The 71,754-nt window shown below is 44.1% G+C and overlaps 2 protein-coding genes and 1 non-coding gene across 5 annotated transcripts; 1 reads left to right on the plus strand and 2 right to left on the minus strand.

The window, feature by feature from the left end:
* Window positions 1–815: 815 nt before the first annotated feature.
* LOC114685043 lies at window positions 816–922 on the minus strand. The gene has a single exon (XR_003733438.1). It is a non-coding gene; the product is annotated as a U6 spliceosomal RNA (small nuclear RNA).
* A 3,692-nt stretch (window positions 923–4,614) lies between these two features.
* Zkscan1 (zinc finger with KRAB and SCAN domains 1) lies at window positions 4,615–29,759 on the minus strand. 3 transcript variants are annotated; one of them, XM_037198365.1, is made up of 6 exons: window positions 29,700–29,759; window positions 18,079–18,591; window positions 17,507–17,657; window positions 14,504–14,595; window positions 14,118–14,244; window positions 4,615–11,428 (listed from the first exon to the last, which is right to left on the minus strand). In XM_037198365.1, the coding sequence occupies exons 2-6, from the start codon at window positions 18,502–18,504 to the stop codon at window positions 10,536–10,538; spliced, it is 1,689 nt and encodes a 562-aa protein (XP_037054260.1). In that variant the 5' UTR covers window positions 18,505–18,591; window positions 29,700–29,759; the 3' UTR covers window positions 4,615–10,535. The 3 variants fall into 3 exon arrangements, with proteins under 3 accessions (XP_037054260.1, XP_028715478.1, XP_028715480.1); XM_028859645.2 differs by lacking the exon at window positions 29,700–29,759 and adding an exon at window positions 29,540–29,682; XM_028859647.2 differs by lacking the exons at window positions 14,118–14,244; window positions 14,504–14,595; window positions 29,700–29,759 and adding an exon at window positions 29,540–29,682.
* LOC114685042 (basigin-like) lies at window positions 23,402–24,801 on the plus strand. The gene has a single exon (XM_037198366.1). The coding sequence runs from the start codon at window positions 23,545–23,547 to the stop codon at window positions 24,334–24,336; it is 792 nt and encodes a 263-aa protein (XP_037054261.1). The 5' UTR covers window positions 23,402–23,544; the 3' UTR covers window positions 24,337–24,801.
* Window positions 29,760–71,754: the final 41,995 nt, after the last annotated feature.

Below are 71,754 nucleotides of genomic sequence, written 5' to 3' on the forward strand. Positions count from 1 at the left end.
AAGTTTTCTGGCCGGGTAGCCTGATATATGTGGTGGGAAATTAAAAAAGAGGTCCTGTGTCTACGGAAGGCAAGGACCAATATCTGCCCCTGAACCTCAACACTGAAGCATGGCTTATGTGTTGTCATTTGTACATGCAAGTGTGTACAGGCTTGTGATCAAATCATTACAGATGCAGGCAGTGATAAGGAAGAAGAGCCAAATATGTGGCTGACTGAACATGTTGTCATGGGTATCCACCGGCCAACCTCTCACGACATGCCCTTATTCTTGCCACAGCCACCTTTTGCTTCTGTTCCCTTGGCCAAGGGCTGAATGTTTGAATTAGCTGTTGACAAAAACAACTCAAGAAAGGTAGGAAGGGTTTTAATGGCTCACAATTCGAGGGTTTAGTCTACCATGGTGAAGGCATGAAGGCAGACTGAGGCAGTGGTCACACTGAATTCACAATTGAGAAACAGAAGGTGCTCAGTTCACTTTCTCCTCTTTATCCTGCATGTGACTCCAGCCTATAGAAGGAACTGCCCACATTTAAGAGTGGGTATAAGAATTCTGTATACATCCAGCTCAGGGGTCTCGATGGGCGCCTTATTATGTCATCAGCGGGCAACTTCGTCCCAGCCTAAAAACCAGACATGCACCCCCCACGCTTACTCTCTCTGTCTCTGTCTTTCTCTGCATCTCCCTCTCTCTGTCCTGTCCCCTCTTCTCTCTAATAAAGCCCATTCTAACTCTGGTAACCATGGCTGGTGACTCTTCCGCCGCTGACCAAACCAGCACCATATACCCTTTTGTTTTTCTTTTCTTTCTTTTTTTAAAATATGGAACGCTTCACGAATTTGTGTGTCATCCTTGCGCAGGGGCCATGCTAATCTTCTCTGTATCATTCCAATTTTAGTATATGTGCTGCCAAAGCGAGGACCATATACTCTTTCAGTGGGCAGTCCCATTTCAATGAATCTAATCTAGATAATCCCTCACCAACATGCCCAGAGATTTGTTTCCATAGTAATTTCAAACCCGTAGAAACTGACAATCATGATATACTATTACACTAATCTGGAAGAAAGTTCCTTAGTTGCAAGTCCTTCAGATCAGGCAAAACTATGCTTTCCTTTTATGTCACAAAATGTATAGTTTTTGTTGTTTTAAGATGGAGTCTCAACATGTAGTTAGCCTTTTGCCTTAGTTTTAGGAATCCTGGGATTAGAGGCTTGCACATCACTCCCGACTAGTCAGCCTTTTTGGTAGGGCTTTAAAATGCCTGAGAAGGGGCTGTGATTGTGGTTTAGTGGGTAAAATCATTTGTCACAGAAGTGTGAGGACCAGAGTGTGAATCCCCAGCACCCATATTAAAGCCATCAATGGCTACATACTAGCCTGTAACCAGGTTCAGTGAAAGACTATCTCAAGGGAATAAGGTGGAGAGCAACAGAGCAGGACACCTGATGTCCTTGTCTGGTCTCTGAGTGCATGCACCGCATATCATTTGCACACACCACATTCACATTCATGTTTGCAAAATTAGAATTGCCCTAAAAATACCCTACTGCATTCCATGATCATGTCATGAAACTGCTTCTCAACCTTGGAGTATAAAATGTAAAATGTGGGCTGGAGAGATGGTTTAGCAGGCAAAGGCACTTACCACCAAGCCTGAGGGTTTGAGTTCAATCCCTTGGACCCACATACTGGAAGGAGAGAACCAACATCTGGCATGTATACACACATATACATAAAAATAAGTGAATAAATAAATAAATGAATAAACAAATAAACAAACAAATAAATAAATAAATGTAATAATAAAAATGTGGATGGCTTGGAGACTTGTACTCTTCACTGTCCTTTCTCTACACCATTCCATTTTGTTTTCTCCAGAGATTGATTCAACAAAGATGGATTCCCATTTGTGTGTCACAGAAATCCAGCTGGGGAAACCTCAGCAGTTTTCATTGCAGTTCTTGACTCCTTCCTTTTCTTTCAAGGTTGGTTCTCCCCTCTTCCCTCCCTCCCCCGGTCCCTCTCTCCCCTCTTCCCTCCTTCCCTTCCTCCCTCTGTCCCTCCCTCCCAAGCTATTCTTTTCTTCCCCACTCCCCTCCTGCCTTCCACTCCCACACCCACCAGGCTCTCGGAAAGTAGTGCCTTCAACTCACAATCCTGCTAAGCCTCTGAGTGCTGGGATTACAGGTATGCTCCATCACACCCAGCATTCGTGGTGATCCCTAAGGTCCTTGTTTTTTCCAAGACAGTTTCTCTGTGTAACAGCCCTGGCTGTCCTGGAACTCGCTTTGTACACCAAGCTGGCCTTGAACTCAGAGATCCGCTTGCCTCTGCCTGTTCCACCATGCCCAGCAGATGGTTATGTTTTTCAGTTTTAACTTATTCACTTATTTTTGCAGCCATAGGAATGCTTGGCCAGTAGGGAATGATCAAGACTCAATTTCTCTTAGAAGACAGCAGGCGGCCCACTTATGGCCACTCTGGTCATGTCCTGGAGTTTTCAGGTCAGTGGTGGATACAGGTGCTGGAAGACTTGCTCAGAGGCATGGCAGCCCGCCTTCTTTTTTTTTTTTTTTTTATTAAAGATTTATTTATTATGTGTACAGTGTTCTATCTGCACATATCCCTGCAGGCCAGAAGAGGGCACCAATCTCATTACAGGTGGTTGTGAGCCACCATGTGGTTGCTGGGAATTGAACTCAGGACCTCTGGAAGAGCAGCCAGTGCTCTTAACCTCTGAGCCATCTCTCCAGTCCAGCAGCCCACCTTCTACCTTGCTCCACACATGTCTTCACCTGGCTTGTTCACTTCCATCCTATGGTGCTAGTTAGTTTTTATGTCAACTTGACCCAAGCTAGAGTCAACTGGGAGGAGGGAACCCCAACTGAGAAAATGCTTCCGTAAGATCTAGCTGTAGGCAACCCTGTAGGGCATTTTCTTAATTCATGATTGATGGGGGAAAGAGCCCAGCCCTATTGTGGGTGGGTCCAACCCTGGGCTTGAGGTCCTGGGTTCCATAAGAAAACAGGCTGAACAAGCCTGTAAACAATAATACCCTTCAGGGCCTCTCCTGCCTCCTGGTTCCTGCCTTGGCTTCCCTCAAATGGACTGTGTGATTCAGGATATGTATGCCAAACAAATCCTTTCCTTCCTAAGTTGCTTGTGGTCATGGTGCCTCTTCACAGCAATAGAAAAGTAATTAAGATATTTATCGTTTTATTTTTTAAAATGCTTTATTTTTATGTGTGTTTTGCCTAAACGTGTTAGAGGCCAGAAAAGGGTGTTGGAATCCTTGAGACTAGAGTTGTAGATGGTTGTGAGCCACCATGTGGGTGCTGGGAATTGGACCTGGGTCCTCTGGAAGAGCAGCCATTGCATTGAGCCAACTCTCTGGCCACTATCTATCCTTTCTAATAAAGAGGTAGAGGCTGTGAACATCACTGATTCACAGCTAGCCAGAAGTCCAGGTGGTAACTGTAGACTCCTGCCTGGATTTTGAGGTGAGGACAGTTTTGTGGGATGAAGTCCCTTAACCTGTGGAGTCTGCACTTACTTCAGTTAGGGTGGGAATTGACTTGCAGGACATTCAGCCATAGGTATCCAGAGAACCATGAAACCAAACCAACTGACCACCATCCTGACTGACATTTGGTGTCAGAAGTGGTCTAAGTAGGAGGTTCCTCTTTTGAGTTTGAGATGGTCTCACTGTCTGACCTGGAACCTATTCTGAAGACCAGGCTGCACTTCCATTTGCAATGATCCTCCCGTTTCTGCCTCCGGGGGTGCTGGGATTCAGTGCACCACCATACATTTGGATATGTGTACATACACATTTGTGCTTGCTGATGCCAAGGGACCACCATGGGCATCATTCCTCAGACACTGTCCACCTTTTTTATTTTTGACAATGGGTCTCTATCTTGGTGGAACTAACCAAGTAAGCTAGGCTGGCTAGCCAAAAAACCCTACAGTCTTCCTGTTCCTACCTCCCCAGTCTAGCCCTTCTTTGCTTGAGTTCTGGTATTCACTCAGGTCTGGACTGATTGAGCTATCTCCCCAGCCCTGAACCCATAACTTTAATATAACCAAAGGATGACAAAACAAAAACACTTATACACAAAAACAATCACCAGTACTGCCTGCTGGGAACTTATTTCACTAAGACCCAGGAGACTACAGAACACTTGCTACATATCTCATCGCCCCCCAACTTTACTACTTTAACATCTCAACAGACCTCACTTGTCTCCTAAAGTGGACCACTGACTGTTATCAAGTGCACTCTCTCTCTTTCCTCTTCTTCCAGGATCTCACATAGCCCAGGCTGGCCTCACACTTACCATATAGCCAAAGATGACCTTGAATTCCTGATGCTCTTGCCTCTGTTGTCCCAGTGTTCAGATCACAGGTGTGTGCCACCTTACCTGGTTTAGGTGGTACAGGGGTTGCATGTTGGAGTTAAGGCAAGCACTCTACCAATCTCACTATATGCCCAGCTTTCCGTTCTTTAGGGAAACATAGAAATAAATCCAAAAGACCCGTTGTTCTCCTAAATCCCATTATTTAGCAAAAGGAGCCTTTATAGAAATATGAATGAGGATTTAAACCAAATTCCATTTTAAAGTATTTATTGAACATCTACTAAGCATCTGGACTCTTCAGAGGCTGGTCAAATAAAAAATCCAGTTTTTAACAGCAATGATTTAATCCTGCTGACATACAAAGTTTGTTCTTTGGGTCTAATTGATGCTAATATAAGCTGGGAATGAACAAAACAGGATCGTTTATCTAGCCTCTAAACAAAAAGACAGTGCCTGAGTTAACTATAGATTTATGCTTAGCATGTTGACCTGGTTATAACAATCTTTAACTAAAAGTTTATAAAAATACACTCAAAATAATTGTTTTTGCTTGCATAACCACCCTAACCTTTAACACTCATATTCTCAGGACAAGATTTTTCTGTTTAATCACAATCTTCCTCCCACCCACACCCCACGAGCTGTAGTAAACTGGTAATCCTCACTACCAGCAGGAGCATTTCTTTTGGGCAGGCACAATGCTGGAGATTGCATCCAGGGCCTTGCATATGGTAGCCCATTATTGGATATTCAAGCAAGTGCTCTGCTTAGCCATGCCCCACCTCTCACTAGGGAATTCCATGCAAGTGCTGCACCACATCTTGGGGCCACTCACCCTCAGGGGACCCTCTTAAGTAAATGCTCTTTACTGAGCCACACCCCTCACCAAGGAAGTCTACCTAAGTCTCACACTCTATTCCAGCTAGGGCAGACTAGAAACTTCAAGCTGTTACCAGTTACGACGAGGAGGTGGTGAGCAAGCACCCCATCCCCCACCAGAGATGTCTTTCTGCCCTCCGTATTTTCTTAGCAGATCATGAGGCTATTGGAATGTTCTTGGCCATTCTTTTGTAACACATCTAATTTTGTCCAGAGACTACAGGATAAGTGCGACTGGTCCCCCTTTTGTGGACCAAAAGGATTTAACCCCAATCTCAAACTGGAATGAAATACAAGTTTTGGTCCAGCCTCTTCCAACCTTTCACAAATCTCATTCTATCTTCGAACACTGGACCACATTTACTTAGCGAGTGCTTGTGAACTGAAACCATTTTAAAGACCAGTTAATTTGGCTAAGAGCCGTGTAATTTGAAGTTGAGTCAGTTTTTTTGGGAGGGGGCGTGTCGAAACCTCCAATAACAACCAACCAACAAAACCCAAAAAAAAACCAGACCTCAAAATCACAGCAGACCATGATTCCCTGTTTTTTTTCCATTTGGGACCACGGTTCAGAGCTGGCTAACCTTCATTCTCTCCATTCTGCTGTTCAAAATGTTAGAGAAAAGCATGGGATCAGTGGGATCAACTAGGAAAGAGAACCAGACAACAGGAAACGAAGTTCTCATATGAAGACGTTAGTTATCATGGGATGGCAAAAGGACTTCCCAAGCTTATGTTTGACCTGCAGTGTTAGAGATGGCTTACCTTACCTATAACTTCAAGTTTGTTTTACAAAGTTTTGAAAAGCAAAACAAGTATTATCAGACATAATACAAAATCTGAATAGCAAAATAAGCAACTGCTTTAAAATGTACAGTAGTATTTCCATACGAAGAGCAAAGCGTAGATCTATGTTAGAAAAACTTTCCAACAATGCTCATTGTCTCTAGTTGTAGCTGAAATAAAAATCTACCCTAACTTCTATGAAGTGACCTATTTATACCATTTAAGTTTGCCTCTCTGGTTCTGTATTTCATTCAATGCACAGACCTTTGCTTCTCTAATAGGGAATTCCAACATATTCCTACTTCTGTGGACACAGGCTGGCTGTGAATTTGTGATCTGTCTCAGCCTCCTGAGTGCTGGGACACCACTACGCTTGGCTCCCTTATAGATACACACACACATACTTATATTTTTTGATAGGATCTCCTGCAGTTTAGGCTGGTCTCAAACTCCTGATCCTCTTGCCTTTACCTCCCACGTGCTAGGATTACAGTGCCGCCATCTTTGAGATGAAGTCCTGGGGATGGAACCACACCCCAGCCCTCTCGCGCACACTTCTGAGAGTGGACGCAGAAAAGGGCTCTCCTGGCAAGCTTGCTGTATCGAGTGTTCCAGCTTTGTCACTGCAAGTGACAAAATCAGCCTTCCACGAGGACGGCAAGGTGAACCTGATTAAATTCCCTTTTGATAAACAGATCAGCATACCTCTTGGAAATAAAGTTGACAATTCTAGGATTAAAAACTTAAACCAATAAATATTCACAGCTATGAATTTTCAGTCTCCTAAGCATAAATGTGCCAGAGAATAGGAGCAAGGATAGGCCTTGCAGTAGAGTCAAAGCAAATCTCCCAATGCTTCTCAAACTCTGAGATAGCCCCCACCTCTCCACCAAGACCCAGCGTGTTTCCTGGAAAACAGCCTAGCTGTTCTGTATACTTCCTATCCTCTGCTGAGTGCATGTCCCCTCAAATATATTAACAATGGAGAAGGCCCTCTGCCCACTGTCAAGCCAGAAGCCACCTATCCCCTCTGATTGGTATAGACCAGGCAGCTTGGAAGGGGCATTTACAGAAGCTGCTCCACTTCCATGTCCTACTGACCTCTTCTCACAAACTCAACAAGCACCAGCCTGAAGAATTTTTCTCCCCACACCTAATTCTGTGAACTAATTATGTTTATAACCACATCAGCTTCTTAATTATTCCAAAACTTCACTTTTCTCTTCGGTGATTCGTTCTGTTCAACAGATTCGAACAGGTTTACAAGGACTATAAAGAATGACAGGTCAGCCTGGGCTACAGAGTGAGCTCCAGGACAGGCTCCAAAGCTACACAGGGAAACCCTGTCTCAAAAAAAAAAAAAAAAAAAAAAGACAGGATGGGTGAGGTACAAAAACACACTGACATTATGGCCTTACAAAATATATCGAGGTACCCAAGTTAACAATTTCTGTAAGAAGTTGTACATTTTTACTAGTTTTTTAGCATTTCCCCACACTTGTTTCCTCCTGTGGATCCTCTGGAGTTAAGACTGAGCTCTCTTGGCAGTTACTGGAACTTACTGCATGACTGGAACAGACCAAGGGAATTTCACGTCCAAAGCAATGAGTACTATGAAGTTGGCCTCACAGACATTAAGAGTTTATTTACAGTGTAAGCTTTGCCAGACATCACACTGAGACTAGGTCCCATTCTGGAATCAGTTTTCTGATGTATGTAAGGTGTGGACTGTCCCCATATTAAACATGTCAGTCTCTCTACACACAGTTTGCAGTCTCATGTTTATGCCTTTAATATCAAGTGCTTTACATATCAAGTTGTCTCACACATCTATGCTTAGCCTTGCCTGCCAGGCTGAAGTAGAAAGTCCACAACTTGAAGAATTTGACTTTTGTCATAAGGTTAAATTTCAGGTAAAAAGTCTTCAAAAAGGTCCCCTCAGGTCAACATTAGCATGCTAATGATTAACTAGTAAGCACTTAACTGGTAGCAGCCATCCTGAGCACTACAGATGTCAGCCTTTTGGACCATGATGCAGTGATACTGTGCCGAGCATCTAAGACGTTTTGATAACCACCTATAACCTGCTTTGTAAGTAAAACACATCTTCAGATGGCTGCCTCCAGGAGTGCATCTGTGGAAGGTCTGAAGCCACTCCAGTGACTATCTAATAGCAACATGTCCCAATAAAACGGGAATCAAATGAGGGGTGGGGTGGGGGGCACAGACCTGTCTTAATTTCATTTAAAAACAAAGCCCTGGAGTGACGGCTGAAGTATGTCAGCATGTAGTTGTGTACATCTGTGTATAAGCAGCCAACAGAGAGATGACCAGTGTCTGGATGGGCTCCCAGGGTCCTGAACCTTATTTCAATTGCTTTTTTGTAAGTCAGAGTTCTCACAAGTGCATGTGATTCATTCCTTTTGTAAGAGCCTTCAAGCATCTCCAGCTCCACCTCACTCCAGGTGAACCGGTGTAGCCTTTGGAGCATCTCTGCTGCTTTTCGGTTAGGTGGACAGAAACACTCACAGGCAGCTCTGAGCAAACAGCTTAGACACTGTCACTCACGTGTGACTGGTCTAAGAAAGTCAAAGAGGGACCAGATCATGATTGCTTGTAGGATTCTAGTTTGACCTGAAACTGAGGCCACACAGGCACCAACCTGAAGAGACCTGCTATTGTGTCTCATGGACTTTCGATGCTGGTTAATGCAAGATGATTTTCGTTGTTTCTTGAGGGGAAATCTCAAACCGTTCATGGGGTGTTCATGTCAATAGTCTTCAAGTTTATCTTTAGCTTATGTTTCTAGGGCTCTGCAGGGCTCTCCACACTTTCATGCTCTCATTAACAGAGTGGTCTGTTCAAGCCCCTGACACCTATGTAGTCCAGACTTGGGTCTCTGTATCTGTTAAGTCTCCATCAAGAGCTCTGGGAAGCCACCTGCAGAGGTATCAGGAAAGACTAAAGTCCCCCAAACTTACTTCAGTCTTTCAGGAGAGATTAAAAAAGACGCCGTGTGCTATTAAACACAATGACACAACCAACCATACCACAGTGTGGTGGTGGAAGTCCCAGAGCAAGAGGACATCTTCAGCTACTGCCAGCTAATGATGACAGATGCTTCTACAAGTCTCTGCTCAAATGTGGAAAAATGCTCCCTTTAGCTTTCCCTTTTTCTGAGAACTAAAAACAAAAACAAATAAAGGGACACTGACAACAAAAACCCATCACATCTTTTGAAGAGCTTTAGCTAAATTTTGAATGCCTTAGCAAATGCTCAAAAGACAACTACTCAGTAGCAGCTGACCGAAAAGAATTCTGGCCAATAATAAGAGCTTTGCGTGGAATGATGTCACACAAACAAACAAAAACTTTATAGTTAGTGTTCATATTTTTCTTCTGTAAGTGGATGACCAAAGTCATTTTTTGACATTCTGTGATATTTACTTACTGATCCATGTTTACAGAGTCTCTGCAGGCAGCTAAACAGGCTTTTGCTTATACTTAGGACAAAAATTACATTGTCCCTAGAATAAGTTAGAGCATGGCCTAGAGCTCTGGAGGTACCGTACTTCAGGTACTCACGATTCACAGGCTCTATCACAAATACGATAGTCCTGTTGGAAGTCCGTCATAAGGAGTGCCCTGTGTGTGTTTAATATACATCCAGTGCTGTGCTGTCAGGACATAACTGTATTTCTTGACAAATGAAGCATCTTTTCTTTTTTTTGGGGGGAGGGGTAATAAAAGCTTCCGTATACTGAACGATGAAGGATTAAAAGACAGTATATAATCAAGTGCCAACTTGTAGAGAGTGCATTTAGGAGTGCTAGAGTGCTTTAGGAACATTGAAGAGGGAGAGAAGCATCTTCAATTGTTGCTATTTCAGTAGGACTGACCTCACCAATGATGGCAGAGTCACCCACATTTGTTACAGTCCATAGAACTACAAACTGGTGCATATACCCTCTCTTTCAGAGAGATAGAAATCTTTGGTTTGATTCTGATCAACAAAGTCCTAGATTTCTATAGCTTTGGCAGGCTACCAGTGATCAGATAGACAACTTTCTGGATATATAACTTGCTCGAGCAGCATGTCCCAATGTAGTTTTTGTATTAACTGTCTCTCTTCATTAAGAAATACAGGTTGTCCAAGTAGGCCTTGTTGGCAGCACGTGGCTTCTTAACTTCAGTGGAATACTCACAGAGCTAGTCTTGATTGGTATACCCATTACTGGAAAGCTTGGCATTTCACTGTGTGTGCTTATCGCGAGTGGAAATATCCTGAAGGATATCATAGGACCAGCTCTCCCTTGCAAGGACTCTAAGAATTACATGCCTATAGACCACCTGAAGGCAGAACACTGTCGATGTAACTCTTAAGGATCCTTACGTGTGACTTCTCAAACAATTTGATGATGTTATTACATTTCCCTCAATGGGCATATATGTCTGACATAATTTTAGAAACAAAGGGGGGAAGTGGTTTGATGACATGCTATTGCTTTACACACAACTTTTCAGGAATGCTCCAAAGGCATCCAGAGAGGCTGGGCTGTATTCTGAGGCTCTCTCTCTGGCATGGATTCTATGGTGCAGCGTGAGGGTTGAGCTCCGGGTGAAGGCCTTACCACACTTAGTGCACTTGTAGGGTTTTTCTCGAGTGTGAATTCTCCGGTGCAAAATAAGGTATGAGTTTCGGTTGAAAGCTTTTCCACATTCACTACATTCATAGGGCTTCTCCCCCGTGTGGATTCTCTGGTGCTTTGTGAGGTCTGAGCTCTGGCTGAAGGCTTTGCCACACTCATTACATTCGTAGGGTTTCTCTCCAGAGTGGATGCGCTGGTGCAGGATGAGATTTGAGCTATGACTGAAGGCTTTGCCACACTCGTTACATTCATGAGGTTTCTCTCCTGTGTGGATTCGCTGATGTAGGACAAGGTTTGAATTGAGACTGAAGGCTTTCCCACACTCATTACATTCGTAGGGCTTCTCTCCAGTGTGGATGATTTTATGGCGGATAAGGCTGGAGCTTCTTGTGAAGCATTTCCCACACTCATCACACCTATGAGTCTTTGCTCCCGATGGAAGCTCTTCGGGGGTGTTATTAAAGTTTGCACTCAGGCTGAAGCTTCTTCCCAGACCTTTGCCCTTCTCCCTTGGGCCCCTCTCTCCTGTAGCAGGCTTCTTTTCCTTGGCTGTAGGTGGCCCAGGCTCTTTCTTCTCTTTGCCAGTTTTTTCTTCAGGGTTTCTCTGCTGCCTTTCAACTACCCTGCTCTGCTGTTCACGTTTCTCTCCAAATTCTTTCTGGAATCTTCCTGCTGTCTCCCCACGTAAGGTGGAATCTTCTTTGACGTCAGCTTTTGAGGTTGACTCATTCCCATTCCTGTTTTCAGAACCTGACATGATAAATAGAAAATACGAATAGCACCATTTTCTTCTGAACACGGGTATTAATACAGTGACATTATTTTCTAAGAAACTTCTATATACCTGGGAAATGACTTCATAGCATTAAAGATAAAAGTAGGAAAAGGGAAAACGTTAGTGACAATGGGATTCAGAGCTGAGAGGGAGGTGGAAAATCATAGTATTGGTAAAGAGTACAAAGAAGGCCAGGCATAGTGGTGTACATCCAGCATTCACTAAGCTGAGGCAGGAGAATTACCAGTGACAGACCAGTTTGGGTTACATAGCAAAACCCATCTCAAAGGGAAAAAGAAAAAAAAAAAAGAGTGAAAAGGATGTAAAGGGTGTGAGTAAACAGGCATGGCGTGGTGAGGAGAACAAAGAAAGTTAAGGAAGGAAAGGAAGGATAAGGAAGGAATTGAGAAGCTTCAGGGGTTGTTATATCATATGGTCATCTGTAACTAATTTGAAAGAAAACATATTTAGCCAGTCACAGCTGGCCGTGGTGGCACACGCCTGTAATCACAGCACTCTGGAGGCAGAGGCAGGCAGATCTCTGTGAGTTCAAGGCCAGTCTTTTCTATAGTTCCAGGATAGCCAGGGTTACATAGAGATTCTGTGTCAAGAAAAAAAAAAAAAAAAAGAAGTCAAATTGTAAGCTTAATCCCAGCACCAGAGGAGAAGAGGCAGGCAGATCCCTGTGAGTTCTAGGCCAGCCTTGAGACCTTGTCTCAAAAATAAAATACAGTAATAAGAAATAAAGTGAGATTTCAAGCAAATATTTACAAGTCTTACAAAAAGAGAATAGGCAAGTCAAGTCGTTTTGAGGAGCTGGTCAGTGGTGTTGGCAGAGGGAAGGACAAGCAGACACTCCCCAGTTCCACCACACTTTATCAACAAGAAGATGGTTAGATTATAGGGCCCCTTGACACAGCAAGAACAGCACAGAGCTATCTGAGCTCCTGGAACGAGAAGGGATGAAGGAGCTATCTGGGGATTCATTACCAAAATAGCTAAAATCTTCACCAACTGACAGCTAAGGCTTACAGGAAAGAAACAACTCCTGAGACTGTAATCAGAAGAACCAGAAAACAGAATTTACAGTGTAGAGTTCATCTCTGTATTTTAGCAGCCAGCGTATTAAAATACTTAAGTTTAATTTTTATTCCACACTACTAGGTCCCATGTATCACTGTTTAAAAAAACAACCAACAATTATTGTGTGTCCGTGCGAGCGTGTTTTGCCTGCATGCATATGTCTATGTACCATGTGCATGCCTGGTGCCTGCAGAGGTCAGAAGGGGGTCTTGGATCTCTTGGATTTGGAGTTACAGATGGTTGTGAGCCACCATGTGGCTGTTGGGAATTGAACCCGGGTCCTCTGGAAGAGCAGCCAGTGCTCTTCACTGCTGAGCCACTTCTCCAGCCCCTAAACAATTCTTAAAAGCATCTGTTTATTTATTTATTTCTTTGTTTGTTTAGTATTTAGCGTATGTGTGAGAACCATGACCTATGTGTGGAGGTCAGAACACAACCTGTGAGACTCAGTTCCCTCTCCTTTCAACATGTGGGTCCTGGGGCTGAACTCAGGCTGTTAGGTATGAAAAGTGTCCTTTCCCTACTGAATCATCCCACTGGCCCTCCACTCTGCTTTTAAGTGAAGACTCCAAGCGGGTCTGCACCATCCCAGAAGGCTCCTGAATGCTATGACTAGAGGAACTGGTAATATCTAATCTTTGACTTAATGATGAAATCACCATAATCACTGAGTCAAGCGCAGAAAAGAGAAAGCTGATCTACCTCTTTTGAATCCAAGCAAAGGTCCCTGACTAGCTGGACAGTTCTCAAGAGTGTTCCTTTTGTTTTTCCTTCAACAGTTCTAGCAGTGATAGCTTATAAACAAAGACCAACCAGTTCTTATTTCTGTTCAGTATGAAGAGCAGGTACCTAAAAACCACCCTCCCCTTTACAGCGGTTTCCAAAGCAAACCTGAGCTCTAGTAAAGCCCTTTCTCCACACCACTCTGCTTATCCTCCCTCTGCCACCCAAGTGGAGTTCTTGCTATGAGATCCCCTTTGGGCTTCTGGGCACTGTGTCCTAGGGCTTAAGATCTAGGAGAGGCCCGTGCAACAGCTGTCAGCTGGGGGGCCGTTTTATCTATCTGATGCCCCTTGAATCACTCCCCTCTTACATTCAGCACCAAGAGTTCCTCATAGAAGATCATCATCGGGTTCGGACCTGGGAACCTGATCCTAAGGGAGGGCTAAGGGCCAGGCTCGAGCATCACAACATGGATACTGGGTAATCTCTATAGAACAGAAAAAGACAGACATCCAGGGAGGGTGGATGTCTTGGTAAGTTTAGGAACATGGTAAAAATGGGCTGGAACTGGACTGGTAGTCAGTTTGCCTGGCTACCTCTAGTAGGAGGAGATTCCCCTGACAGAGTCGAGCTGAAGCACCAGAGCAGAAAGAATTCTCCCAGGGAACTGAGAGCCTCAGAGCAGAAGGGTCCATTCCTGATTTCAAAGAGCAGAATTACCTAGAGGTAACAAACCTCAAGGCTCTAGGGAGTTGGAGTACCACACCTTTGGAACTCAGCAAACACAAATGTTATCCCTTACTAACCAACACAGAAGCAAAACAATCTTAGCAGACAGGAATTCTGCATCAGTCTTACCCTGGGAAAACACATTCCCCAAATTCTCCTGCCTGCTGTCCCTATTGAGATTCCTCCGAGCCAGGTTCTGACATCCCCACTCCTCCAGGATGAGGGACACGGCCATATCCTCGATCTTCACCATTGCCTGAAATAATAGGAGATCCCCATGCTCAGCAAACCTGAGGTCAGGGATAGAGCTGATGGCAGGACTGTGGGACACTAGGAGAGAACACATGGCCAGACCCTGGTGGACTGAAGGGGTTATGGTGGAAGGACACTAACATTGAGGGGTCTAGGGCTTTTCTCTGGGCTGGGCACCAAGTGACCTGGTAGAGGCTCATGAGATGCTCCAGAAAAAGGGGCAGATACAGGGTCTCAGGAAGGAAGAGGGGCCCATGGCTCACCTGGGAATCTGCGGTCAATAGTGCAGATGCCATCGCCTGGTCTCTGGGATTCCCCTCATGATGAGGGGCAGCAACATGGGTGGCAGGGAGAGCTGAGGAGGAGAAAGGGGCTGTGAGTAAAACAGCTCTTCCCGGAGCCTCCCTCAGTGATGAGCCCCGATGTTCTCCTTCTTAGACCAGCATATCACTGTCTGATGTTCAGCTACTAAAAGGCTAGCTCCACAGGATACAGTTGATAGGAAGCAAGACTTCAGCTTCCCAGAGACGGAGCTCATAAAAGCATCCTTAAAATCACCAGGTCCAAACTTTAAAAGAAGAAAATGAAGCCCTGAGGAGGGCAATGACTACGTAACGCCATTCGGTTTACAATGGTAGGCCCAGTCTAAAGCCCAGGCTCCCATTCTCAGCTTTAGTCAGTACTTCAAGTCTGGCTTGTATTTTCTTCCAGCACAGGAACAGCACCAGGGCACTAGACTCCCTTCTGCCTACACTTGTGAACAACACGTCTTTCAAGGCCACAGGAACACCGAGGGAAAAAAGGGACCTTCACACTTCTAAGTACATTTCCACCATTCTGGTCCTTTCTCCCCCTCTTATTTGGCCACAGTAGCTGTTTGATAAAACCTACACTCTGTTCAAATGTTGATGAGACATGCGGATGTAGGAAGGTATGGGTCAACACACATAATGAAACACAACCGTAACACAGCATTGACTATCAACTGTATGCAATGAGTAACAAGAATAAAAAAATTAAACTTTAACATTAAAATTCCTCACTTCCCCATCCTTTGCCAAGCCTCATTAGATCTGGAAATGTTGCTGGTAGACAGAGGTACGAACTGCAAAGGACCACAGAAACAGACCACTCGACCACTACATCTTCTAGCTGTTTCTATCTGTGAGGTGAAATACACACAAGAATAAGACCCTAACACTTAGGCCTTCTCAGAGTTAGCAAACACTGGACGATGAACAAGGCAGAGGAAACTGAGAATAAATCCTTGTCTCAATTCATTCAAGAATAATTTAGTAACTAATAACTCTAGCTGCAGTCTATAGAACCACTTCCCTAGCTATCTGAGGCAACAATCTGGTGCTTAGATCCTGAGTGTCCTCCCTAGCTGACACCTAAAGACACCGCCCAAACCGTCTGCTGTGGACTACTCAAGAGTCCCAGCAGGGAATCAACACAGGAGGAGTTAAACATTTACAGCTGCACATGTCTGCTGGCTGCCTTCCAAGATGCCTGGGAAAGAGAACGCTTCTTTAAGTCTACCCTCTGATAGTGCTCCTCACAAATAAAGACCCTGGTGAGGAACATACTTTAACTCTTCAGTAACTTAGTAACAAACTTGAAGGAAAAGGGTGTGTGTGTGTGTGTGTGTGTGTGTGTGTGTGTGTGTGTGTGTGTGTGTGTGTGTTCAAGTGCTCAGGTGCCCTTGGAGGCCAGAAAAGGGTGTCAGATCCCCTGAAGCAGAAGTTATAGGCAGTTGTGAGTGGCCTGAGGTAGATGAACGCTGGTCCTCTGTGAGGGCAGCAAGATCTCCTAACTGCTGAGCCATCTCTCCAGCCCCCAATATTTACACCTTTGGCAATTGTTCTGATATTCTATGCACCTGCTCTATTTTAAACTCTGATAAAAAATATTGTCTATTTCTGTAAAGTGGGCTGGAAAACCAACAATATGCAATAGATTTTTACAGAAATCCTAAACTAGCATTGTTCCTCAGTAAAAAAGATAATTGTTCCTATTCTCTTCCCTTTGAAAAGTTTAAAGGTAACCTTTGAAAGAATGTTATAAAACAGTTTATATATTTAAATAAATGGATCTTTCGCAGCCAGGACTACACAGAGAAACTGTCTCAAAAAACAAAAGCAAAACAAAGCAAAAAGGATCTTTACAAAGATTTACGACCCCCTACAAAGTTATTTAAGAACTACTAACTAAGAAAAAAAGAAAGAAAAAAAAAAAGGGAAGAAGAACTACTAACTAAAGTGTTTTGCAACTCAGGCTGGAGCAGGCCTGGTGTAAATCAGGACTCAGGAGGCCAAGGGAGGAGGACTGGGAGTTAGAAGTCAGCCTTGGGCTACACAGCAAGATCCTGTCTCAAAACAAACCATTAAGGCTGGAAACAATGCACCATTGGTTCTAATATCCTCCACTCAGAACTCGGCTAGACATCTGGAATGCACAGTTCAACACATAATGTAATGCTCACCGAGTATGGTACATAGTCCACTTACTTCCTTAGTAAACAACATTCAGCCCAAGATCGGTCTGTGAGCTACGCTGTAATAATGAAAGACATAACAACCAAACAAGTATGCTTCTTTAAGGGGTTACCTGGTAACATGGAAAGAGGTACTTCCATCTCAGACCATTTATTTGTCCCCTTCTCCCTATCCTTTTTTTTTGGGGGGGGGGGGGCAGGGTGCGGTTTCAAGACAGGGTTTCACAGTGTAACCGTCTTGGCTGTCCTGGAACTAACTGGCCTTGACTCACAGAAATCTGCTTGCCTCTGCCTCCTGAGTGCTAGGATTAAAGGTATGAGCCACCACTGCTGGGAATCTTTTTTTTTTTTTTTTTTTTAAGAGGGAGATCAGGCAAGGTCTCATTCCCTCATTGACCTGGGCTGACCTCAAACTTGTTGTGTAGTTGAGGATGACCATAAAACTCTCAATCTCCTGTGGCCCTGTCCTGAGTGTTACAAGTGTGCACCATGCCTGCTTTTTTTGTTTTGCCTTTGAGTCAGGTTCTCACTATGAGGCCATGGCTGGCCTGGAACTCACTATGTATCTCATGCTGCCCTCGAACTCAGAGACCCTCCTGCTTCTGTCTCCAGAAGGATAAGATTACAGGACTGTGTCACCACGCCTTGTTTCGAAGTGTTGTCGATGGAACCTAGTGCCTCATGTAAGACAGGCTAGCACTCTACCAACTGAGCCATACCTCTAACCTGAACGTTTACTTCTCTTCTGCACATGAACCCAGCTTCCTACCTCTGGACGGCAAGAGGCGAGGCTTCCGAGATGAATGCTTGAAATGAGAGCGGGTAGTTTCGTGATGGTCAAAGCTTGAGGACTCCTGAACTGGATCCAGAGGCACCACGCCCCTGGCAAGCATCTCAGGCCCATGAACTTGACCTGGGACCTGGGGGGAGGAAAATGGTTTCTGGGTAAAACTTCTGGTTGGCCTGAACTCATAATCCTCCTGCTTCAGCATCTCAAGTGCTAGGATTGTACGAATGAAGTACAATGCCTGGCCCGGTAAGTTACTTTTAAAATAGGAATTAGAAATATTAAAATAAAGGCTCTATGTATGCCAATGGATGCTGAAAGGAGGCAGGCAGGCCACTTTGTCCTTGCTATGGTCAGCTTCCTTCCTATGGTCAGCCACCAAACCCAGAGCTTCACAAATGCCACACACACACTCTAGAACTGAACTATACTGCCTGTCCCCTGAACTCTTTGAACGAGTCCAGGGGAGCGACAATAACTGCCCCAAACACTCCCAACACTGAGCCTTCTCCTAAGTCTATGCCCTTATTATACACAACAGGTGCACTTTTTACCTGCTGTCCTGACAGATCAAGCTCCAAGTCTTCCAGAAGAGTCACGGCTTCCTCTCCGCTGTCCGGCCGGTACTCCTGCAGCCAGACTTGCAGCTCTTTGGGCAGGATGGACAGGAACTGCTCCAGCACCAACAGTTCCAGGATCTGTTCCTTGGTGTTGACTTCGGGTCGAAGCCATTGATGACAAAGTTCCTTTAGTCGATTCAGAGCTTCTCGAGGCCCAAAAGTGTTCTGGTAACAAAAGCGCCTGAACCGCTGGCGGAATACCTCTGGGTCGGGCGGTGGCGTCTCCTGCAGGCTGGAGTCCTGCCCCCACATGTGGTCTTCCTCATCTTCTTCTTCCACCTTCACGATGACTATACCATCCTTCTCCTGTGCAGCCTGTGGGGACAGACCCGTGGCTTCCCTTGACTCAGCAGTCATCATTCAGGCTTGGGGAACTGGTGGGGTCCAACAGGGTCAGGCTGGCGCTTTTGTCCCAGCAACTGTTTTCTATTGGTTGCTGCACTATTCCTAAAGTTAAAAACAAAAACAAAAACAAAAAAACAGTGCTAAGACATGTTTTAAAAAGTGACCTGGGGAAAAAAAAAAGTGACCTGGGGTGGCGGCGGCGGCGGCGGCGGCGGCAGCTTTAATCCTAGCACTCAGGAGGCAGAGCAAGGCTGATCACTGTGAGTTCGAGGCCAGCCTGGTCTACAGAGTGAGATGCAGACAGGTACCAAAGCTACACAGAGAAACTCTGTCTAGGAAAACAACAACAACACCAACAACAAAAAATCCATGCCATAATAGCCAAAAGAATGCTGAAATCAATAAACGAATATCAGAAAAAAAAAAGGATTTTAAAAAACACAAAATGTTACATAAAAACAGACATTTTGGGTTGGGGATTTAGCTCAGTGGTAGAGCACTTGCCTAGCAAGCGCAAGGCCCTGGGTTCAATCCTCAGCTTAAGAAAAAAAGTGACCTGGAAGCAGAGAAAAGTGGGTCCCTGGGCTCAAAGGCCTACCAGTTTAGCATTCTCGATGACCTCCAGGCTAGTGGTGGCTCACACCTTTAATTCCAGCACTCGGTAGGCAGAGGCAGGCGGATCTCTGTGAGTTCAAGGCCAGCCTGGTCTACAGAGCTAGTTCTAGGACAGTCAAGACTACACAAAGAAACTTGTCTTCAAAAAACAAAAAACAAAACCAAACAAAAAAACCCAGAACAGAAAAAAAAAAAAAAAAAAAAAAAAAACAGGAAAGAAACTAAGGCCGACAGCAATTGAGGGACAACACTCACGGTTGTCCTCTGGCCCCCACATGTACCCACACATACATGAGAATGTTCACACGTGATACAAAGTGACTTGTGCTACTAATCCTTCATACAAGGCAACTAAGAATGCCTCTAGACATAAAGGAGAAATCACAGTAGAGCTGCACTGGCCTTGATGTCACTTCTAATATAAAGGTTTACAAACAGAAGCCTTCTATGGGCGGCCTCTACCCTCAGGGTATTTGCCTGTAGTCAGAGCAATGTCCTTCCAGGGAGACAGCAGGTCACAAAATGGGGACATCCTCAATGCCTAGTCCACCGAGTGCCAAGGGCTAGACTAAGCATAGCACAAGTCTGTACATCTACCCCACCACCACCCAATCCTGGCTGACAAAAAAAATTAGTATCTGTATAGACATGTAACTGAGTTTAGAACGCTTAATATTCTCAGGAGCAGATATGTCCCTGACACTGAAGCCAAACTTGAAGACACAGGACTTGCTGATGCACCATTTAGATCCTTTTAATACTTTCTGAGTGCTGTGGTGGGCCGAAGGCTGCAGCTTCCACATAGACTACAGAAAGCAAGTATCACAGTATCCGTATGTCTAAAGTGAGGGCTGGGGATTGGCACAGGTGGCAGCACATGCCTACTAGCATGCACACATGAGGCCATGGAATCACTCTACAGTTCTGCATAAAACAGGTGTGGCATACACATTTGTAATCCTAGCATCTAGCACCACCAGGAGTTCAAGGTCATCCTTAGGCACGTTCAGAGCCAGTGTAGGATACCCAAGACCCCTTTTGAAAGAGAAAGGGTCATGGGAGGAGAGGAAGAAAGGAATGGGGGAGGGGAAGGGAGGGGGGAGACAGGGCTTGTAGGAATAGGCAGGTGTAGAAGCCTATAATCTGAGAACTTGAGAGGCAGAGGCAAGAATCATGAATTCAACCTTAGAACAGCTCCAGACCAGCCTGGGCAGCAGGAAGCTATCTTAAAAACAAAAACCAAACACTGGGCATGGTGGTGTACACCTTTAATCACAGCGCTCAGGAGGCAGACAGGCAGATCTGAGTTCAAGGTCAGCCTGGTCTACAGAGCAAGTTCCAGGACTGCCAAGGCTATGCAGAAAAAAAATCTATCTCAGAAAACCAAAACTAGTCCCCATCCCCACGCCGCAAAAGTGAGATAAATTAAGTCATATTTTAACCTACAAAGAGGTCACTTGGTCTAAATGGTGAGCTGTAACATGTCACATTAGGTACCTTACATCCCAAGGGAAGAACTTCTCCTCTCAATTTGCTTGTTCAGTTTTGGATCCCGTGACATTCCCTTGTGTATCTGAGCTATATTACGCAAAATAACAGATTATTCTAACTGGCTTCACCTATTCTCTTCATAAGAGAGACTGGCAACTTTAAAGACATGAGGAGACTGTAACCAGAGGATTCATGACGTAAAAACAAAACAATGGTACAGCTGAAGCTCCGCTGAGAGCAAGGTCTCAGCCACACAAGAGGCAAAACCCAATGCCGACCTACACCAAATTAAGAAGCATCAATGACTGGGAAAGCAGGCAGCTTTTAAAAATGTGTGAGTAGGGCTGTGGATATATCTTAGTATCAGGGTGTTTATTTAGTATGATTAAGGGAGGGATAAATGCATGGTACCACCAAAAAAAAAAAAAAAAAGTCTGGAAATAACAATTATAAAATTAAGTAGTCCTATTGTTAAGAAATCCTAACTGCCAAAAAATCAATTATCAATTACTCTGAAAATCATCTTTCCTTTTTTTTGAGACTGGGTTTCTCTGTGTAACAGTTGTGGTTGTCCTGGAGCTCGCCTTGAATTCAGAGATCCACCTGCCTCTGCCTCTCTAGTGCTGGGATTAAAAGTGTGCACCACCACTACCAGGCTCTGGAAACCATATTTAATATGTACATCCTTCTTGAAAAAAGTTATCTGTGTGTATGTGTGCCTTCATGAATTTATGTGCACCACATATGTGCAGGTGCCTGAGGAAAACAGAACAGAGTACTGGATGCAGATGGGTGCTGGGAACGGGACCTGAGTCCTTGGTAAAAGCAGTAAATGTGGTGACATATTGTGTACCCCAATAAACTCACCTGGGGATCAGAGGACAGAGCAGCCACTAGATTAGACATAGAGGTCAGGCAGTGGTGCACACAACCTTAATCCTACCACTCGGGAGGCAGAGATCCCCTGGATCTCTGTGAGTTCAAGGCCACACTGCAAACAGAGCCAGGCAGTGGTGGCACACGCCTTTAATCCCAGGAAGTGACTGACGGCAGGGCAGAGAAAGGTATATACGGAGTGAGCAAATAGGAACTCACTCTTTTTAGGCTGAGGATTTCATAGAGGTAAGGACTAGTGGCTGGCTGTTCTGCGTCTCTGATCTTTCAGCTTTCACCTTGATATCAGGCTCTGGGTTTTTTTTATTTTTATTTATTTATTTATTAAAAGACCATCTAAGATTTGAACAAGTAAGCACTAAGGTTTGGAATCTCAGTGCGTGAGAGATATCCCTGTAGTTAAGAGCGCTTGTGTGATCATGAGGGTCGGGTTTAGATCTTAGCACCACATCACAAGGTGAGTCTACGTACCTGGCATACACACGAGCAACAGCACACACAAATAAATAAACCTTTAAAAATAACTTGGAACTACTTTCTAACTCATTTGAAATTTTTCCAAATGAAGAATTAATGGGAATTTGTCTCACCTGTCCTAGGGACTGCTCAGCTGGTCAGTACGTTTACCTGCTGAGCCAGATATCTCCCCAGCTTGGAGTTAGACGTCTTTAGTAATAATAAGCCCCAACTTTCTGGTGAGTTTGCAAGACCTGATTGTGATTTTTGGAAACCTTAAATGCTCCATGGCACTTTCAATCTTACACTGGAGGGGCTGCAGAGATGGCTCTGTGGTTAAAGTCCTAATTGCCAAGCCCGAGGACACAAGTTCCCTCCCCGGTATCCACACGACAGAAGGAGAAAAACAATTCCTGCAAGCTGTCCTGACCTCCACAAGCACATACTCCACAAACAAGCCCCCCCAATCCCGCACACTTGCTCAATAAATGTAAAAGAAAAAAGAAATCAGACTTGGTTAAGGGTACTGTGGTTGCGCCTGTCCCTTCTGTTAAAAACAGGGACAATGGTAGGCCCTGCAAGCCCAGTGTGCTGTGACACACTATCAGAACGGTCAATACATACTAGTCGGATTAGTTTCTATTTGTGGGTTTTTTTTTTTTTTTTTTTTTTTAACAGAGCTGAGGACCAAACCCAGGGCCTTGCACTTGCTAGGCAAGCACTCTACCACTGAGCTAAATCCCCAACCCCAACAAGGGGGTTTCTTTCTTTCTTTCTTTGTTTTTTAAGACAGGGTTTCTCCGTGTAGTTTGGTGCCTGTCCTGGCTCTCTGTAGACCAGGCTGGCCTCGAACTCACAGAGATCCGCCCGACTCTGCCTCCCGAGCGCTGGGATTAAGGCCTGCGCCACCACCACCCGGCCTCGGATTAGTTTTTAAACAATCGTGGAAAATGAAAACAGACTTGCTGAGTATGATGACTGCAATTCTCCTAGCTGAACCTACTGGTCTTTGGAAGTATTGTTTTCACTTCTACATATCCATCAAAACTAAAGGATCCTGGGGCCAGCAAGATGGCTCAGTAGGTACAGGCAGTTGCCATTAAGTCTGGTGACCTGCGCAGATCCCTGGGACTCACATGGTAGAAGAACAGATTCCTGAAAGCTGTTCTCTGACCTCAACCTCCCTATACTTGATTTGTCTGTACCCAAATAAATAAATAAATGTAACTTAAAAAAAAAAAAAAAAAACCGGCAGTGATGGCACACACCTTTAATCCCATCACTCAGGAGGCAGAGGTAGGTGGATCTCTTGGGTTCCAGGACAGCCAGGGCTACACAGAGAAACCCTGTGTGTGTGTGTGTGTGGGGGGGGGATGTTACTAAAAAAAAAAAAAAAAACAACCCAAAAACATGCTAGGGAAATGCTCTTAATACTGAGCTATGTCCCCAGCTCAAGCCAATACTTTTAAACTAGGAGAGCATTAGATTTGGTAGAAATGGGATCGTGTACATGTACTAACATAAAATCTATCTTCCAGTGACAATGTAACATACTGGTCCTTATAGAGCCGCCGCGGGGCCGCGCTCGGACAAGACAACATGGCGGCGGCGCTGCTGTTGGCTTTGGGCTTCGCGCTCCTGGGCGGCCAAGGCGCCTGCGCTGCGGCGGGCACCATCTTAACCTCCATCAACGACGACGGTTCCAAGACACACCTAACATGCTCTCTGAACAGCAGTGGCGTCGACATTGTTGGCCACCGCTGGATGAGAGGTGGCAAGGTACTTCAGGAGGACACGCTCTCTGACCTGCAGATGCAGTACACGGTGGACACAGACGACAGCTCTGGGGAATATTCCTGCATCTTCCTTCCCGAGCCCGCCGGCAGGGGTGACATCCTTGTGGAAGGACCACCCCGGATCAAGGTCGGAAAGAAGTCGGAGCATGCCAGTGAGGGAGAGAATGTGAAACTGGTCTGCAAGTCTGATTCATCCCACCCTCCTATCACTCAGTGGAACTGGTTTAAGACCTCTGACTCTGGAGACCAGGAGATCACCAATGGCTCTGAGAGCAAGTACGTCGTGATATCCACAGCGGAGAGATCTGAGCTGACCATCAGCAACCTGGACATGAATAGCGACCCTGGCACCTACCTGTGTAACGCCACCAACCCCCAGGGCACTGCCCAGGAGAGGATCACACTGCGTGTGCGAAGCCGCCTGGCTGCCCTCTGGCCCTTCCTGGGCATCGTAGCTGAGGTCCTGGTGTTGATCACTATCATCTTCACTTATGAGAAGCGAAGGAAGCCCGACCAGATCCTGGACGAGGATGACCCTGGTGCCGCCCCACTGAAGGGGGGCGAGCATCACACCAAGGACAAGGACAAAATTTGATCCCAACCCAGCGTCTACCTCCACTCCCTGTCCCAACTGTCCCTACCTGAGCCTACCCCCCTCCCCCATCCCAACCCGGGTGAAGACAGAACCTCACCATGCAGAAAGCCCTCCTGGAAGAAGCAAGCTGCCCAAGCACCTGTTTCTAGTTTAAACTAAACAAGGTTTCTATGCAGAGAATCCGTTCCTTAGGGGTTTCTGTTGTTTGATTTTTTTTCCCTTCCCTTTTTAAAGTGTGTCACTGCAACCCTGTGGAGTGGGAGAGTGGGGGAGTGGGGGAGTGGGTTTTTGTCCTTGGCCATGAGGGAGAGGCCAGGGCAAGCTCTGACTTCTTGGTGGAGGGGGGCCACCACCAGCTCCCCTGTATGGGACTGCCCATCCCCACCATGGGCAACATGGCTGGGCCTTCTGGGATCCCACAAATAGAGACCTACCCCACCACTAAAATAAATAAATAATACAACATACTAAATATCGAGAACAGAACAGGCATGCAACTTTTTGTAGGTAACTGGGTTTAAAAAAACCTTAAATTTATTTTTGTGTACTCAAACATGCACATGCCACAGTGAGCTACGGGAGGTCAGAGGACAACTTTCGAGAGTCTCCTTCTACCATGTGAGTCCAGAGGATTGAGTTAAGCCATCACACTAGCCTGCAGTGGCTGTTTTGACAATGTTTTCCTCCCATCCCAATACACACAACATACAAAGGTCAGTGTAGTATGCCTGAGGACACTTACTTCCTTCAATTACGGTCTGTGAATCTCTGATACACATCATTTCAGCTTTCAAGGGTCTCCTCGGTTAGGACACATTCTACTCCTCTGTTCCAGCCCTACCGCACTCTTCGGGTTAGCAGTACACCCCCTTATTTCTAGTTATATGGACCAAAATCAGTATCTTCACTCTGTCCCTGCTTCACTCACCCTTCCAGATGCACACTGCCTTCTGATTGGTCTAGCTTAAACAAGGAGATGGGGAGTTGGGCTGTACAGGTGGGGAGAACCATCCCTGCTATTTCAGTTCCCCTTCCACCCTCTTCTTCAACACTGAGTAGCCCTCACCTGCGGGGCCTTAAAACTAACCTTACCATCTTTGACTCCCCCCTCTTCAAATGCACTGACTCTCCCAAACCAGAATGAATTGTTGTTTTGGTTTTTTGAGACAGGGTTTCTCTGTGTAACAGCTCTGGCCGTCCTGGAACTCAGAGATCAGCCTGCCTCTGCCTCCCAAGTGTTGAAATTAAAGGCACAAGCCACCACACCCAGGCTGAGTGAATTATTTTTTGAGAAAGGGTCATTCATACTACACAGCTCTGACTGGCCTCCAACTCATTATGTAGCTGAGGATGACCTTTAACTTCCAATCCTCCTGCCTCCACTTCCTGAGTGTTAGGATTACAGGTGTGAGCCATCATATCTGTTTTATGCAGTGCTGGGGATGGAACCCAGGACTTCACGCCTACTACATCCATGACACATCCACAACTCTGAGTGAAGTAACTCTGTTTGTATTGGTTGTTTAGCCCAAGCTCAATTCTGGCTTCTTTGGCTCTCCACTTCTATTTCCTCCCTACCCACCCATAATTTACTTGCTACTTTACTCTGATGATTTTTCCTAAAACTCCACAGCCCCAGTCGGTGGGCTCCATTTTGTTTGCGTTTCCCCTCCCATCAACCTTCCCACTTCACAACCCCTTCCCCACTCAGCAGAACGACTCTGCCCACTGATCTGGTCCATCACTGATGCTCACCAACACTACAAAAGGAGAGAGTAACAGCTAACATTTGCAGGTGCCAAATAACACACAGAGCACTCCCTGGACCACATACCAACAGTCTTATGAGGGCAGCTACGATTATCAGCTTGCTCTGTAATGTGAAAACTGCAGTTTACAGACAGTACATGACTCACCTAAGCTCTCAGCACAAGGAAAATCTAGAGCAGGCCCTGAAACTAAACCTGTCACAACTCAGGACAAGTTCTATTTTTAATTTATGTTTTTCTTTTTCCAGTATGAGTGTGATGTGCCTGTGTGTAGAAGCCAGAGGTAGACAGTGGATGTGTTCCTCAATTGTTCCCCACCTTCCTGAGGCAAGATCTCTCACCTGAACCCAGAGCTTGCTGATTCATCCAGGCTAGCTGGCCAGCTTGCTTTGGAGATCCTGTTTCCCCTTTCTCAAGGGCGCGATTATAGGTTCATGCCCCTAACACCTCCCCACCCCCCCACTCCCTGTTTTTCGAGACAGGGTTTCTCTGTGTAGCTTTGGAGCCTGTCCTGGAACTCACTTTGTAGACCAGGCTGGCCTTGAACTCTCACAGAGATTTGCATGCCTCTGCCTCCCAAGTGCTGGGACTAAAGGTGTGTGCCACCACTGCCCGGCTCACCTGGCTTTTTACATGGGTGCTGGGGATCCAATCTCAGACCCTCATGCTTGTACAGCAAACACTTTACTAACTGAGCCATCTCCCCAGCCCCACATATTAATAATATCCTCTTACTTTTGCAGTGCTGGGGATCAACTGCAGGCCTGGTGCATGCTAAAACCCCTGCCCAAACATTCTTTTAGGAAAATTCATGACGGGAGGATCAAAAGTCCAAGATCCATTTGTATTACAAAGTGAGTTCAAGGACAGCCTGGACAACTTAGTGAGAGCCCTGTCTTAAATGAAAATCAGACCCAGGTGTGGCGGCACAAACGTAATCACAGCACTTTGGGGAGATGTCAGGAGCTCACTGACACCTTGGGCTACACAAGACATCTTAAAAGCCAAGAAAATGACATCAAAAACACAAAACATGAATAAAACAAATACAAAATACAAAAAAAGTAGGGCTGTAGTGGCATAGCCCATGAAGTCTAAGGCCCTGGCTTGAGTCGAGCAGTATCTGATTGACTACTACTACCATGTTACTACTTTTTTGCGTGTTCATTTTCCATTCCACGTTTCTTCAAATTAAACAAATTAACTTAGAAACTCTGAGAAAAGTTTCTGGCACTTAGCAGGCACCGGGGAAGTTTCACTATTTAAAAATGAACGTAAGGGCTGGGTGACACAGCTCCACGGCAGTGCACTTGCCGAGAATATATACGGCAACCTCAGTACAGCAAGACAGAAAACAGGAAGGAGCCAGGCGGAGTGGAGCATGCCTGTATTCCCTGCACTTTAGAGGTGGAGGCAAGGCCAGCCTGGCCTACATAGTGAATTTGAGGCTGCACAGGGCTATTTGGGAACTGGTCAGAAAACAAAACAAAAAACATTTAAAAAGTAAATTCAAGAGATTTAATCGCAGATTACAATTTTTCAGCCTGCCTAAAAGATTAGCATGGAAGAAATCCTGTAACAGTGAAGGCACTGTGTGCTGAACAAATGAATTATATCTCCTGCAAAAGAAGTCACACATCTGTTGAGTGAGTTACTTAACCAGTCTGGTTTCCAATATTCTTACTAGCAATGGGGTAGGAACAGAGGGGAGAGGCAGAAAACCACTGACGAGGTTCCTCTGAGAAACATTCTGACATTGTCATGTCCTTCAGAAAAGTTCACAGCCCAGCAAGCAGACCTTACCAAAGAAAAACAAGTGACTTTCTGACAAGAAAAGACCCGGGGCTCCATGCTCCATTTTATTTCAAAGGTTGTTTTCCCAAAGTCCAGTGTTTCTTCTATGGCAGAGTCTTGCAAGTTTAAATAAATGATCCTCTGTTTTTGAATATGAAAAAGTTATTCTTTTTTTTTTTTTTTTTTTTTTGGTTTTTCGAGACAGGGTTTCTCTGTGTAGCTTTTATTCTTAAAAGATAACTGGTAGCCTAGTGTGGTGACAAGTGCCTGTAACCCCAGCACTCCAGAGGCAGTAGCTGGAATTCCAAGGTCAGCCAGGGCTAGAGAGAGACCCTATTTTTTTTTTTTTTAAAAAGGACACTTAAAGAATATCAATACCACTGCAGAATGAAAAGCTAAGACTTATAATTTAGTACATTGGTCTGGTTGAATTTAAATACAGTATAAACCACTTGAAAAATGAGTTAAGTAGAGAATTAACAAAAGATAACAGTTTTTATTAGCAAGCATCTCTGTAATTTAAAAATGATGAAACTGAATAAAATGAGTGAGGATCTTGTGTAGTAATTCAAAGAGGACACACACCCGAAGAAACCATCTGGAAAATCTTCACTATAGGTCCCTTGTAAAAAAGCCATTTCCCCACATTTGGCCGGCTTTCCTAGCAACTTCACTTGTTGATGTGGTTACAATGAATTCATACTTCAACAAGTATTTATTGACTGCCTCCAATCCGCCTAGCACTGCCCTGTACAATAAATGCTTTCTTTGGTTCCGGGCCATGGAACAGCCACTCTCTATAATCAAAGTGAGTGAGTGTGTGTGTGTGTGTGTGTGTGTGTGTGTGTGTGTGTAAGGAAGGGGAGTGTCAGGTTAAATGATTTGTTTTCAGTTACATTCGACCAACTTCACTCATTTTAATTTGGAAGAGCCCTTTTGAGCAGAGGCAGTTAATTTTACGGATAATAAAACTGACAGTTGACAATTGTCTTATTCAAGGTCATTAAGCTGATCAATCTCCTACCGCCCCAGTGTGGTTCCCAGATACCCTTCACATCTCACTCACTCCAACCAAGCAAAGTGAACTAAAAACTATTTGCTAGACAGCACATTTAAAAAGCTGAAACCAGCAAGGGCTTCTGAAGCATCCCATAAAGCCGAGAGCCGGTGGTTAATTTGTACTACGTCTTTAACCACTCTCAAGCTTCCAGCGCTTTCGCTCAGTGTTGGGAGGCGGAGAGACAGAAAAGCAGGTGATCTGGAAACGTCGGCGGAACCTCAGAACGTGTGCAGAGCTCAAGGTCTTCCGCAGCGTTCATCGGTCTCACTATTCTCAAGGACCCGGGACCGGGGAGTGAAGGACAGCACTAAAACGAAAACCACACACACTTTTCCCTGCAATCACAGCAAATGGCGACGGAGGGAGGGAGAGAAGAATCTAGACACAGGGATCACGTCCACTCGTGATCTCGTCCTCAGAAACGTCATACGGAGATGATGACACGAAAGGGTGCCCCACTGACCCCAGGGTTTCCAGCACCCCCGGAATCCGGCAGGGTTCCTTTCCAAGCCCCCCGGGTGGTCACACGGCCCACCCTCGCGGCCCGCCCGTCCTCGCGAGAGTCCGCCATGAGACTCACCGTGAGTCTCCGGAGTGGCCTGGGGACACCGAGCAACCAAGCACGGCTGACTCCCGGGCTCAACCCGGCCGAAGGGCACCGCACACCAACCTAGGCCCTCCCAAACGCCTCGCCACAGACACAATGACTCACAAAGACCGGAAGTCAGTCAGCTCCTCACCTTCCGGGACCGCTCCACGCTTCCGGGTCCCCTCTAGGAACGCAGGAGGACTTGGCATCTCGGTTTCCGAAGCGCTTGCCCTGGAGTCGCCCGCCCTCCCCACCCCCATCCCCAAGCCCTGATTGTCGTCTTCAGTTCCAGAGGCGACAGATGATGGAGTGATTCTGTTCAGGGTGTTCAGTTTTTGCTTTTTCTCTGTTGCAGTGTCTTCAGCTCTATATTTGTTACTTTCTCCCCGTCTTTTCCATCTTAGGCAGGAATTACAGTTATTATCAAGCACTAATAATAGTAATTGTATGTCTGTGGCAGAGGAGCTGAAACAAGGGTGTAGGCCGAGGAAGATGGCTGGTTTCACAAATCAGCCCTGGTGAGGTGTGCCAATTGAGTGAGTGGTGTTTTCAAATATTTGGCCCGTGGACAAAAGGCTTTCAGGTAAACAAGCTACTTACAAGGGTTCGGAGTTTTGCTCATGTAGAGTATGCTATTACAGCAGTTTACAAGGATTTTTTCAGAGGAATCACAGGCACTCTTACCTTCAAGGTGTTTTCCTAACCTCAACAATTACCACCTTCATCTCTTTGCCTTGTGGGCCACTCAGAAATAAGGCTCCTCCTTATATATGATTACATTCGAGACAAGTCTCTAAGAGAGAGACCATACCCAGGAGCTTAAATGCTACTGCTTGGAGAGATAACTTTATTTAAAAAAAAATCTCAAAAACTTAAAAGCAATTTCAGTATTGTTTAGGGTAAGTTCCACTCAACAGGAAGCCAGCCAGCCCTGGGAGAAGTAGGAGAAATCTTTATTCACCTGTGGACTAAAAACCAGGCTTGTGAGTTGAAGGGTGCAGCCTCTGCCCCCTACATTTTCTTACAGCTTTTTGCAGGTTAGGCAGCCAGGTTGTCATCCCCATCTCTGTGAACCATTTGAGAGTGGCCTCCGAGTCCCTTAATCATTAAAGGGAATTTAGTTAGGCATGTTTATAGGGACAGATAGTTACGTAGGTAGATAATAACGTACAAACACTTGGCAGGTAGCAATCAAATATATAGGCATTTGCAAATAACAACACAGCTTGGCTGGTAAAAGTGTTTTTCTCTTAGCAAACAAATGTTATCTGCAGCATGACCTTTGTGTGCTGGGACAAACTTCCTTTCAGGCAGTTTCTGGCAAGTGTTTGTTTTTCCCAGATAAGAAATAGGGACTGCTTTTTTTTTTTTTTTTTTTTTTTTTTTTTTTTTTTTTTTTTTTTTTTTTTAAACAAGCAAACAGAATTTCTAAGTAAAACTTTAGTTCACTTACAGCTTTTAAGCTAAAGTTTTTATTCAGCTCTCAAAGCGTACTGCTGGGTGCATGTCACTCCCTATGAGTATCATAAAGGAAATAGCAAAACAGAAAAATAACAGCCCACAATCTCTCCAATGTAATACAACTACGGTGAACTGGAAATCATTTTAGATTTATTTTATTTTATGTGTAGGAGTGTTCTGCCTGTATGCAAACATGCATTGTACTATTTGCATACCTGGTACCCATGGAGATCAGAAGACGACATCTGGATCCCCTGGAACTGGAGTTACAGATGGTTGAAGCCTTCATATGAGTGCTGGGAACTGAACTAGGGTCATCTGTAAGAGTAACCAGTGCTCTTAACTGTGGAACCATCTCTCCACCCCGATACACTGAATTTTTTTTTTAAGGTTTTACTATGTAATCTAGGTTGACCTGAAACTCAATTTCACCTTGATGTTGTCCCAATTCTGTTATAATCTTTCACATTTATTCAGAAACCAAGAATAAACCAAGTACTAATGGTTCTTTTTGTTTGTTTGTTTGTTTTGTTTTTGTTTTTCAGTAACTTAAGAGCACTCCTTGCCCTATGGATGCTACCTGACCATATAACTTTAAATCAGCACTCATCTCCCTCAGCTGTGGCCACTAGAAAATGAGTAGAATGACATTGCAGTCCCCTTTCCTCTAGGATGCTGTCTTAGTTAGGGTTTCTATTGCTGTGATGAAACACCGAGACGAAAAGCAAGTTGGGGAGGAAAGGGTTTATCTGCCTTACACTTCCACATTGGTGTTCATCACTGAAGGAAGGAAGCTCTTCTCCCCTGCATCAAGGCTGGACGAGGCATCCCACCATAGGGAATAGGTTCCAAAAAGCCAGCTCATGCACTAGGGGCAGATCCTGGTCCCACTGCTAAGGGCCCCCCAAACAGACGAAGCTACACAACTGTCACCCACATGCAGAGGGCCTAGGTCGTTCCCATGCAGGCTCCCTGGCTGTCGGTTTTGAGTCCGTAAGCTCCCACGAGCTCAGGTCAGCTGTCTCTGTGGGTTGGAACATTATTTTTATTGATTAGGAGGACCTCGCCCACTGTGGGTGGTGCAATCTCTGGGAAGATGGGCCTGGGCTGCGTAAAGAAGGTAACTGAGAGCTGGAGGGATGGCTCAAAGGAGAGACTCACAACTGAAAAGAAAGTTGGCTGGGCAAGCCAGTAAGCAGCATTGTTCTGTTAGTTCCTGCTTCAAGCTCCTGCCTTGAGTTAGTTCCTTTTTGTTCCCTTATGCATATAAGCTAAACTAAGCCCTTTCCTCCCCAAGTTGTTTTTGGTCACTATTTTATCACAACAACAGAGAAGTTCATTAGGGCAGCTGGAGATATAGCTCAGTTGTTGAACACTGGAGTAGCTTGAATGTAATTGTTCCCCAAAAGCTCATAGGGAGTGGCACTAATAGGTGTGGCTTTGTTGGAGGAGGTGTGTCACTGTGGAGGAGGGATTTGAGGATATATATATATATACACACACATATATACATACATATATATATGTATGCTCAAGCCACACCCAGTGTCTCAGACCACTTCCATTGCCTGCAAGTCAAGACGTAGGTCTCTTAGCTCCATCACCAGCACCATGCCTGCCTGCATGCCACCATGTTTCCCACCATGATGACAACAAACTAAACCTCTGAAACTGTAAGCCATGCAACTAAATATTTTCCTTTATAAGAGTTTCTGTGTGGCGCACACCTTTAATCCCAGCACTTGGGAGGCAGAGCCAGGCGGATCTCTGTGAGTTCGAGGCCAGCCTGGGCTACCAAGTGAGTTCCAGGAAAGGCGCAAAGCTATGCAGAGAAACCCTGTCTTGAAAACCCAAAAAAAAAAAAAAAAAAAAAAAAAAAAAGTTTCTGTGGCCGGGCCGTGGTGGTGCACGCCTTTCTGTGGCCATGGTGTCTCTTCACAGCAATAGAAACTGTAACTAAGACAAACACCAAGGTTCAATCCCCAGTAACAAATACCACCACTACCACCAATCCACTTCTGAGTGTCTGTGAGGACATTTCCATTTAGACCAAGAGAACTCTGACTTAATTAATGGGTAAAGCACTGGTAGATAATCATCAACCAGCAGTTTGTTTTATTAATTAACCATAACAATTAATTAATATTATAACTATTCTTTATAATAATTTTCACTTACTCATCTTAGTTTCTAAACAATGGAACCTATAGTCATATGTGGGGAAAAAGGACAATGATCCTGGGTCATCAAGATGGCTTCATAAGTAAGGGCATTTGATGCTAAGTCTGATGACCCGAGTGATGGCAGGAACCCATCGTGGAAGGAAAGACCAACTCTTTCAAGCTATCCTCTGACTTCCACACTTATGCTATGGCGTGCCTGCACCCCTTCATAAAATAAGTAAATATAAGCAAAGTTTTAAAAAGAGACAACGATCGTGTATATATAAAACCAAGGGAGATATTTTCATACTGATGTTTTGAGAAAAGCATGTAAGAATATGTTGGCACATGATCCTTGAAGTCATTTCTGTTTCCTCAGAAGACATTACTCATGGTCCTGCAGGAAATAGTGTTCGTAGCCCTGAGGTTCTAGAGCTATTGGCAAAAGGGCTCAACTAGTGACATCACGAGACTTCTACCCAAGAGTTTTGAAAGAACTCAAGGTGAAAGTGTAGAATCATGAACCATAATGGTTTACAATTACCCAGCGATAGCGATTAAAGTTTGGCTGGTGCCCAGACAAGCCCGAGTTCCTAAAGGGCCCCTGGCAAAGTGAGCCTCCAACTTCCACCGTGTTGCGAAAGCTGGTGGAGGCAATGCCAAAGGAAGTGTTCCTGGCTTGTGTGGCCAACACTGCGTATTAGAGGCTTCTGGGTTATGTTTCCCCAGGCATCCAGTCACTTTTCCTTCATGAGTTCCATGGGGGTCTCTCCATAGGGCTAGTCGAAGTTTGGATTTATAATAAGTTATACAGAAAAAAAAAAATCTGTGTTTAATTCTACCATGATCATAGAGGCATGAACTATTGTTACCTTTTACATTTTTTTTTTTTTAATGCAGGGCTCATGTTGTCCAGGCTGGCCTCATACTCACCACACACACACACACACACACACACACACACACACACACACACACACCAGCAAACACTTGTGCTGAGACATATAAGTACATATAAATACAAAAAATAAAATAATAAAAAGGAAGACTATGCCTCCCTTCACAGAGTTACTATGGAATTCTACCTTTCCCTCTGCCTAATATCCTCATTTAGGAGTTTAAGGTTGGCATGGTCCTACTGTTCTTCATTCAGGGACTGGAATCCTTCCTCCATGGCTGATTGTGATCATTATACTTCTCCTCTGCTCTTTGAGTCTTCAATCACAGGTTAACCACATACAGCAGCGCCTCCTCAGCTTTGCCTGTGGCGAACACTAAATGGCTGAGGAGAGGGAGCCCATGGCATAGGGACACATGTTGGAGTTGGCCAGAGTCTGGAGAGCAGCTGGAACATCTCTAAGCATTGGAGGAGGAGTAGCTTATTCAACTGCGGGGGGGGGGGGGGGGTCATGACTCCGTTGCAGAGGTTAGTAACCGAATGTGAGGGTCACAAAAATAGGATAGCAGTAAAGGCTTGCTGTATGTGCAATGGCCAAAGATGAATTCAAAGTCAAACTGGTAACGAACCTGAGATGTTTCAGGAAGCACTTGGCCGTGTTACAGATTTGTTCCACAATGACCCCTACTCCTCTGAAACCAGGAACCAAAATAAAGCTTGTCACAGCATTGCAACAATAACTAGTACACTGTGATTCTGCAACAAGCTGCTGTTTCTTATCTCTGTGATTCCAGCTGGTGATTAAGCTGGTGCTCCCAGTATTAAGTTCTGTTTGGTGGTTGGGTCTTAGGGCTCCTTTGGCCTTCAGAGAACAGTCCGTTGTGGTACCCATGGATGGTCTGCATTCCCCATATAGATGAACACCTTGGCTTTCACTATGTCCCTGAAATATAAGGCTGTCCCCCGGTTATAGAGTAGAATGGGCTCTCTGCTCGCCTTGCTTTGTCACCCAAGGGAGAGGAAAGGGGACAGAGTGGAAAGAACGTAAAATGTGGAGTCATCCCCCTGGCCTTTGCTGTCTGTTGAGTGTGTGGTTTTATGCGGGTGGCTGTGCCTCCTGAAGTCCTTATCTACAGAAAGGCACAATCTGGATAACAGTGACCCAGTGAGGTTCACCAAAGTTGCAGATGTAGCAATTGATTAGTACCTGCAAAGCGCTTCTTTATAGGAGTATCCCTTTTTGTCTTCCTCCCCTTCTCCTCCTTTCTTTTTTCTTTCTCTTCATCTTCTTTTTCTCCCCTCCTCCTCCCTTTATTATTTTTATTTTTGAGAAAGGGTCTCACTTTATATTCCTGCCTGGCCTGAAACTCTCTATGTAGACCAGGCTGGCCTCACACTCACAGAGGCTCACCTGCCTTGGTCTTCCGAGTGCTGGGATTTGTAGCGGTAACGCCCGCATTACCGATACCCGTTTACCATGTCTGAGCTAAGGGCTGCGGATTAAAAAATAGAGACAAGAGACAGCGGGTCATTCGTACGATTGGATGTCGAATGCCGTTTATTGAAAGAGGGAAGAAACCTTAAATACAGGCTTACAGCACAAATGGAGGAACCCTCGGAGGGCAGAAGTTCGCTATCAATGGTCTACATTCCAGACCCAATGTTCTACATTCTTGCATCTAAGTAGTTAACGCCCAAAATGCAGGATACACAAACAAGGAACTTCCCTTAAGCATTCAGAAGGGTGGATACCGGCAGGGAATCTGAATAGGGAGGACATCTGATCAAGGTCAGCAAGCAAGGCCGCAGCCACTCACAGTTGGGGCCAGGGCCCATGGCGCCCACAGGTCCCCCTTTTTATTAAATGAGCTTCTGTCTTAGGTTGCATAGGACCAGCAGACCACCTTACCCGTCATAGAGACACCTGCCCAGGCCACACAAGTGCTCTGTCTTAGGTTGATGGCCACCCCCCAAGCATTACCCGTCTTTGAATACTCATTATCATACAGACTCAACCACGTGAGCTGTAGAGTGACTGCTGCCAAAGATCTCAAAGTGGCACTGGGCTTGCAATCTGTGCGACACAGAAAAGACCAACAGAAGTCCTAACCCACCCATAGCCAGGAGGCTAAAGGCAATTGAACCATTCCCTTTTTAAACGAGCCTTACTGCAAATTGGAGTCCTTGTAAGGTGGTATCCCATAAGCAAATGGAACTTGAGTTTTAATAATTTTTTACAACTTTCAAAGCCAATTATAACATATAAAAGTGGAATTAAATTTATCATGCCCAATAAGAAGAAAGATTAACTAACTGTGGTAGCTACTTTTGCTGCCAGGGTCTCCATTGTGCTAGCTGTAGTAACCAATTATGAAATAGCAATCCCAGAAACAATAGCAGCAGTGGCCACCACTGCTATAACAGCAACAACGGCAACAGCAATGTCAGAGTCTCTTCTGTGTCTAGCTGCCACGGTCCACTGGCATGGACACGGCTCCAGGAACACGAACCACCAAGCCCATTTTTCTTGATCCCAGCACTACTTAGGCTGGCAGGTCTGCAAGAGAACAACTGAGAAACATAAAGAAAACAGAAAACAAAAACAGCAAACAAGGAGCAGAACTAATGGCCTCAATAATGGCTACATTCAGGCTCACAAATTTTGAGGTATCTTCAAAAAGGCTAGATGAATTTCAGGAGACAAATAAATGTTGCACAGAGCCATTCCTGAAAAGTAGGTACTACACCAGCTTGAGGGGGGTTGCAAAATGCGAAAAAGGCTTAGCTGGCATGCTACTGTTAGCAAATGAAGTTTATTGACCTTCAGAGTTATCCTTAATCTCCAAGGTGTGATACATTCTCAACATTTTTGAAAAAAGTTACCATACATTACCTTCTGAAGAATCCAACCACATGGCTAGAGTTCCTAGGCTTACATTAATGTTTGCCAAGGCTGGCCGTATTGGGCTCTCAATCCCCATTGGCATCAGAAGGGAGAGTTTTTTACGAAGGCCCAATAGGTCTCTGCCATGTTGGGATTCAGCAGCAGCCACAGGGCGCACACAGCGTTCAGGAACCCACAGAGGAATTTCATTGTCCTTCGGAAAGACACAAACAGATCCCCGGGCCCACACCAACACCGGATCGGGTCCCCTCCAAGTGCCAGTAGAAAGATCTTTCCATCGCACCAGAGGATGATTTGCAACAGGAGCCCTCCAGTGCTTATCTGCAGCGGATACTCCAGCAGAATCCACCGATAAAAAATTTAAAATATATAAAACAAGGGAAAGAGTAGAATGTGGAGAGGAGAGATGAGCCCCTAGCTCCCCCTTTTTACTTTAGCAATATAAGTTTTTAAGGTATGATGGCAGTGTTTTACTATAGCCTGCCCTTGAGGATTATAAGGAATACCAGTCTTATTAACAATCAATGTTTAGGAATTGCCACAGGGGCAGGCAAGCCAGGCTGTGTTGCTCTCATGAGAAGCATGGTTTTATTTACAGCTCTAAGATCTTGTAATAGTCTTTATTTTTTTGATTTTTTTTTTTAAATAACAAATATAGGTGAGTTCTAAGGTGAAGTGGAAGGAATGATATGTCCAGCATCTAACTGCTCCTTAACTAATGTATTTGTAGCCTCCAATTTTTTCTTAGTAAGGGGCCACTGTTCCACCCATACAGGGTCATCACTTTTTTAAGTGACTTTTATTGGTTGTATAATCGAAGGCTGTTGTGTAGTGACCTCTATGAAAAAGACCCTAATCCTCTAGTATCGCCAGGACCCCTAGTGACACAGTTTTTGTCTGCCGCAGGGAGCGGGTCTCCTTGTAACATTTTCCCTAAGCCTCTGTTTGGGCAGTGGCCCTGACTCTTTAGTATCTGTTGTACAGGCTGTGTAGTAAGCACTGCTCCAAAAACGTCTAACACATCCCATCCCCATAAGTTTACTGGAATGTCAGGTAGCATAAAGGGTTGAAAAGTTCCTGCATGACCTTCCTCATCTTTCTAATTTAAAAGTAGCCTGTTCTGTAATGGCGTCTGAGCTGTGCTGATACCTTGTAGGTTAGAGGTAGAATTTTTAAGGGGCCAATTAGGATCTTAGGATTCTTGTGAAATTATAGATATATCTAGCACCAGAATCCAATAATCTTCCAATCTCAATCCCATATAATTTTATTTTTAATTTAGGCTGTTTATTATTGATAACTGTTTGTTAAAACACCTTTTTCCCTGTACTTCCAAAGCCGCCAGTTCTATATATCGGCACCATTTTGAATTTAAAATATGAAAGCAATAATAATTGAGCAATTCTATCACCAGCTTCTGTTTTCATGGTCCTTTTTACATATGCCAATTATAAAAGCATTAAATACAATCTCTATAGGATTTGAAAAGGTAAACTTTAGGTAATACTCTTGACTATTTTTATAAAATCTTAAAAAGAAGATTCTTTTTCATAGATTTTAAGTAACACATTAATGTAAATAACCAATTATTAACAATGTGGATCAAACAATTTACCTGTATTTTATTTACTGGAAAAATAATTTTGTAACCTCTTTATCAGGAAGAGATTATCATTTATGGGTTTATCTTAGCAACATTATTTAATAAGCTAACAACCCAAACCATTTCAGGTGTTATATTTTTATAGAATTAAACCAAGAATTTCTAGAAAGCAACTTAAATTGTAGAGCCAAATTTTCAGTAATGATCAACAGACAAGATCATACCTAATATATAGTTCAAAATTGTGAATCCTCTTTCTTTAGTTTATCTACCATGAGAATCCAAACATTTATCAAGACAATCAAAAGAACAGAACATCCTTTATTTAAACAGCATTGAATTAGCATTCAATGTCCTGACCGAAACCATTTTTCACCAGAAGTTAGGCCCAGTTTAAACTTTTAGTGCTAGTCACTTCCCGGCCTCAGCTCACTGGCTCTGCCCAGTGCTCAGGCTCCATTGTCAGCACCTACCTGGGCCGCACTCCATCACGGCTCTGCCTCCCTGGCGCATACCTGCTTCGGGCTATCTCGTGCGCCTTTGTCCGCCACAGCCGCTGGGCGTGCCCCGCACACACAAACTCACGTTTAAACTTCCTACTCCCATGAAGCGACTACCTAATAACGAGTTATTCCCACCATAAGGGAAAACAGAAAAACATTTCCCATGAAGGGATCCTAAATACTGAATTATTTCCACTCTGAGGGAAAAATACAAAACATTTGAACCAAAATTATGCAAACAGACAGCAAAACTTTAAGCTCTGGGCTCGCTTGTTGTTTAGCCAGCAGCAATGAGGCCTACCTGCCGATTTTTTGTAATTCAGATGCTGCTGCTCTGCACTGGCGGGAAGAAAGAGCTCAGAGTTTCAGCTATCCTGAAAACTCTACAACTGGAAAAAGTCTTTACATTTTCCATTACCACTGGGAAGAGGCTTTTTTCTTTCCTTCATCCTTTCTCTACAGGGCCCAAATCTTTAGGCCTAGTTTCAAAAATTTTTCCCCTTTTTACCGGGAAAATCCTTTTTTCTTGATTAAAATTTTTCCCCCATTTTTAACGGGAAATTTCCTTTCCTTCCCTCTTCTTTATTAGGAAGATTTCCTTTTTCATTTAAAATCTTTAGCTGTCATGTCCTTTCTTAACTTTGGTGCCTTCCTGCTTCAACAGTCCAATTAACTGACTGTGAGCTAATTACACTCATTTCAATCCACTCTTACCTTTAAAATGCCGGCCGGCCTTCCAAGAGTGTCCGTCAGCTGGTCCTTCTTTCTCAGATCTCGGTGGAACCTCCATTTGTAGTGGTAACGCCCGCATTACCGATACCCGTTTACCATGTCTGAGCGAAGGGCTGCGGATTAAAAAATAGAGACAAGAGACAGCGGGTCATTCGTACGATTGGATGTCGAATGCCGTTTATTGAAAGAGGGAAGAAACCTTAAATACAGGCTTACAGCACAAATGGAGGAACCCCCAGAGGGCAGAAGTTCGCTATCAATGGTCTACATTCCGGACCCAATGTTCTACATTCTTGCATCTAAGTAGTTAACGCCCAAAATGTAGGATACACAAACAAGGAACTTCCCTTAAGCATTCAGAAGGGTGGATACCGGCAGGGAATCTGAATAGGGAGGACATCTGATCAAGGTCAGCAAGCAAGGCCGCAGCCACTCACAGTCGAGGGCCAGGGCCCATGGCGCCCACAGGAGCGCCCACATGCTCCCCCACACCTGCTCTCCTCTTATTTTACCAGGCTGGGGCACCAAACCAGGGTCTTGGGCATGCTAAGTGAGGCAAGTGCTCTACCTCCAGTCCAGCCCACATCACCTATTTCATTTTATGTTGTATTTGATTTGTAGTTTGGAGGCAGGGTCTAGCTGTGTAGTTCAGCCTGACCTTGATCTCACTATGGAGGGCAAGCATGAGCCTCTTGCCTTCATTTCCAGGGTTCTGGGATCACAGGCATGTGTCACTGTGCTCCGCCCGTATCACCACCATTCTTTCTCTTTTTGTGACAGGGTCCCAGGTAGCACAGTCTCATCCTGAATTCTTTATGTAGCCAAGGATGCCCTTGAACTTCTGATCCTCTTTCCTCCATTTTTTTCAAGGGCTGGGATTACATGGATCTGCTATCATACACGGCCAACATCCATCTTCCTCCTCCTTCACCTCCTACTCTTCTTCGAGAAAGGGTCTCAAGAAGCCCAGACTGGCATCAAATTTGCTATTCAGCTAAGGATGCCTTTGAACTTCTGATCCACCTGCCTCTACCTCCCAAGTGCTAGGATTATAGGCATGTACCACCATGCCCCGGTATCACGTCACCAAAGTATGTGTGAGTGTGGGTACGCATGTCAAGCTCAGAGGACAGGCTTGGGTGTCAATCATTCCATGCCCTTGTTTGAGATAAGATCTCATTGCTGCTGCATATACAGGCTATATGACCTTTGGACCTTTGGGGGTTCTAGACATCTTATGTGGGTCCTGGGGATCCCAATTCAGGTCCTTGCATTTGCAAGGCAAGTGCTTGGCCAACTGAACCATCTCCAGAATAGTCATCTGCAAGCACAAAAAAAGTGAGTGAGACATGCTACACATCTATATCTATAATATATCTTAAATATCTATACCTCTTAGTATGAACTAGAGAGGAAAAAATGTCAAAGCAGCTTTGTTGTATAGCACTGTTCTCGGAGCCAAACTACTGGGCTTCCCCAAGACCAGCTGTGTCTCCTTCCGCTTGCACAAGATCGGCACAGATGGGCTGGCTGGCTATTGTTGATCTTCTCTCAGAGAATGAGTGTGAGTGTGTGTGTGTGTGTGTGTGTGTGTGTGTGTGTGTGTGTGTGTGTGACTGAACCCTCATCTGGCTATCCAGCCATTCCTCCTAGCCATTTTTATGGAAATTTGCCCAAATAGTACATGAACTGGATGGACTGTGGGAAGCAGGAGATGACTCCGGGAAGAGCTAGAGTATATAGGCTGGGATAGTCTAAGGGAAGTGGGGCTCCATTTATTCTGCCAAGGAGAAGCCGTTATTCATGCAGGGTATTTTGTTTTGGGGTCACCCATGCCCTTGCCAGGAAACCCTCACCCACATTCTGTAAGTAAGCCAAATAAACTCAAAGTTAACCCTGGGGTGAATGAACTTCAGTTTGTCATTGGGACCTTGGAGGAGGACAGGGTAGACATTGTTCACACCATCCCCACCCAGGGAAGGAATTTTAGCAACAGCTACGTTATAATGTTTTCTTAAAAACTGCCAAGGGAGAGGGGAACATTGCTGGGGGTGGGGTGGGGGTGTGTGGGAGTGTTGTCTCTCCAGGGCCTCAGGAGAACAGAGGGTGCCAGGCCTGCAAATGCTTTGTGCTCAGAGAACAGCCAGATGGCTGCTGTGAGCTCCCTCCCTGTGCAAACATCCCTCACCCTGCAAAGTAAACAGACCTCCCCGGACCTACCGGAGGCTCCTCTGCCCCACCTCTGTGTGGTGTAGCCTGCAAAACAAGGAGGGTGAGGCACAGGGACCTCGGCTTTGGTGACTTATTTAATCTTGGGTCCCTGGCAACAAGGTCATCTGTCTTGGCTCCCTTTCCCCCGTGTAAACAGAGCTAGAGGGGCACACAAGGTTCAGTAACAGCCAGGCCCAGGCTCCCTCTTCCTCTTCCAAACGCGTTACAAAGAAGCTCTTTAGCTGTCTGGCAGAGCAATCCTGCCTAGGCAGAGAGCTGCACAGGGAGATGGCGAGGTGGGGACTCCTGGGTGATGGGCAAGGAGGAGAGGTATGACAACATGGGGTGGAGTCTGCCAGTCCCTTCAGGTTCTTTAGCTTCAGAAGGGTCAGTTGTGCCTTGGGTCTGAGTTGAGAGCAGAGTTTTGTCTCCTGTGGGAATGAGGGGGAATGGGTGATAGAGAGTGGGGACCTTTGTGACCTCATAGTCCACAGCCTGCACCTTTTCTGTACCAAAGCATGCACATATTAATCTTTTCTTCTCTCCCCTCACCTTCTGTCCCTCTCTCCCTCCCTCCCCCTCTCTCTAGGCGGGGCTGACCTTGAACTCACAATTTTCCTGCCTTGGAGTCATGAGTGCTGGTGTGCATTCACCAGACCTGGCTCTGTGTGTGTGTGTGTGTGTGTGTGTGTGTGTGTGTGTGTGTGTGTGAGTTCACGTGCGTGCAGGTGTTTGTGCACATGTGTGCATGTATATGTATGGAGGCCAGGGCATAGTACCTGGTGTCAGATGTAGTCCATCTCTCTCTCTCTTTTGTTTTTTTAATTTTTGTTTTGAAACAGAGTCTCTCATTGGTCTGGAAATTACCAGTAGGCTAGGTTGGCCACCCAGAAGCCTCAGGTCCTTTCTATCTTTTCCTCTCAGTATTGGTATTACAAGTATGCACCACCATGCCTAGTATTTTTTTCTTTCTCTCTTCCTTCCTTCCTTCCTTCTTCCTTCCTTCCTCTTCCTTCCTTCCTTCCTTCTTTCTTTCTTTAGTTTTTGTTTTTCGAGGCAGTTTCTCTGAATAAGCCTGGCTATCCTGGAACTCCCTATGTAGACCAGGCTGGCTGCATACTCAGAGATCTGCTTGTTTCTGCCTCTTGAGTGCTGGGCTTAAAGGCCTGCGCCACCACTGCCCGGCCCTTTTTTTTCTTAATGTGGGTTTGGGTATTGAACTCATGCTTGCAAGGCAAACATTTTAGTAGCTGAGTTATCGTGCCAGTCCATTTGGATTTTGTGTGTTATATTAATTCACATAGTTGCTTAACTAAAAACAAGATTTATTCTCATTATCTCTCTCCTCCCCCCTCTTTCTCTCTCTCTGTATGTGTGTGTGTGTGTGTGTGTGTGTGTGTGTGAGAGAGAGAGAGAGAGAGAGAGAGAGAGAGAGAGAGAGAGAGAGAGAGCGAGCCTGTGGAATCCAAAAACCAGGAGTCAACATTTCACGAAGCTGGAGTTAGAGGCAGCTGTGAGCCACACTTTAGTAAGTGCTGGGAACTGAACTTGCGTCCTCTGCAAGGGTTCTTAACTCTGACATTTGCACAGTTCAGTAGACTATTGTCCTTCCTTTGATAAACAAAAACCCTGAGGCTTAGGCGGGAGACTACTTCTCAAATGCAAATGGCTTAAGCAATGGTTTTCTATTTCAAACCCCTGTGACTGAGACCTGAGAAGATGACAGGGTTGCAGCCATCTTAGAGAAGGGTCAGACTAGGGGCCAGCAGGCCCTGGGAACCCCACCAGGGATGTGCTGCCCCTCCACCCAGGGATGTCCTGCCCCTCCACCCTTAGGCCCTGGGAAACCTACCAGGGATGTACTGCTCCTAGACCCAGACAATTAAGAGCTACATAAAAAATGAGTTCCAGACATTTCCTGCCATCACCTAAAGGCATGTATGACAGATTATATACCACAGCTGTCAGAGGGAGCAAGTTTCCTGCAGATAAGAAATGGGATGTCTAATTGTCAGAGAAAATGGGTCTGCAGTGACATAAACTGCTAGAGGAGATGACAATTTCCTTGCAGCTGCAACTCTCCAGTCAGTTCAAACCAAGCATCTCTAACCTGAAGTAAGCACCAGTCCTGAGCTTGTAACTACAAAGAGTTGGAATTCCCCCATCCCCTCCCCTAACCATTATAAAAACCCTGCCCCATTGCTACTCAGGGTCTCTCTGCTCAGCTGCTGCATCAGATGGATGGAGAGACCCAGGTTTAAAATAAAAAGACTCTGCTTTTGCATTTGGATCGGTCTCTTGGTGGTCTTTGGGGGACTCTGGCTACAACAGAAGGGAATTTCTTTCCTGGACCATTGAAAGCTGAGACTAGCCAGGGACTAGTCCATTGAAAATGATGTCATCTATCTATCTATCTATCTATCTATCTATCTATCTATCTATCTATCTATCTATCTATCTATCTATCTATCTACCTACCTATCATCTATTATCTATCTTTTCATCTTCTATCTTTCTATTATCAAGTATCTATCAGCTATCTCTTTATCATCTATCTATCATAGATGATCTATCGTCATCTATCAATAGATTTATAATCTAAATCTATCCTCTATCTACATATTTATCAATTATTAGCTTTCTATCTATGGATCTACTTTGGCATCTATCTATTATCTATCCTTCCCTCCTTCCTTCCACCCACCACTCACCTATGGATCCATCTAGTGTCTATTTCTCAATACCCTATCTATTTCAGTATTAGGGGTTGAACCTAGAGCTTTACACATACTTAGTAAACACTCTATCATTGAGTGACATCCTCAGCCCTATTTTTACTTTAACTTTTTTTTTTTTTGATAAATGGTCTCATTAATTTGTTCAGGCAAGCACTGAACTCACTCTGTAGCCCAGGCTAGACTTTAACCTGTGATTCTTCAGTTCAACCTCCTGAGGAGCTGAAATTATAAGCCTGCACTATGGAGTATGGCTTTTTTTTTTTTTTTTCCTTGTAAGGACCTCTCTCAAGGTGGTCAGGCCCTCCACTTTTCCCCAGTTATCTCCTCCCACAGGACCCATTTGTCACCTTGGAGAAGATTTTTGGAGGAAAAAAGACAATCAACAGTTTGTACTCAGGGTGGAACTTGGCAGGGATCCTAGAATTGCTGTCACTGCCTTTTCCAGGCAACTCATAAATGTCTACATTTCCATGGCGCGCTGTGGAGGCTACGTGGGGGAGGGAGGAAGAGCCAGTCTTTTTCCATTTATAGAGAAGAAGTAGTGCTGGGAGGTGAGGCTGGAAGGGAAAAACAACGGCCAGAGGCCTTTGAGAAGAAACTTTTTTGCCTGGAGTCTCACTATGTAGCCCAGGTTGTCCTTGAACTCACAATCTGCACCTCCCATTATTCGGTGCCAAGGTTACAGAACTGTGCAGTGCTGGGAATCTGAACTCAGGTCCTCTTGCATGCTCGGTAAACACTTTGCCACCTAAGCCATCTCCCCAGCCCAAGGCAGACATTCTATAAACAGAGACAACTCTGATGGTCTCAGTGACTCTGAATATTTTCTGTAGGTAGAGTTTTAGCTCACATGAGTCTCGAGTATATATAAATTTATAAAATATATAAATATATATATAAATTTAAAAATCACATAGAAAGGTCACTAAATGTAATTTTGTGAGCAGGGACCATAACTTTTATATACTTGAATGCCTGTGCAGCATGCATGAAATCCTGCCTTCCACCCCCAGAACCACAGAAACCAGGTGTGGCATTGCATGGCTGTAATCCCAGAACTTGGGAGGTGGAGGGGGAAGGATCAGTAATTCAAGGTCATCCTTTGATACACAGTGAGTTTCAGGCCAGTTTGGGTTACACTGGATGCTGTATTTTAAAAAGGGGTGTGGGTAGAAAGAAAGGAGAATCCAGGTCTGGTGACACAGGCAGGCTTGCAGAACCATGCTAGGGAGGAGGAGGAGGAGGAGGAGGAGGAGGAGGAGGAAGAGAAGGAAGGAGGGGAGGAGGAGGGAAAGAGGAAGGAGGGGAGGAGGGAGGGGAGGAGGAGGAGAAGGGAGGAGGGGAGGAGGAGGGTGGGGAGGAGGAGGGAGGGGAGGAACATGAGAGAGAGAAGGAAGGAGGGGAAGAGGAAGGAAGGAGAAAGGAGAGGGAGGAAGAGGGAAGGAGGAAGGAGGGGAGAAGGAGGAGGGGAGGAGGAGGGGGAGGAGGGAGGAGGGGGGAAGAGGGGAGGAGGGGGGGAGGAGGGAGGAGGGGAGGAGGAAAAAGAGAAAGGAGGAACTCATGCTTCCATGTGACAAAATGGATTGTGCTAGAATTCAGAGACTACTGCCTCCTACCTGTTGGGGTGGCTGAAGGGACTCTGTCAGCCTGGTCCTGACAAACATGGCCCTGGCAGGCCTTGCCTTTTTCTCCCATTCTTTCTGCCCTGCTAAAATCCATTATGATTGCATTCCTAAGGCTAGCCCCCAAGGTCCATTCCCTTATTTGGCCATTTCCTCCTCCTGAGGCTGACTATCAAGGTCTAGCTATCAAAGTATTGAAGTCCAACAACCAGAAGCCCCCTTTGGTTCACTTAATTAACATGCCCAATTAAAAGTAAACACCTCATCCTAACATGTTTTTTTTTTTTTTTTTCCACCTTTACCTTTATAAACCGCCATTTTCCTATGGGCCACCTCTGTCTCCCCTCTATCCAGAGGCAGTCAGTCCTTTGTCCTCTGGGACAAATACCCCTCCCCATTTCCCTTGTCCCCTTCCCCTTCTCCCTTGTCCTCCATCTCCTGTCTTTGTCTCTCATTCCCTGCCCTCTGTACCTCTGGGGCAAATACATCTCCTTTGTGCTGAGAACTTGGTATTGGTGGTCCTGAGTGGATACTTTTCCTTTCAGTGGCAACTATTGAAACCACCCCTACCTCAAAAAAGGGGTGTAGACAAGGATGTGGAGAAATTAGAATTTTTGTGTCTTGCTGGTGAAGACCTCTTGGAAAGCAATATGGTGCTAACCTTTAAACATTAAAAAACAGAATTGTCATATGAGACACAAATTTCACTTCTGGGCATAAATGCTAGAAAACTGAAAGCAAGGATGTGAAAAGATATTTGTACACCCCTGTTCACAGCAGCAGAGTCATCATAGCCAAAAGATGGAACTGCCCCAGGGTACCGATTGGTCTTTGTCAACATGTCACAAACCAGACTCACCAGGGATGAGAAACCTCAATGGAGAAATCATCTTGATCAGACTGGCCTGTGGGAGCATTTTCTTGATTGGTAATCGGTATGGAGGGGCCCAGTACCCTGTGGGCGCTGCCATCCCTGGGCAAGTGGCCCTGGGCTGTGTAAGGAAGGTAGCTAAGTAACCCAGCGGAACCAAGACAGTAAGTAGCTCTCCTCCATGGTTCCTGTTTGAGTTCCTGCCCTGACTTCCCTCAAGGGTGGGCTGTCCTTGGGCTGTGTGAGCCAAAAAACCCAGCTTCTCCTCAAGTTGCTGGTCAGTGTCTTAGTACACCAACAAATTAGGACACCAAGTGAAGTGTCCACCACCTGACAGATGACTAAACAAAATGTGACGCATGTGCACTCGGCTGTTAGAAAGGAAGGGCACGGGGCTGGGGAGATGGCCAGTGGTTAAAGCAGTCACTGGTAGACATCTGAGTTTGGTTTCCAGTATCACACTGGGTGGCTCACAATGGCCTTAAACTCCAGGTCCTGGGCATCTGACATTCTCTTCTGGACTCTTTGAATATCTGCATTCATATGCGCGCGCGTGCGCGCGCACACACACACACACACACACACACACACATACTTAAAAATAAAAAAAATTTAAAGGAAGGACATTCTGATACATCACACAACGTAGTTCAAGTTTGAGGACAACTGTGCCAAATGAAATAAGCCACTCACAAGAGGACAAAGACTTTGATTCCATTTATCTATGTACATAGAGTAGACACATGCAGAGAGAGAAGATGGAGAGAGTGAAGAATGTGATGTTGACGTCATAGTCAAGACAGTGGCCTTTTCTGGGGGGAATTCATGCTAAGTAAAGACTCAGATGTGACTTCCGACCTGGCAACTCAGTCTTGATCATTTAAAAGCAATTAACAGCGACAATAAACAATAGTGCTCATGATCTGTAGTTATTGAAATGCAGGACTCATTCTAGAGATCAGGATTTGGACATGAGGAAGCTATGCCCAGAGATTATTTTGTTAAGATTCCAATCTTGTTCTTTCCAACAGGGTAGCTGTCAGTCACATGTATATGCTGAGCACTTAAAATGTGGAATCTGAACTGAGGGTGTGTGTGTGTGTGTGTGTGTGTGTGTGTGTGTGTGTGTGTGTGTGTTTGAGGTATTGGGGATGGAACCCAGGACCTGGACCTCACATAAGCTAGCAGGTACTGAGCCACACCCCAGCCCCTCACTGGGGGATTCTATGCAGGTGATCTACCCCTGAGCCACACCCCCAGCCCCTCACTGGGGAATTCTAGGCAGGTGCTCTACCACTGAGACATGCCCTCTAGTCCCAGAACTGATTCCTACCAAAGAATATTAAAGAGGATTTTAAAATCTTATTATTTTGGCAAGTAGACACAGATCCTTGTCTGGCAGTAGTCAGTTCATTAATGGGGAAGAATCAATGAAAAGCTCCCATGAACTACAGCAACAACCCATATCAGTGTTACACAGGTTTGATCTTTTCTTTTCTTTCTTTTTTTGGTGGGAGGGTAGCTTTGAGATAGGGGAATTTCACTATATAGCTCTGGCTGTCCTGGAACTCACTCTGGAGACCAGGCTGGTCTTGAACTCACAGAGATCCACCTGCCTCTGTCTCCTGAGTGCTGGGATTAAAAGCATGTGTCACCACTGTCTGGCAGATTTGATCTTTTCTGTTGTTTTTTTAAAATAAATTTTCACTGTGTAGGCCAGGGTAGCTTGGAATTCAGTATGTAGCTTAAGCTGGTCATCAGTTCATAATCTTCCTCCTTCAGCCTCCTTAGGTCTAGGGTTACAGATGTGTACATCTGCATTAGTATTGCATTAAGAATAGAGAGACTTCCTCTTTGAGTCATGTAGACTAAGAGCAAGCCCAAATTTGAATTCTCCATGTTTATCTCTGTGCCTTCCATCTGTCTGTGGCCTGTTTGTTGTGTGTGTCTGAAGTCTGTCCCTAATGAAGGGCTTTGCTACACAGCATGAGAAAACATGAGGGATTCCTTTCTCTAGAAGTCTTTAACAAAGTTCTACAAGGTAAGAAGTTACTGTATGGATCCCAGCTGGCCCAGAATAGCATGGAAACTACAAACAGTTGTTATCAGTCTTTATACTCACATGTTGCTTTGAACATTTATGGGGTATTTGTTTTGTTTAAGGTTGCTTTCAGCAAACGATTACAACCTGCACCCCCATCATTCTGGGTCAGGGACATGGGAGAGTACATAATTTAAGATTGAAGCTATGCCTTCAGCTTAGGTTGTAAATGCTGATTAGGTGGGAATTGCAAGGCATGGTGAGGTCGGTTACATTGTTCTCTTAAAGGCAAGTTAAACAGGCTGAATACACAGTAAGGCAGCAGGATAGGTACATAGTTTTGAATGATCCCCAGGCACGTTATTAACTTGGTTGCAAGGTCCAGCAAAAGTTCAGTTAGTGAAGGCAAGAGCAATTTTCAGAAAAAGACATTTCCACATACTTCATGCCTGGTTAATAAATTTGAGTTTAATCTCATTCTAACAGACAAGCAATGTGTCCCACACAGGCTCTCCCAAGTCTCATCCATTCATTATGAGTTGTTGAGCACGGGAAGATGTTGCTCCACAAGTGTGAAGTGCTAGACACGATGGGTAAACGCTGAAGATCTGTCGTACAGCAGTGTGAATGTAGTTCATAGTCATGTCTTGAGTACATGCATTGATGACTGACCACCCATAGTCTCAGGACGTGGGAGGAAGAGGTGGTAAGGATCTCAAGTTCAAGGTCTTCCTTGGCTATATTGTGGGTTAGAGGCCAGCCTGGGCTCTATGAGACCATGTCTCAAAAACAATCCCCACCCCATCAAAAAAACCACCAGTAAACAACTCCCAAAACAAGATCAAAAAAGTCACCTTCAACAAAAATCTGAAAAACAACAAAGCAAAACCGAACTCAAATCATACCAAAACAAGAAAAAAAAAAAAAAAAAAAAAAAAAAAAAAAAAAAAAAAAAAAAAAAAAAAAAAAAAAAAAAAGAAAAGAAAAGAAAAAGGAGAAAATTGCTGAGGAAGCCTGCCCCCCTATCTCCTTTCTCCCTATCCCCTTTTGTCCTTTACTTTTTCTGACCTCCTAAAATCTAGGACCTAGGTCAGTGGTACTCAACCTTCCTAATGCTGAGACCTTTTAATACACAGTTCCTCATGTGATGCAGCTGTGTTTGAGTCATTTCTGTTCCGGTAAGTAACCCCTCACCCCGTATCCTTGCTAGCAACCCCAATACAAGTCATCGGTTCACCAGGTTGGACTTTGGTAGTATCCGTACTTTGGTGTGTTGTGGGTTCCCTGTGCCCCCAGGAAAAGTTTCGTCACCCAAGCCCACACTCATGCTCTAGTTAAATTCAGCGAGTCATAAGCTAAAAGAAACACTTGCTGAAAGAAAGAATGAAAGAGAAAAGAAATCGTTGAGAGACATTTTAAATGTTTACTTCACAGGCTACTAGAAACCTAATTTTTAGGACTCCACAGCAGGATCCATATTGCCACCTAGTGGCAATAATCTGAAACTGCAACATATAAGGCAGAAACGTCTTTCCTGAAGCAGGCTTGAAGAGGTGTCTGAGGAGGCTGCTGGGGTGTCCGTTATTAGAGAGCACCCAGAGGTACAAGGACTTGTTTCCCAATGGAATGTACTAGTTACTTTTCTCGTTGTGAAAAATGCCTGACAAAAGCAACTTCAGGAAGAAGGGTTGGTTTTGGTTCAGTTTGTAAGGTGTAGTTTATTGTGGTGGGAAGGCATTATGGCCCAAGCTTGAAGCAGCTGGTCATCTGGCATCCATAACCAAGAAGCACAGGGGGGGTGGAGAAGGGGCAGGGGAAAGGAGAGAGACTGGAGCGGGGGAGAGAGAGAGAGAGAGAGAGAGAGAGAGAGAGAGAGAGAGAGAGAGAGAGAGAGAGAGAGAGAGAGAGAGAGAGATGTTTAGCTTACTTTGTCTGTTTTGTTCAGTCTGGTGTTGCCCACATTTAGGGTGAGCCTTTCTACCTCAGCATGTGGATGATCTTTCACAGAGGAGTCCAGAGTCTCTTAAGGGACTTAAGAGATCCTGTCAAGTTGACAATCGATATTAACCATCAAGGGGGATCTGGGGGAAGTACAGTACAACTTTTCCTTGTTTCCTTGTTCCATTTCCTTGGAATCCCTTTTCCTACCCTTTCACTGTAAGACAGTGTCTATACTTAGTAAGTCAGTGTTCAATTTTCAATTCCTTGGAAGACTCTCTCCTCCTTCTGGTACCTTTCTAGGTACCTAATCACTGTGATTATTCAGATTGTAACACACATGACAAAAGCTTAAAAGAGGGACAGAATTTCTAGCCATGCCTCCATGACCTCGCATGCACTGGCAAGATGCTTAGTCATTTCTGGGGCCATACCTATGTAATCTGTGTGCTGTGTGGTCATGTAATTTGTGTGCAGTGTGAGCACGTAATCATGCACATGTGTGGTGTAGTGTAGGCCAATATGTGCATATGTGAGGGAGTCTGTAAAAGGACTACTACCCTCTCTTCCCTCTTCCACACATGTCTTTCAAACAGGCCTGATCACATCCTCTCCTGTCCCTCCCTTCTCCTAATAAACTCTCTCTCTTTTTTTTTAAAGATTTATTTATTTATTATGTATACAGTGTTCTGTTTGTATGTATCTCTGCACACCAGAAGAGGGCACCAGATCTCATTATAGATGGTTGTGAGCCACCATGTGGTTGCTGGGAATTGAACTCAGGACCTCTGGAAGAGCAGTCAGTGCTCTTAACCTCTGAGCCATCTCTCCAGCCCCTCCTAATAAACTCTTATAGTGGGTTTTGTTGTGCCCCATGACTTTTTCTCACAGGGTAAACAGTGCCGCATAAAACTAACACATACCTTCATATAATAAAGACAGTGTGTAGCAAGCCCACAGCCAGCATCAATCTAAACTGAGAGAATCTCAAAGAATTTCCTCTAAAATCAGAAATAAAAACCGGTGTCTACTGAAAGATAAAACAGCACTGTTTGGTGGCGCTGGTTACTGGTGGAAAAGCCAGGAGCCATGGCCACGATTACTAGAGTTACAGAGAGCTTTATTAGAAGGGAAAGGTGAGGGAGCGAGAGGGGGGGGGGCTAGGCCTGGGGGGAGGAAGAGTTGGCGGGAGCAGAGCAGAGAGCAGGGAGCAGAGAGGGAACACAGAGAGAGTAGAGAGCAGAGAGAGAAGGCACAGACTGCGTGACCACGGCAGGTACGTAGTCGTCAGCGCCCCCGATGACATAAGATGCAAGACCCCAAGCTGCACATGTACAGGATCCTAACATCTACTCTCTCCACACTTATTCTAATAGTTCTTGAAGTCTTAGCTAGAACAATGAAACAGCTGAAATCAGGGGGATGGGAATCGGAAAGGAAGAAGTAAAAGTATCTTTATTTGACAATGATATGATTTTACGTGTACAAGACCCTAAAGACTCCATCAGGAAACTTCTCCAGCTGGTAAACACTTTCAGTAAATTAATAAGATACAATATTAACACAAAATCAGTAACCTTCCTATAAACAAATGACAAAACACTGAGGAAAAAAAATCAGACCAACAATCCTTTTTACAATATCCACATAAAAATCTTGGGATAAATCTAACCAAGCAAGTGAAAGAGTTGTGTAATAAAACTTTAAGATACTGTAGACGGAAATGGAAGAAGACTGCAGAAGATCGGAAGCTGTTCCACACTCATGTCTTGGTACAATCAATATTGTGAAAATGACCAAAAACAGTCTACAGATTCAGTCCAAAGCATCAAAATTCCAATTCTTCACAGATTAGGGTGAAGCTCTCAGCCGCTGCTCCAGTACCATGCCTGCCTGCCTGCTGCCATGTTCCCTGATATGATGATAATGGACTCACTCTCTGAAACTGTAAGCTCCACAAGATACTCTGTCTTCTATATGTTGCCTTGGTCTTGGTGTCTTATCATAAAAATAAGAGTGTAACTTAGATTCATACAAAGACAAATATAGATTATAAGTACATTCTCTACAGACATTTTAAAATAACTTCAAACATTAATTTATCATAATACTATATAATAATATTTTTCACTTGGCTTTTTCAAACATTCATCATGTTATTTATCACTCCTTCACTAACCTCTTGAATTATCCTTCCCATCCCCTCCTAAGTCTGTTCTTTATTATTCCTTTATTATCCACAATTCCTGTTATCCCTTTCATAGCAGAGAACTACTATTATCACACTCTCTAGAATACTTCACACTGATTTCTATAGTGGCTGTATCATTTTATAATCACCAACAGTGATTAAGAACTCTTCATTCTCCCCCTCCTTACCAGCTTTTATTGCTACGCATTTTCCCAATCTTCTTCATTCTAATTAATGAAAAATGAAATCTCAGAGTTGTTTTAAATTGCATTTCCCTAATTGCTCAGGTTGTTGAACACTTGTTATGCTATTTATAGTTATTCTTTTGTGTGCTCTCTGTTCAAATATGTGGACCATTTAGTTGTTTTTCTCTTAACTCTGATTTTTGAGTTCTTTATATATTCAGAAAGTAAGTCCTCTATCAGATATAAACCTGACAAATACTGTCTCCCATTCTGTGTGATTCTCCTTCACTAGACTTATTGTTAATCCTATTATCCAGAGCATTTTAGTTTTATGAAGTCCCAGTTCTCAACTGGTGAATGTAATTCCTGAGTTAATGTAGTGTTAATCAGAAAGTACTTTCCTCAACCTCTGTCTTGCAGGATGTGAATACCAACAAAGTTGTGAGTTTGTTCTTTGAAAGAATAAACGAAGTTGACACACACTTTAGCACATTAAGCCAGAAAGAAAGGAAGGGAGGAAGGAAGACATATTAACCAAGTCAGAGGTGAACAGGGAAATATTACAACAGATGTTAAAGAAAATTGGAGCATTATAAGGAAATACTTAAGAATCATATACTATTGTATCATTAAGTTAGGAAATGTAAAAGAAAATGAAAAATTCCTAACTTCATCCATAACTAATACTAAGTCAAGAAGACATCAGTAAGTCAAACAAGCCCAATACAAACAAAGATTTTGAAACGATACTGAAAACCTTCCAGAGTACAAGATATTCAGTACAAGATATCCATCTAGGATTCACAAGAGAATTCTACCAGACTTTTAGAGCACTACAACAAATACTTCTTAATTTATTCTAATAAAAATAGAAATGGGAGGTGTACTTCCCTATGCATTCTCCAAAGCTAGGATTAATCTGAACGCCCAAACCAGGTAAAGACAAATGCTACAGACTGATTTTTTTTTTTTTTTTTTTTTTCGAAACAGGGTTTCTCTGTGTAGCTTTGCGCCTTTCCTGGAACTCGCTTTGGAGACCAGGCTGGCCTCGAACTCACAGAGATCCGCCTGCCTCTGCCTCCCGAGTGCTGGGATTAAAGGCGTTCACCACCACCGCCCGGCCTCAGGCTGATATTATTGAGAAGCATAGATGCAAAAATTCTAAATAAAATACTAGCAAAAAATACAGGAACATAGCAGAAATATCATCTAGCTGCCATAGTACCATAAAAAAACTATGCAAGCTGACAAGTAGGAGAAATAGTCATTAGTCTTATCCAGTGGTCATGCCTGTGAAGATGTTGGCTTGTGCATCCACACTGAATACACCTGCAATGTAACTCTGGCACCTAAATCTCTGGAAAAAAATTGCCAAAGGAGCAGAAAGATAGTAAGAGCCAGAGGACCAGGAAGTCTGCTCTGACACTGTTTCTCCTAGAAATATATGTTAAATAAGATCTTAACAATTGCAATATCAATAGATATGCCAAAGCAAAGGGAAAGTCTTACATCTGTAACCACTAGACCTGAGGTTCTCAACCTGGGGGTTGTAACCCTTTGGAGGGGTCAAATGCTCCTTCACAGGGGTCTCATAATAGATATTATACATATCAGATATTTACATTATGATTCATAACAGTACCAAAATTACAGTCATTCGTGGAGTAACAATGAAAATAATTTCATGGTTGTGGGTCACCACAGTGTGAGGTACTGTATTAAAGGGCTGTGGCATTAGGAAGGCTGAGAACCACTGTCCTAAACAAAAACTGCTGAGAGAGGGAGAATTAGTCTCTTCCAGGGATAAGTCTCCTAAAAGGTTATCCAATATACATTATCCTGTCATCTACTCATACACACCAAAAACTGACTCAGCAGGTTTATTTACATTTGTACAAATTTCATTCTTTTCTCTTTCTCAATGTATATGTCACAGTAATAATAAAAGAAAAAGAGGTTATTGATAAGAGAGATGGGCATATAGAATTTAATTGTGGGTGGAAAGGAAAAGGGGTAAGGGATGTGATTACATTTTAAACAAAATCTCATTTTTTTTAAAAAAAAGAAGGCAAAATAAATGTCTTCTCTGATAAACAGATATTGAAGAGATACATCATCCATCAGAATCAAATTGGCCTTATCACAGAGATTCAGGGGTTACTCAATATATGTAATTCAACAGATGTAATGAACTATACACATGTACAGGGAGAGAAAAGTCACATGATCATTTTAATGGTTGTTAAAAAAAAGGCCTTTGACATTTATCCAACATTCTTTCATGACAAAAGTCTTGGAAAGTGCACTACTGGAGATAATGTAACTCACTATGATAAAGGCTGTATGTTACAAACACCCAAGCAGCAGCATCCTCCATGGAGAGAAATTCTAAGAGATCCATTAAAATTATGAACAGGACAGGGGTTTCCACTATCTCCCCATTCCTTTCCAATATTCTGCATAAAAGAACTACAAAATGGAAAATAATTTGATTTTTTCCTATTTGGAAAAGATATATTAGACATCCATAAAACTCTACCAAAAACATCTAGAAATATCACTTTCACCTAAGTGTTAAGATACAAAATTAACTAATGAAAATCCATAATCTTCACACAGAATGTAATAATAGCTAACATGTTAGGAAGTAGATCACAGAAACACTACCTTTCACCATAGCTTCAAAATCAATGAGAATAACTAACCAAGGGAGCAATAATTTCTACCATAAATATTTTAAGTCTGTGAAGACAAGAGTGATGTAACCATCAGAAGACAGAAAAACCTTCCAGACCCACAGGTTGGTAGGATTAATATTGTGAAAATGACCATCCTACCAAAATCATTTTATAGATTCTAACCAATCCTAATCAAAATCCCCAAGATAGTATTCAAAGAAATGGAAAAAGAAATCCTAAAGATTACATAGAAGCACAAAAGACCCTAAATAACCAAATAATACTTAGTAAAAAGAACACTTTTAGACTTGGGGAGGAAAGGATATATTTCATAGTAAAGCTTGTAGTCTATCATTTTGGGAAGTCAGGACAGGAACTCAAGGCAGGAACGTGGAGGCAGGAACTTATGCAGAGGCAATGGAGGAGTGCTTTGCTCTGCCTTGCTACTCATGGTTTGCTCATCCCGCTTCTTATAGCACTGAGGACCACCCAACCAGGCACAGCACTGCCCACATTGACTTTTTCCTTCTCCATCAATCATCAGTCAAGAAGATGTCCCCACTGACCAGTTCATAGGCTAAACTGGTGGAGGTTTTTTCTCAACTGAAGTTTCATTTCTTGGATGACTTTAGTCTGTGCCAAGTTGACTAGCCAGAACAGTGGATAATATCATTTTCCCACTTTATTGGATTACATTACACGCAGGCACTAACAATACATATTTGAGTGTTTGTGAACCCATTTCCACAGACGATGAAATGATAGTTGAAAAGACCTCTGAATACTGGCTTTTCCATCCCACAATATGCAGTCTTGGGTGAAATATAGGGAAAATTAAGACAGCTGAAGGTCAAGTTAAACTCCCTGCATTCTGGTCTACATAGACGGAATTAAGTAGCCTCATTCTTCATTACCACCATGCCGTCTCTGCCACGATGGACATGATCTACTCAAACTGGAAGCCAAATTAAAACCTTCCACAAATCAGTTGCTTCCTTTCAGGTGCTATTTAACTGTGAGGAGTGATGTAAAGAAATAACCTTACCTAGAGAAGGAAGCCAAATGAGCTGAAGAAAAAAGGATAGAAATAGTGCAGGCAAAAGCTGTACCATTCCAGTTTGCCTATAATAAGCTCCTATATTTAAAAGAGCCTAAGGCATAAAACACTTAGCTATGATAAGTACTTAAACATGATAACAGGGCACAAACAAACATTCAAATATTACATTTTCTATGTCCAGGTGGAAGTTATGATGGAAGAAATTCAGCAAAATAATACCATTTCATTTGCTTCCAAAATACATAGTAAATATAAATAATGGTATCCAGGTGGTTAAAACCTCTAAAAGTTCTCTTAACTTCATCATAGAAAGAAATGGAATGAGATGCTAAAATATAGAAATAACTCCTGTGTTACAAGATTAATAGTGTTAACATTGTAAAAATGACTCTATTTCCAAAAGCAATACTGAGATTTGAAAGTATTCCTACAAAATTACATATGTGTGTGTGCATATATATATATAATGAATATATCTATATATAAAATGAACCCCTCCATTTTTTTATAGTCACAAATGACAGGATATAGTCAAATGGATGCTTGTCAAAAAGACAAACAAATCTTACTTAGAAAGTATAATGTAGGAAGTGTTATAACATATGATTTTAAATAGTATTACAAAGATATCAAAATGAATCTAGCACATTCAATTGCATACACAAGTGATAAGACAAAATAGACACTTTGGGTGATTGAAAAATAAAAACACATAGTATTATTTTCTTTGTGAAATATATATAAGTGTGAATACAAGAAAATATCACATGGATGCAACTCAAAAAAAATCATTCTGAGTTAGGTAACCTAGACCCAGAAAGACAAACCTGATATGGATTCAATTATAAGTGGATATTAGCTGTTAAGCAAATGATAATCAAGCCCAGACAATATACAAGCGCAGAGAGGTTGTTGGATAAAGAGCCAGGCTCTAGGGAGGAAGCATGGACCTCCCTGGGAACAGAAATAGAATAGATTTTGTAGGTGGCCTTGAGGCATGTGAAGACAGTAGTAGACGGGATTGGTTTGGAGGGAGATGGAAGGAAAGAATGCAGGGAGAGACAGATGGAATTGGGGGCATTTGGAGGTGGTTTGGAAATCTAGGGCGGTGTGAACTTCCTGGAATCTATGAGGGTGACCCTAGTGAGGGTTCCTAGTAATGGAGGACATGGAATCTGAACTGGTCATCTTTTGTAGCAAGGCAAGGCTTCCAGAGGTGGGACTGGTTTGCATTCGATTGAATTGTTGGCCTGGGTGGGTGGTGGTGGAGCAGTCCCATGGAGATCCATAAACAACCTAAGGTGATGTGAGGACAGAGGGTCTCTCCACGAAAATGGACAGCAGGACCCTGTTGCGGAAGACAACATCACACAGCTCACTGAATGCAGAGAGGTTGAGCTGGTACCCGCATGGAACCTTCACTAGTCTCTTTGGCATGAGAAGGTACTCTGCAGGCTACAGAAAGAGGAACCTGGACTCCAACCCATCCACAAAGCCCTCGACCTACAATCTGTCCTGCCTGCAAGATGTGCTTGGGCAATGGTGGTGCAGAACTTGTGGTAGTGGCCAACCAATATTTGGTTTAACTTCAGGCCCAGTCCATGAGAAGGAGTGGGTGTCCTATACTATCTGGATGGCCAGGAACTGGAGACTGGATAGTCCAGAGACCTAGGGTCGAATCAAACACTACAGGCAAAAAACAAACAAACAAAAAACAATGAAATGATTCCTAGTGATATTCTTCAATACTCACAGATCAGTGCTTTGTCTAGTCATCATCAGAGAGGCTTCCTCTGGCAGCAGATGGGAGCAGGTGCAGAGACCCACAGCCAGACATTATGCAAACAGAAAGTTTCAAGTGGAGTTAAACATCCAAATATTACTTTATCCACATTATCCTGTCATATGAACTATGCCTTCTGCAGTTGTGAATACAAAACAAAACAAAACAAAAAACCCTGACCTCCCAATTTGATTTTTTTTTTTTTTTGGTTTTTCAAGACAGGGTTTCTCTGTGTAGCTTTGCGCCTTTCCTGGAGCTCACTTGGTAGCCCAGGCTGGCCTCGAACTCACAGAGATCCGCCTGGCTCTGCCTCCTGAGTGCTGGGATTAAAGGCGTGCGCCACCAACACCTGGCTGTGTATTACTTTTAAAATAATAATAATAATAAAAAAAAATCAAAGAAATTCAAAAGATACAAGAAACTAGATGTAATGCCAACACTCGGAAAGCTGAGGCAGGAGGATAGTGAGTTCCAGTCTGGCCTATGTTCCTTAACAAGGCTCTAAGGGAAAAAAAAAAGCAGTCAAAAACAAGAGTGTCCTGTCATATCAGTATAACCATGAAAATCTGGCACTTGGGTCTGTCATGGCGGCTCATGTTCTGATCCACATTTAGGGGATGAGCACAATGAAGATCAATCAATTCAGTGTCTCTTTGATCTGGATGTAGTTCTGAGAGCTGCATAGCCTACAGGAGCCCCAGTGTAAAGAGAGAGAGAGAAAGCACCTGGGGCAGGACAAGTGGCCCACACCTTTAACCCCACCACTCAGCAGGCAGAGCCCTGAGAATCACTGGAAGCTGGAGGCCACTCCGGTCTGTACAGGAAGCTCTAGGCTGTCAGGACTACTGAGCAAGATCCTGTCTCCAAATAAATAAGTAAAATAAACAAATAAACTTGGGCCTAGGGGATTGGAATAGGGCACTTTTCTGGCCTCGGGAAAGCTCTCTGGGTTCTAGTCCCAGAGTTGGAAAAACAGACAGACAACCCAACAGTCAGCACATGGCCAGGATCCAGGTCCTTGCTCCTCTAAGGTCCCACCCTCCTGAGAAGGTGGCACCTGGCAGGCAAGCCGCAGCAGCAAGGGGCTGCTTCTTCTCCTCTGGCCATTTCTGAAGTTCCTGAAGCCACACTGAAATGTCTCCAGGGTTTTTCAGCATTCTCCTCTGTAGGCACACAGACATCTTCCTGACCCCTGTGACAAGCTCAGAGCCTTTCAGGTCAGAACTCATTTCAGCCGGGGGCCAGCCCCAAACAACACCAAAAGGCCAAAAATGTCACCATGGCAACCCAAGGATCCAGAGGGAAACTCCATCCAGTAAATATCAACACCTAATTAAAACCAGAAACTGAAAGAAAACTATACCAGGCTTAAGATCGACTCTGTAGTGTAAAACATGAAACAAACATCATCTCCAGTCCCCCTGGCTGTCACTACAGAGACCTGGATGGCCTGAAACTGTGGCAATCCTCCTGCCTCTGCCTCTTGAATGCTGGGATTACAGGTATGAAACACACACACACACACACACACACACACACACACACCCCTTTAAAAGAGAGTTTGCTTGGATGTATAGATGTGTACTACATTCATGCAGTACTCATGTAGGCCAGAAGAAGACTTTGGATCCCCTGGACTTGGAGTTACAGGTTATAGTTCTGATCACTGTGTGGGTGCTGGGATTTGAACCTGGGTCCTCTGCAAGAGCAGCAAGCACTCTTAAAAGCCATCCCTTTAGAAGAGAAAGTAGGAAGTACTCTTGAACGCATTGGCACAGGAGATCACTTCCTAAATATAACACCAGTAGCACAGACACTGAGAACAACAATTAATAATAATAAATAATAAATTAAAATAGGACCTCTTGAAAATGTATGAGAATTCAATGGAGTTTCAACCCTAGTTCATCTGCACATCTTCAGGTTCCCATGTGTGCCTTTAATACCTATGGAGTACCCAGGGTTCCTGGGGGTTAGCTACATCTGGCATGGGATATCAGGAAAAAAATCTACGTACACTGTGTTCTTATGTCTGTTAACTTTATTCCTCTAAGACAAAATTCTATCAATTTAGCTATAGCTTCACCAGGTATTCAAGGCAGGAGGAATAACTCTAGACATATCTATATCCGTCTACTTTATTTCTCTGGGATGAAATCCTGTCTCCATAACTGCAGTTCCGTCCAGCTCCCTAGCTCATAGTCCTGCTAACGACTAATGTCAATGCTTTCAGACTCATCTTCGTCCTCTGTATCCTCTTTCTCCATCTCTGCTACTCTCTACTCCTGGCACTCAGAAAACTCTACCCGAGATCTGCTTACCCTTTACGAAACCTCTGTCTTCCTCTTTTCTCTCTCACCAAGTTGTTCTGTCCCTGTCTACAGAATATGCCTGCCTTTTCTTTCCCTGGGCACCTCATTGTCTGCCTCCTCAGGAATGTTGTTTTATCTCCCACCTTGATATGTAAAAACCTCTTTTGTTCTCAGTCAGTTGCTCTAGAGAGCCACTAGGCCTCCTCAAGGTGAGGGGATGGTCTGAGCTTCATTAGCACAAGAAACAAAGCTAGGTGTCTCCTGCCAGCTTGTCTCCTAAGCTCAGCAGGGCAGTTAGTAACTTAGATTCAGCAGGTCTGGGGAGCTGAACTGTTTACCAATAGGTCTGGGCACACAAGGATTTCATGGCAGAAGACAGCTGAAATATTAAATATTAAATAAACACCAAATATTCATAACAAATGGCTTTGCCTTTTGACAGACCCTTGGCTGGTCAAAGTTCAGCTTTAATACATAGCTGAATCTCTATGATATTTTCATAAGGAAGAGTTTTCATAAGGAAATTAGACACAGTCGGAGAAGCTTCCTAACTCTGTCTACTCTATTTTACCTCATGAGGCAGTAACACATCTTCATCTTGGTGGCAGAGGCCTGCTGCTTTGGAAGCAGGCCATTAGGGTCATGTCCAGTCTTGTGTGCTTTCCAGGTGTAATGCTGGCCAAGGATCGGCTCCTTCCCTAGAGCTACTCAAGACCTTTCCTACAGGGTATTTAAGGTCCGGCCCATAAACTTGCCTGGTGGTTTCCCCTCTTCCTGAGACCACCTGGGAATGCTTTGCTCATTTTAAAACCTGGCTTTTAATTCGGTTTGATTAGGCTTAGTGCATGGGCGGAGTTACCCACTACCTGGGGATATTTTGCTTATCAATACCTCTTTCTCAGGCTGTTTCCACCCCCTTTGTGAAGCTCTTTTTGACAGATGTCCCATAGCTCTGATACCTCCAATATCTTTCACTTCACACGATGGCCTCTTAGGACGTCCTGACATTTCAGGGCCATCATGTGGGGACTCCCCGGCCACACGCTGTCTGGCCTCTGTTCTCTGAAACCACAGAGCAAGAATCTATGACCCCTTTACTCCTGCATCCTTCATGCTGAAGCCAGCACCAAGAAGGTGGCACTGCCAAGTTCTGCAGCCAGCTTGGGTTGGACCCTCATCTCCCTGAACCACACTGGCAGCAACTTTTGTTTGTAGTTGCTTTCTAGGAGCAGAAAATGCTTTAGGCCTTTCCTTTTACAAATCAGAAGTGCTGTGTGGGGTCTTGGCCTGGGAGAACTCTTCCGTTTGTTCCAGTCAGATCATTAAAGTCACTAATCTTAACAATCACAGCCTCTGTTCCAGCACATACCTGGGATGGAATGCTAAGTTTGTAACATTTTTTTTTTCTTTTTTAAATTTAGCCACAAGCAGGTTCTCAGGTCACGGGCAGAAGGCAGTCAGATTCTTTGCCAAAGTGTCCCATGAATGGCCTCTAGTCCATTTGCTGACATCATTTCCCTCCGAAACCCCTTGAGCTATGCTCCCTAGTCCACATGGCTCTCAGCACTCCTGCCTTTAGGATCCTATTAGAATGACCCTGTAATCTCAACTCACAGTGTCCAACCACTTTCTAGTCCAAAGTCCTAAAGTCTTCACATTCCTCTAAAACAAAAACAAAAACAACATGGCCAGTCTTTTCAACAGCAATACTTCATCCCTGATATTAACTTCTGTATTAGTTACTTTCTTATTCCCATGCTAAAACATTGTGACCAAGGCAGTTTTTGAAAGGATGATTTTACTTGGTCTTATGTTTCCAGACAGATAAGAATGCATGCAACAGGAAGACATGGCAGCCAATACAGGAAGCAGAGAGCTCACCATCACAAGAGAGCAAGGAAGTGGTGTGAGGCACAGGGCTTGCAGATTAAACCAGTAGCTTCCAAAAAAAAAGGTAATCTGACACCCGTGGAACATTTTGCAATGTCTGGAGACAGCTTCTGCAGTCAGAGGAAGGAAGGTGAGGGTGGCACCTAGCAGAGAGGCAACAGTCCAGGACTGGAAAGAAACCAGGTGTCTGTAACAGTTGGAAGAACAGACAATCTGTGCCATAGGGCTGTGCCCAGTGCTGCTGCTGGTCTACAATCCCAGCTCTTCAGGAAGCAGAGGTAAGGGAATCAATAGCTCAAGTCGCTCTCCCTGCTTTCAGCTTGTGCTTTGAGATGTGAACCCTGACCTCCAGCTCTAGCCTCTGTGCCTGTCATCTGTCACTCAGCTCCATCTTCATGGGTGTTTATTTCTCTAGAACCATAAACTTAAATCAACCCTTCATTCTATGTCTTTCCTTGGTCATGCTATTTTATCACAGCCACAGAAAAGTGACCAAGACAACAACAGTGTGAATTCAAGGATAGCCTGGGAATTTAGTGAGACCTTGTCTTAAATACAAGATAAAAAGAGGGGTGAGCATACAGCTCAAGAGTACCATGCTTGTAGAACTTGTTCAAAGCCCAGGGTTCTATCTCTAGTACCATTATAAATGTGGGCCTAGGAGATGGTTTAGTGGGTAAAGTATTTGGCACAAACATGAGGACCTGAGTTCAGATCCCCAGAACCTGTGTAAAGCTGGATGTGGTAGCACTCTGTTGTCAGGATGGGAAACAGAGGCAGGGGAATCCCATGAAGCTAGCCTGGCATCTGCAGCTGTAAACAATAAGAGACTCTTGACAAGGCTGGGGAGAGGAAACCTCAATTGAAGAGTTGCCTCCATCTGACTGGCCTGTGGGCATGTCTGTAGAGCATTTGCTTGATTGCTGATTGATGGAGGAGGGCCTTGCCAACACTGTGGGTGGTACCACCCTTAGGCAGGTGGCATGGGCTGTATAAGAAAGGAAACTGAATGTGAGCCCAGCCTACTCTCCCAAACATACACCCAGAGGTGTCTCCTATGTGATTTCGAATCCAGTCAAATTTGGCATGAAGATCAACTATCCTATTTCCTTTTCTGACCAAAAGCAACATGGGAAATAAAAGTTTTATTTTATCCTGCACTTCCAGGTCACAGTCTATCATTGAGGGAAGTCAGGGTAAAACTTGTGCGGAACCTGGAGGCAGGAACCGAAGCAGAGACCATGGAGAAGCAATGCTTGCTCTCAGGCTCACATTCTAGATTTCATAAAAAAAACAAACAAACAAACAAAAAAACCACTGTAATATCAAACCCAGTACCTGTGCACCTTGCTTTACTTTCAGTAGTAGCAGCATTTGCTTCTTGGCAAACATGATGAGATCTTCTCCTGGCAAAGTTTCCAGCTGAAGATGTTGTCATATGATCGACTTTTGTAACCCATGCTTCCAGTGTGTCTCCCAAAAGAAACACAATGTCTGCCTAAAACAAAAACATGCTCAACATTCAAGGCAACCACACTTCTAAAATTAACAAGTATAACTTCAACAACTTTAAGTTATCAGAAGAATCAAAAAGCAAACAAAAACCCCAGCATAAAACTCTTACAGATTCCATTAAGTTCTCTAAGTGTATGAGGGGGTGTTGGACCTAGAGATTTGTAGAGCTGTAAATTCATTCTGTTGGAAGCTGAAAAGTCATCCATGTGCACATGAAAACAAACATAACTACGGTCGCACATGAATGGAGGAACATTCAGGCTTTATCTAAAATCTTAGGCTTTACCAACTCTGAAGACTACTTAATCCTTGTGCCTTCTGTTTCCTCATCTGCAGAATAAGATAATGAAGGAACTTAGCTCACGAAGCTTAAATGACAGAATCGGGAGCTTAGGCAAATGCCTGGAACTCAGTAAGCAAATGAAACATTTTGGTAATAAACCACTACCTTTCAGAATCATTGAGCATTAAACACAGGGCTGTAAGAAGGACCTCATTCAACCCTCCCCTTTGACTATGGAGCTGAGCCAACACGATATAACTCCTTGACTCTTCCTCTTATCTAGTCCCCTCATCACGTCACTGTGTAAACTTTCATAAAATTGACTAGTTAAATGTCTGAAATACAGCAGGATCTCTCGGGATAGCGCTAACAAGGAGCAGGAAGGAAACAAACTGCTTGCACATCAGGAAATTAAGAAAGAACAGGAAATCAATGGGTGATTATAAATTGAAATGGAAATCCCTGAGGAAAGGAAAGGTGCTTTTTTTAAAGATGAAATCCTTCTCCCCATGCCCGAAAATTTCCAATTCATTACCCTTCCGTGCTACAGGGAACCTCACCTTGGATTTTCTGTCCCTGAGGGTGCCTCAGCCACCCCATCTTGAAGAGGACCGTGCAAAACAAAAGAGGAGGGTTTATATGAGCGAGAATTGTTGAAACCAAGGTTGGATAAAGCACAGGGACAAATAACCAAACGAATGGAAACACATGAACTATGAACCAAAGGCTGAGGGGCCCCCAACTGGATCAGGCCCTCTGAATGGGTGAGACAGTTGATTGGCTTGATCTGTTTGGGAGGCATCTAGGCAGTGGGACTGGGTCCTGTGCTCATTGCATGAGTTGGCTGTTTGAAACCTGGAGCTTATGCAGGGACACTTGGCTGAGTCTGGGAGGAGGGGACTGGACCTGCCTGGACTGAGTCTATCAGGTTGATCACAGTCCTCCGGGGAGGACTTGTCCTGGAGGAGGTGGGAATGGAGGGTGGGCGGGGGGAGGGGGAGGGGAGGGAGCGGGAGGGGGGGAAAACAAGGGAATCGTGGCTGATATGTAGAACTGAATGGTGTTGTAAAATAAAAGGGGGAAAAAAGAGTTCAGCCAAAAGAGCTTGTGACGAGGAAGAGGTCCTTCAGGATCAAGAACCAGGAACCCTCGCCCTGGCATCGGAAGCGGGGACAGCGTGCTGGTCGTGCCCTCCCGCTCCTTGAGTGATGCAGACCAGTGGGGCAGAACGACACCACGGTTACCTCCAACATCACAGTGACCCCGGGACATCGCTGCCATGCAGGAGTCTGGGCTGCTCCGCCTCTGAGGCTGCCAGAGCAGATCAAGGGTCGTGCTAAGGGAAAGCCTCCAGAGAATGCCTCTCCAGGTTTCCAAGGCTACACGGAGAGGCACTTCCTCTTCCTCCTCAGCCTCCGGGAGGAAGTTAGTTCCCTGTTTGCAAGTTCCTGGCCCTCGCCTGCAGCACCAGGAGCCTCAGAGCACTGCCCTGGGTGGAGTGGGGCAACGAACACAGGTGTTCATTGATCAGTTTGTTTCCTAACTTTTTAAAATGATTTATTCATTTTTATTTCATGTACATTGGTTTGCCTGTATGAGGCTATTGGATCCCTTGGAGCTGGAGTTACAGAAAGTTGTGAGCTGCCATGTGGGTGCTGGGAATTGAACCCAGAGCCTCTGGAAGAGCAGCCAATGCTCTTAACCACTGAGCCATCTCTCTAGCCCTGTTTCCTAATTTTTTTAAGATGTTGTTTGTAAGTTTAAGTATCACAACTAGCGGGTATATGTGGAACAAATAGTTCCTAGGTGATGTAATTCTGTCAGATGTACAAAATTTATTGTGTCGTGAATAGTATTTGGGAATAGATATCTGGATTCATTAGTTTATCAGAGTTGCAAAATGTTAGCATGTTGACTCTGCCCTTCTAAAAATTAATTAATTGGCTGAGATAATTCTTGTGCTTCTTAAGATTGTTAATTTGAAAGGCTCTGGAATCATGTAAGAGACCAGCCTTTAGGCTTGTCCATGAGATTTCTCTGGATTAATTAATTGAGATGGGGAAACCCACGGTAAATGTGGGTGACATTATTTCATGGATTAGAGAACATGGCTACATGAAAAGGAGAAAGCAAATTGCACACCAGCATTCATCTGAGAGGATTCATCAAGGTCACAGTGTGGGAAGTCAAGAGTGACTGGTGTCTATAGGCTCCCTTCAGTGTGGTCCCTAATGAGAGAGGGCAGGGTACAGGGATCTAAGTTCTGCCAGACAGTACAACAGGCTTCCCTTTCCTAGTGGTTGCTCACAAGGGGATGAAAGGAAAAAAAGGGAAAAATATCAGAGGACTCTCTGGAGAGGAAGGCAAAGAAGAGATGGAAGATCATCCAATATAGATGATTGTTGTTGCCTCATAGAGTGGTAACAGGTAACCCCTAGACTGACCTAAGCCTTAAAAAAAAAAAAGGCCTGATATTTTTCTATGGTTAATCCTGGCCCAAACATAAACTGGAAGATGGAATAAGGAGTATCAGTCATAGTGCTGTTTGTTTAGGTGAAAAGGCATATATTTATTCCTCGGGTTTTTCAGGATGTCTTCTCCCAGGTGTAGACACACACTAATTACAGGTACAGGCCTTCAAGCAGTTTGGCCCTCACCCCAAGTATAAACAGAGAGTATGTCAAGTTACCCAGGGGTGAAGGCAGATATTTTTGTTGGCTTGATCCTCTTTGATTGTGGCTTCTAGAAGCTGTGTGGCATGATCTTACAAAATATGAAGATATCAGAGGTTTACAATTCAAAATTAAGTTTTGTCCCTGATAATCCCCTGGTGGGGCAAAAATCCTTACCTCTTTTTTTATCCTCATTCTCAATACACAGCACAACAAGCAACTGGATTCCTTCTCTCTCGCTTCTCTGGTTCTTGAGTTTTACAGTGGAATGAATGCCTATTGTTAGCAAATTGTCATGTGCTGTTTAACCTCACTGAAGCTGGCTCCAGAGGTGAGATTTTCCCACATACCCAAGCTCGTACGTCTCACAGTGTCCTCCAAACTCCCTGTACCCCCCTCCCTACTTTGTAGCAGGAGAAAGGAGAACAGCAAAGCAGCACCAAGGTGAAAAGCACTGAGCCCTTGGAAAGAGCTGAAAAGGCAACTGTTTCCAAAAGAGGATACTGTTGTTTAACCCGGGATATAAAATGGCTGTGGTACCCAGAGCTAGAACTGACCTGCATTTCTGTTCCCTTTGGATTAGATTTCTTGGTACCAGAAAGCACCATGCAAGCTTCCAGAGATGGAAGAAAACCAACAGTCCTTCCCAGCTGTGACACCTGTGAACCTGACCAACCAGCATGGCATGACAACAGAAATGAAGTTGTGGCATGTGTACCTTGGACTAAATTGAACTCATTGGACTTAAGACCTGCTCAACAAGAGGGCAACCATGCTGATACAGGAAACAAACCTAACTGCTCAGTGCTAGTGAGGTCATGGTTAATGGTGGAGAATTTACAGCCACGAATTTGCTAAACCAGCATCATTCCTAACAAAAATCTGTAAACATTTGTCCTTATGCCCACAGATAAGTGTGGTCCTCACCGCTCAAGGCAACTTCTCTTTGCAACATACGGAGACCACTACAGAAACACAATCAATCAATATGCAGAGTTATAGAGCTCAGTCCCAATAGAGACATGTATAAAACACTTCCACATCTAAGGCTCAGGCCAATTTGAGGAAGAGGGGGGTGGAAAGATTGTAAGAGCCAGAGATCATGAAGTTTGCTGTGAGGTTGTGTCTCCTAGTGTGGTCAGAAGCTATGCCCATAAAGTCTCACCAACATGACTGCTCAAGAATGAACACTGAGGACACCAATGGCCAGGCCAACATGGGCAGAGAAGAGCCCATGAGGCCTCAACCCCACATAAAAAACTACAGGCAACTGAGGAAAGCTGGGAATGGAGAGAGCACACCAGTTGCTTGTCCAGTACCAAATAGTCAGCCCTGAAAACATCCATACAAGTAACAGGGACTGAAGAAGTATATTTAGAAATATACATGTATATATGTATTTTCATGCAATAATAGTTAATGAAAAAAGAAGCCATGAATTTGGTGGAGAGCAGGAAAGGCTATAGTGGAAGGGTTTCGAGGGAGAAAAGGAAGGGAGAAATGTTATATTGTTTACCTTCCCTGGCCAGGGATCCTAAATCTCTTCAGATTGAAAGTTCTGTGAAAAGATCTACAAGGGATTACCAGGGGACTCCAGACTTAAGAGTGGTGTGAAAAAAGCACTTCCCATTTTTATTCTTAAAGCAAGGAAATATGAGTTGACTTTTGCAGTTAACCTAAGCAAATAGAAGGGTATTGAGGGAATTCAGCTGGTGGTGTGTCTTATCATCATTGGTCATGTGAAAAGAGCCAAAAATATGTCATGCGGTTCCCTTCATGTCCTTGCTTTCAAGTGCATTCACTTATGGTTTATACATTTTCTAGAAGGCTACCTTGTGGAAAGAACATTCTGTGCTCCACCATAATTCACTGTTAAATTTACAACTTTTTTTTTTTTTAAATATAGGCTCCTGATATTATAATCTCAGAAAGAATTACAAATGGCTAGTAAACTCTTTTTTTTTTTTTTTAAGATACGGTCTCTCTATGTGCCTTTTGACTGTCCTGGCACTCACCATGTGCAGACCAGGCTTGGCCTGCAACTCACAGATAGCCACTTTCCTCTGGCTTCCATGTGCAGGGACCTACCTGTCCTGGGTGGAGGTGGAAGTCCCTCCTCAGGACAAAGACCCCTACTTCTGCCACCTAGAGCACAATGGACTCTCCCAGTCACTCTCAGTGCAGTGGGATGATACAAAGAAAGCAAAAGCTGAAAGCAACCCAGCAACTCAGTCTCAATAAGTTACTCTTTCTGCGTGACATGAGAGAGTTGAGCTTCAGAAGTCAATGTCACCCACAAGGACTTCCATGGGCAGCTGTTCGACAGCTGACAAGAATCCAAGAAACAGGCGTGGAGACAGAAGACTTGAACACCAAGCGCTGGGTACACATTCAATGTCAAAGCACCTGGCCTTGTAAAACTCCTCACTGATTAATCTGTAAGCCCTCACAACCCCTCATGCCTAGTACTGCTTAGAAAGGCATTTTAACCTTGGAGATGCTATAAAAGTGTGAGTTGATTTTATCATGTGTCCTGTATAGTTGTTTTGTTTTTTGATTTTTGTTTTTCAAACTCTTTAGGGACCCACCATCCAGCTCCCAAATAAATACATGGAGAATTATTCTTACTTATGAATGCCTGGTCTTAGCTTGGCTTGTTTCTAGCCAGCTTTTCTAACTTAATGTGTTTCTCTTCTTCTACATTTTGCCTCTGGGCTTTTTACTTTTCTTTATTCTATATATTGAATCATAAATATAATTAATCTTATCAATAAAAACCTGAGATGAGAGTAGGAGAGCAGCCACAGTCGCTTCCTTCCTCTTTGGTTCCTCCAGTCCAAAAGGGCCATGATCCTGTCTCTGCCCCACCTTATCATTTCCTGTTCCTCTCTGTACAGACCTACAGACCTCTATGGTTAACTAGTAGCTAGCTCCAGCCTCAGACTCCAAGCAAGCTTTATTTGTCAGAACACAAACAAAGTATCACACAACAGTATGTCTTTCTTCCCTTCGTACTCCATGGCTGGTTGTGTGGCTGGGTGCCTGGCCTCTGGCATCCTCCTCTCCTTCTCCTTTTCTTGCCCCTCCCTATTCTCCTTCTTTTCTAACCTAGATTTCTCCTTCTATTTAGTCTCTATGCCTGGCAGCCCCACATACCCCTCTCCTGCCTCACTATTGGCCATTCAGCTCTTTATTAGATCAATCAGGTGTTTTAGTCAGACAAAGTAACACAGCTTTACAGAGTTAAACAAATGCAACATAAAAGAATGCAACATCTATTGGCATCATTAAACAAATATTCCACGAACAAATGTAACACATCTTAAATTAATATTCCATAATATTCCTGCCCCCCACACATTTGATTCATGGGAATGTTCTCATATTCACTCAAAGATGCCTTGGCTTCATTTCTGTTGTTGTGAAAGGATAACCTGACAAAAACTGTTTTAAGAGAGAAAAAGGCTATCTGGCTTATCCTTCCAGGTCTCTGTTGTATGATGCTATTCCTGGGGAGATGTGAACAAATATCTACTAACCTCAGTTAGGGAACCAACTATAGATCGAAGAAAGGGTACCACCAACGTCCCACATGGTGAACCAATTAGTTGAGATTATTTACATGAATATGAGTAAGGGATTAATTACAGAAGCAGAAATAACTCAAAGACAGTTTCATTACCAAAGTCCCCTCATGAAAACTGGAAACCTTGAGCCCACTACACAACCTGCAGGCAGCTCAATAGTTTGGAGATTGTCCTTTGCAGTTAGCTCAGCTAGTCTGAGCCTCTCCCAGGCAATAAGGCTGGTCTATGCTTCTTCCAGGAAACTCATCTCATCTGAGACTGTCTTGTGGTAGTCTTTATTGCTCATATAGGCTTGGAGGGGGCGGGGCCTAGTAAATCTAATCAGTTTCAGTGACTTCCTGAAGCTAGTGAATTTTGTTTACTTT

This window comes from Peromyscus leucopus, chromosome 23 (assembly GCF_004664715.2).
Source record: "Peromyscus leucopus breed LL Stock chromosome 23, UCI_PerLeu_2.1, whole genome shotgun sequence".
Lineage (NCBI taxonomy): Eukaryota > Metazoa > Chordata > Mammalia > Rodentia > Cricetidae > Peromyscus > Peromyscus leucopus.

What these genes read in the sequence shown, in the direction of transcription:
- LOC114685042 (XM_037198366.1), top strand. Translation starts at nt 23,545, where the DNA reads ATGGCGGCGGCGCTGCTGTTGGCTTTGGGCTTCGCGCTCCTGGGCGGC.
- Zkscan1 (XM_037198365.1), bottom strand. Translation starts at nt 18,504, where the DNA reads ATGATGACTGCTGAGTCAAGGGAAGCCACGGGTCTGTCCCCACAGGCT. An exon ending in TTGATCTGTCAGGACAGCAG is followed by an intron (nt 17,658 to 18,078) that starts GTAAAAAGTGCA and finishes TCCTCCCCCCAG; the next exon opens with GTCCCAGGTCAAGTTCATGG. An exon ending in TATTGACCGCAGATTCCCAG is followed by an intron (nt 14,245 to 14,503) that starts GTGAGCCATGGG and finishes CTATTATTTCAG; the next exon opens with GCAATGGTGAAGATCGAGGA.